General features: G+C 37.3%; 1 protein-coding gene across 1 annotated transcript; it reads left to right on the plus strand.

The window, feature by feature from the left end:
- The first annotated feature begins 1,391 nt into the window (after window positions 1–1,391).
- LOC126376946 (dopamine receptor 1-like) lies at window positions 1,392–50,427 on the plus strand. Its single transcript, XM_050024496.1, has 8 exons — window positions 1,392–1,421; window positions 4,909–4,996; window positions 17,668–17,848; window positions 21,126–21,254; window positions 26,562–26,807; window positions 32,759–33,006; window positions 48,338–48,549; window positions 50,332–50,427. The coding sequence occupies exons 1-8, from the start codon at window positions 1,392–1,394 to the stop codon at window positions 50,425–50,427; spliced, it is 1,230 nt and encodes a 409-aa protein (XP_049880453.1).
- Window positions 50,428–72,089: the final 21,662 nt, after the last annotated feature.

Below are 72,089 nucleotides of genomic sequence, written 5' to 3' on the forward strand. Positions count from 1 at the left end.
AAGACAAAGTGTTGAACAAAATGTTGAAATTTTGTTTGAATGAGAAAGGTACCCACTAGATTTTTTAGTTTAGGTAACAAACAGTACTGGATGAGTACTATATCTAACATTATGGAATTTCAACATTAAACAATAGGTCCTGCTATTTTGAAGCTAACGGAAATTTAAGTTATTAACATTATTGCTAAGTGACTAGGTTCAATTTTATAAATAAGACTCTAAAACAATATTGGTTTTGAATATAGACAGATACTTAACATGAAAATCTGAATAAAAGACTGTTGTTTTTTTAATAAAATACGGTGGCGCTGAATGCTTACCACGGTGGGAAATAGGCGTGTGTTTTTGTATGTCATTAGCATCAGCCCATTGACGTCCCCACTGCTGGAGCACGAGCTTCCCTATAAATTGATAGGAAGATCGGACCTTAAACCATCACGCAGGCCCAGTGCGGATTAATGGTTATTGACGACTGCTAATGCAGCCGGGACCAACGGCTTAACCTGCCTTCCGAAGCACGGAGGAGCGAGATGTAAACTTTTTTTTGTGGTCACCCTTCCTATGACCGGCCTTTGCGAAAGTTGCTTAACTTCAACAATCGCAGACCGAGCGCGTTTACCGCTGCGCCACCAAGCTCCTTATTTTTGTATGTATGTAGGTACAATTACGCACATGTCGATAAAGCAAAGTTCATATTTATCTTAACAACTTCATAATATAACATAAACAGCCTATATACGTCACAATGCAGTGCATAGGCCTCAATCAGCCAGAGGGAATATGGAGCATTCTCCACCACGCTGCTCTATGGCGGGTCGGTGGAGGTGATTAACGGCTAATAGTCGAAACGGATAGCCTAACGTGCAAGCTTCTTCTTCTTCTTCTATCGTGTGGATTGAGAGGTACAAAAAAAAAACAAAACAAAATAAAATTAAATAAAAACATAAACAAATAAATAAAATATATAAAAATATATATCTATAATTTAATTTAATTATAATTGTCATTAAAATACTTCTTTTTTCGTTCTCTTTTTTACGTTACTTATTGTTGCCGCAAACAACATTGACTACTAGGCCGGATAAATGGGGAGCGCCGAGGGCTCTCACTGGGTACTAAATTTGAAAAAAAGAAAGAAAGTATTTAAGTATTATTAATTTAAGACAACAGGCCTGAGGGTAAGGATGTTTTTCTTCTAGCGCAAACGGCTAGGTAGATGTACAATCAACTAATCAACAATAACTCTCATTAATAATGTTGTATGTTTGTTTCAGAGAATGTAATGAGAATGCAAAATGGCGGCAGTACAGCCGACGGGGGTAGGCATTCAGCGGGGCTTCCTGCTGAAAGAGGACACCAAGACCTGAACGCGAGCACGCTAGCCCGCTAACATGGAGTTCGTCTCTATTTTACCTACTAATGTGAGTATGAATATTATTTTATGTACGGTACTGTCATACCAGGTCGGGTGTCGGGTCAGATCGGGGGGTCGGGTGAGAGCCGTGGTAGCTAAGTTGTTGAACGCTTGCCTCTCACTTTGAGGCCGCAGGTTCGAATCCAGCACAGGCGTAAACCAATAATTGTCGAATTCATGTTTGGATCATAAATGGTTATCACGTGCTCAGTGGTGAAGGAAAACATTGTGAAGAAACCCACATTCCCGAGAAATGCATTTTCGGAGGACGTGTATTGGGGCTGGTTTTCCCTTCGCGGGTTGGAAGGTCAGACAGGAATCGCTTGTGTAAGTTAAGCTTCACATGAGCTTTAAATTTATTTTCTGACAAATTCAAAATATTATCTGGTATTTTGTTGTAAAAACGTATACATAACGATAAAAAAGATAATTTAATTTTTCTTGATCTAGAATTTTGAATAGCAATTTTATTTTTATTCCTTGTGTTGTATGTTCTTTTAAATCATCTAATGTAATATATGCTAACGACTACATTTCCAACTCACTCTGTATAAACTCAAAATGCCGAACGCATTTAGCAACTAGGTACCAAAACATGTAGCTATTTTAAAACTACGCCCCTACACAAACAGTACACAATCCCAGTCACAACAAGGAAACGCTCCACACGTTAATCGTTCCGACAAAAAGTAAAAAAGTTTAAACGTTTCGAAAGTCGCCGGGAATTTCAAATAGCTAGAGCATTTACGCGAAATTAGGTCTTTGTAACACGGTGCAAGGAACTTTGTGAACGAAAACTACTTATTTATTTTACAATCGCGACTTTATTGCCATTGCTTTGTCCTCTATGTGTTTTCTGAGGAGAAAATAACGGATTATGCTCTGTGTTTTAACTACCAAAATAACGGCTCACGTTCACATTGTAGTTCACATTGCAAAAAAAAATATGGCACCGTTAAACCAAGAATTTTAGGGAAAAATAGGGCAGTGGTTTCCCTCTTGCATTCCGCCCCGCAGTACTCTGTCTGACGCAAGTGGGATGGCGCTCAGATTAGTCTATTACAAAGCCATACTAGGACTCCTGCCCCCCGCCTCTGAATAGTACTGACAGTCTGTTACTGCTGCCCTCTGTCAGGTTCCAAGTTACCTTGTGACTTGCCCCTTCTGTCCATTATTGCCGTACCGATGGCTCCCATCTCCGCCTCTGCAATCAAAAAATAGCATGGAGGGTAAGAAAATGCTGCACCGACAAGAGTGTGGCTCTCGATGATGATGATGAAACCAAGACTACTTTATTCCATTTCAAACTTCAAATAGATAGACAATCTAATATTAAGGGCCCTAATCAAATTGCGAACGATTACAAAAATCGACTTGGTGTAATCGAATAAAAAGTATAGGATTGATGGATTATTTCACCCTAAAGTTGCCTTGCAGAATTTGCCGCATATTGTGCTTATTTTATACGTTTGTATATGTCCTATACTTATGTCTTTGTGCAATAAAGAATTATTGATTGATTGATTGGTGCAACTTGGCTTAGGCTCAGGAGCCAGGAATATGAAACATCGAAATACCCAATGGGGTAGTCAGGGGTTTACCCATCGTAAGATGAACTAAGTAAGTACCCACACCTCACCGAGATTTCTATTAGGCCAACGTGATAGGTGGAGTAGAGCTGTATCGCCATCTATAACGGTCAAGCCAACAGTGTTAGTGAAAACTGCTCTTAAGATAAATCAATAACTTATTGGTGCAAGTCCGGTACCGGAGTTCGAATCGGCCTGTGTACCAAGGACCACAGTAAATATTACCGAAATATGCCCTTATAATACACTGACGTTTATATTGCACAAGCTTGTGCGCACAGCTTCGCTCGCGTTAAATTCGGGGTAACACGGTTCCCCTTTTCTAATGTACCAATTTTTAGCTTCCTACCTCGAAAACTGCGAAAAGTCCCATACAAAATTTCATCCCCTCATTGAAGCGGTTGGAGGCATAATTCAAAAAGAAATGATTCTCGATGTTTCGTTAGTCACAAATTTAATAGCCCGCATACCAATTTTTAACTTTCTACTTTGAAAATTGCGGAATGCTCACAAACTTCCACCCCCCATTTTAGGGAAGTGGGGGGTTAGAAAGAGACAAAAAGTAGCCTATGTCTCCATGCCTTCAAACATTACCATTTTAAAAATCACGTCAATTCGTCGCTCCGTTTTGCCATGAAAGACGGACAAACTAACAGACAGCCACATACACACACCGTCCCATTTTTATAATATTACTATGGATAAGCACTAGTAAAACATTACTCAAGAGAGAAATATATATATTATGTTTTGTTTCATGCAGTTAATATACAGCTCAGCTTTTGCCTCAATACCGCGCCCTATGTTAACCAAACTATTGTTAATTCTATACTAACACAAGTCCATACAGCAATTAATTGTCATACCATACCTCTTGCTTTGACAGTCACAGGCTTTGATCAACGCTCTAAGTCTAGTTTCTGGTCGTTTGTGGCACGCAAAATCGGCTCAGTCCACTGACGTGTTATCTGCTTTGCTATTGAGAAACCGCATGCAAGGTGATTGTTTGTGTTACTCGTAAGACACGTCCGCTGTAGGACGTTTGTCCGGCGATATGTTTCCCCGGAGACATTGAACGATATTGGACAAGGAAGTCGCGTCGACTTTGTTTGTCGTGCGCTCTTGGGCGATGTCGCATGACGTCTTCGTTGACACGCGTCCTTCGACAAATGTTTAAGTGGGGACGAGGCTTCATAATGATGATAATAAAATATTCTTTATTCTGTTATTTTTTTTTTGTTTAGATAGATAGATAGAGTCTTTATTTAGGTTTAAGACGTTACATAAACTTCTTCTCCCTCTTTCCTTCTTCTTCGTTTTTTTGTTTGTTACTTTGTTTATTCTTTGTTCTTCTTGCGATTGATGTACGTTTGATAACCTCAATTGAGATACAGCTTATGTTATGTTTGTTTATAGACACGTTGGACTCAAACAATGGTGGTGATTCCAATACACATTTTCTGTCATTTTCTTATCCGCCGAAAAGGAAAGGGACGCGTAATCGACAGACATAAAATTTATGGAATACACGTAAATTTTAGGCAGATATTTAAAAAACCCTTCCAAAATTTTAAATTGGCCAATAACTCAACCGAATTAAGTAGACAGCACACGTCATGCAATGCAACCCATATGAGCGAGATGCCTATTTTATACGCCCGCGTTATTTATTCATTTTAAAATTAACAGTTGTCAATCATCCGTCCCTTTCATTTTCGGCGGATAAGAAAATGACAGAACTTAAAATAGAATTAGGATGTGACTGCAGGAATCGGGACCAATGTCAGTTTAAACTTAAAAACTATGTTAGTATTTATATTCTACGAGCTGCATTTAAGACTATAACGCAAAACGACTGTGCGTATGCTTTTTTATGTGATATATAATGCTTTGTTTTGCCGCTAGGTGGCGCTGATGAACGAAACCGCGGCGGTGGAGTATGAAGATGGAGACGACCCAGACGCAGTCACTCTACTATCCATCTTACTTGTTGGTAAGTTAACAAGCTCCGTAGGTAACTATATATATTATGTCAGGGGGGGCCTTCACGGTTACGCTATCGCGCGCGGCATATCTCAATCAGTCCTAAGAGTTTGTTTACCACGGCATTCGACCACGGCTATCTCCTAAACACCACTACCTATTTGAATTTTCTTGTTTCATATTTTTCAAAGCACTTCTGTAGTCGGGTTTAATTTTAAACTTTTCTTTTACATGATTTATCGAAGATTTACCGCACGAATGGGGAGCACAAAGAGCTCTAACCTGATACAAAAATTTAAAAGAACAGACCGAGGGTGCCCTACGCACAGGGCGTCCTCTGAAAGGATGATTGAATTATTCGACCCTAGTAGGTCGATAGCGATAAGCGCTGAATGAGGGAAATCGTCGATCACTCCGGCAGGGTCGGTATCGGAGTCCTGAAAACACTGCAGTATTGCAGTAAAATAACAGATTTATGGCATAAGCCATACTTATGTAAGAATTTTATGTTATCCTACCCTATACCTATCCTAGTAGGGAGTCGTCGAACGCTTGCTTCTCACTTTGAGGTCGTAGGTTCGAATCCAGCACAGGCGTAAACCAATGATTGCCGAATTTGTTTTAAAAATCATGTTCGGATCATAAAATGATTATCAACAAAACATCGTGAGGAAACCCACATTCCCGAGAATGCATTTTCGGAGGTATGTGACTTAAACTGTATTGGGCTGGTTTTCCCTTCGCGGGTTAAAGGTCAGACAGGCAGTCGCTTCTGTAAAAAACCGGACCTGTCAAATCTGCATGTTAGGTAAGCGGACCCTGTGAAAAACGAGATAATGCTAGGGAGATGATAATTATTATTATTATCCTACGGAATTTATTCGCTTAGGTTTAAAATGTGCTTTATGGATTACAATTTATTCAAGTTTATAACAAAACTTATACCTACTTTAATTTAAATTTTAAGCTAAAGTTCAAAGACTTTTAGACTACAAGCAAGGCGAACAAACCATAAATTTATAACTTGGAACTTAACACAATAAAAACCAGACAAGTTAGTGTTGGCGCCCGCTAAGTTTGTATTCCGTAATTCAATATTATGTCTTATTGATTTATTATCATTATAATTACTTCTATTATTATACTGTAACTACATACTTATAAATGTAAACAAATATTGTCATATATTTAAGGCTTTAATGGTACAAATAAAGATATTATTAAGTATATTATAAAAACATATTATATTATATTTCATTATCATTCTTGCATGGAATTCTATAGTCTCTGCTTACCCCGGTGGGAAATAGGCGTGAGTTTATGTATGTATGTATCATTCTTGCATACACTCAACTCACACACCCTTCACTATAACACTTAGATGTAAGTGGTTTCCTATCTGTTATTAAGTTTCCTTTGCCAAACTATGCGCCGACCTTATATAATAATATGTCATTTTTTACACTGTCCTAAAATACAGGCTCCGCCTTGTTTGGGAATCTCTGGTCATTTGGTCATATTTATAATAATGTATACACCTTATTTCATGTCTTCATTATTGTATTAAGTATTACTGATGTAAGTTAGTAGTTGTTACATGAGCCATGCCAGGGGCATGACACACTCACAACCCACACGATAGAAGAAGAAGACTTCAATTATAAGTGGTTGCAATTTGTCTTCTGAATAATTGTTCTCTTGTTCAGACTAATGATACGGGTGTAAATGGTAGGGTTCAAAGTGGAAGATCTAGGAGTACACAGCCCGATCAGATCCAGGATGTTTTACGGTCAGGTCAAGATTACTCTAAACCAGCGAGCGAGCGTGAAGTCTTTTATGAGAGTGAAAGAAGCGAAAGTGGTGTGTCAGGATTGTAGTAAGTCTAACTCTGAAGTCACTGCCTACCCCAACGGAAAATAGGCGTAATCATCTTATGTGTTTGATACACATTAATGCAGAATGTAAAAAAGAAAAAAACAAATATGAAAAAGAAAAAGACGAACGAAAGGAATAATCCTATTCACCTGAAAATAGCCTTAAGATAGCTTTAAGAAAAAGGGAAACCCTCACGTGATCAGCTTCTGTATTCTTCTTACCAGGCCTCGTTTTTGTTGACAGTACGAGTAGGAATCACAGCAGTCTCTTTATTTGCAATTACTCAGCAGCGGCGGTACATTTAGGATTATTTTAAAATATTTGCGGAAAAAAACCTATTAGCGATAAAAGCAGAAAAAACAAAAGTTGAGTTTGTAAAGCTTATGTCCTCATTTTTACTCAAGCTGAGAAGACGTCGCTTCTAACATAACCATGCCAAATCTTTCGCGCTAGTAACTCTGCTGGCCGTCATTTACCTTTCACATTTAGAACTATCCTTTTGTAAGAAAATGAAATTATTACATTCAAAAAGCTTTTAAGAGCTTTCGTTTATTTGACATATTACGCGAGAACTGTAAAACGAATTCTGTCAAAAAATGTAAGTGTCGTTTTTAAGATGAATAAGCGCACAGAAGTGGTACTGCGCTGAAAACGATTTTCTTCGGAAAATCGTCGCCCACGCCGGCGGGGTCGGTAACGGGGTACGCATACAAGCACATCTATTTCCCAAGGATAGCACGGAATCGTGAGATATCCCTTTCGCTACTCTCACTCTTAAAGTTTTTCATCCGACTCTCAACCTGGCCTTTCAAACATCCTGAAATTGATCACGCTTAGTTCTTCATCATTTAAAAAACAAAAACCCTAAACAAGAAAAAGAAACATTAATTTCAAATTGAAAAAGTATCTCACGTTAAATGTGTTTCCGTTAAAAGGTTCCCCTTTGAACATCTAAAAGGAACTGCTTGATTTTTCCCTAACATATACAAAGCATCCCAAACTCATGGGAGTATAACAAACACAATTTTCGCACAATGCAACATTTAAACGAGATTTCGGCTCAGTTCTTTGAGGCTATGTATCAGAGTCAGAACACAGATTCATAACACAGGCATATAATAAGGAATAATACTACGCATAAAACTGCAACTCTCCGCTCCCTACCAGCGTCTGAGCTAGGTTCACCTCACCCCCCTCGGACATAGTTTAGTCTTGATCGTGAAGGCTGCGCGCGGACCGTTTTTTTTTATCATGTTAGTTTACATGTTTGAATTTTGAAATTGTTTGAAATTCTTTTCATGATTCGAATATCTGATTTCACAGTAATTTCCCGCGCCGACGCGCCTGTTTGGCGCCTATAAATAGTTATTTTTCGTGATGATTGTTCATCAAAACATGCAAATAAGCAACAAAATTGAACCTAAGCTAAGTGCTTAGTGTAAAAATAATGTGAATGCAATTAATTAGTTCAGTGATTTTTAAGTCAAGTGTCAAAGCCTATTTATTTTTATTGTGAACCTTCATTGTTAATTGTTTTTTTGTAGTTTGTATGGTACTTAAATAAATATTAACTGATGATAATAAAAGCTTAGCGGCCGCACCAAGACGTTACTTGCTGGACCGCTACATCGAATTCCCCGCCGTTCATTGCGTAGTAATAGAAGCGCTATTTGTGTTTGCGCGATACCAAAGAAGCAATGAATGATGAGGAATGTTTAATAATACGATCGTTACCTCATATAATAATATCGTTTTGTGCATTCGGTCTCTTTAGCAATACTCCTACGGTATCTCTCTATAATTAAAACTAGAAACCATTCGCACCGATCACAAAACAACCTTATTTTACAAACAGTTTTGACAGAAAATGCTTTGTCAACCTAACTTTTAAGGTACTTTTGATTCTACCCGTTCCTCTTACAAAGCTAAAGGAGACTTGTTACAACCCTTGCTACACGCTCAATTAATCTCCAAAGACGTTTCTCACAATAGCTAGAGCTACCAGCGTAACCTGACCTCTGACATTTTAGTTCTTGCAGAACTTTAGATGTTCTTCTTCTTATCGTGTGTCAAACCTGGTGTCAGGGTTATTATTGAGCTGCCAAAGGCCCCTGATATGACTCATGTAACGAGTACATACTTACATCAGTAAATAGTAACCGGGACCAACAACGTAACGTGCCTTCCGAAGCACGGAACATCTTACTCTCGGACAATCAGGTGATCAGCCTGCAATGTCCTATCCAAACTATGGATCACAAAGTGATTTTTGTGATATGTCCCCACCGGGATTCGAACCCGTGGCCTCCGGATCGTGATAGCAACGCTCAAACACTAAACTACAGAGGCCGTTAACTTTAGATATGAAAACTAATCAATTACCTATAACAGAATAAGGAATAATACTACGTATAGAACGGCGACTCTCCGCTCCCCACCAGTGGCTGAGTTAGGTTTACCTCACCTCCACTCAGTCTTACTTTAGTCTTAAATCGTTTGGGCGTCAGACGTCATACACACAGATGCGCATGTACAATAACGTCAATATTATTAATATGGTAACAAAATAATATGTATACTCTATGGTTAAAAATTAAAAAAAAATAAATATTCTCTCTTCGACCGCCAACTGAACACTGTGTTTGATTTATAGGTTATGGGCCCAGACGCCCTTAGTTTTTTTCATAAAAGTAGTAATTTTCTCGTAGCTTATAGAAGTGAAAACAGTGATATATATACAATTAAAGTTAATAAGAAACAGTGCTAAATAAAGACAATAACAGTGCTAAAATATAGAGACAAAAATGTCATCGAACTATCTAGTGAATGTGCCCAAGTTAAAGGGACGAGAAAATTACTCAGAATGGATATTTGCCGCGGAGAATTTTCTAATCCTAGAGGATATGGTGCACTGCATCAAGCCAGTTTCTGGGAAGTCAGTAGATACCGCAGATGATGCAAAAACTAAGGCCAAACTCATTATGACTATAGACAGTGCGTTGTACGTACACATAAAAGACGTTAAAACTTCGATGGAGCTATGGAACAAGCTAAAGGCGTTATTTGATGACTCAGGATTTACGCGAAGAATCTCTCTTTTACGTAATTTGATATCGATACGCCTAGATAATTGTGCTTCTATGCAGTCGTACGTAACGCAAATAGTCGAGACGGGACAAAAATTAAGTGGCACGGGGTTCAACATCAGTGACGAATGGATCGGCTGCTTATTATTAGCTGGATTATCAGAAAGATTTATGCCGATGATCATGGCTATAGAACATTCAGGCATCAAAATCACAACGGACGCCATTCGTACAAAGCTTATGGACATGGAAGCGGAAGTTCAGTCGAATGATGTTAGCGGTGCATTCGCAAGCGGAACGCAGAAATGGCAAAATAGAAAAAATAATGTGTCTATGGCCAGCGTGCAAAGAAATCAAACTAACCAAAATGCAAACGTCAATGTCAACCAAAATGTAAACAAGAACAAAAGTCATATCAAATGCTACCGGTGTAAACAACCAGGACATTACAAAAATCAGTGTCCAAATAACGATATTTCGAAAGAATCGCAACGTAAACAAACTAATGCATTCAGTGCGGTGTTTTTGAGTGGACAATTTAATAAATATGACTGGTACATTGACTCTGGCGCGAGTGCACATTTGACTGCTAACGAAGAGTGGATCGAGAATCCTACTTATTACAACATGAGAGATATTTGTGTTGCTAATAGTGAGAGACTACAAGTAAAGTGCTCAGGCGACGTGAACATTATTACGAAAACTGATCAATGGGAATTTGAAGTTCCAGTTAAGGGCGTTTTATGTGCTCCAGGATTGACAACCAATCTATTGTCAGTGAGCCAGTTAATAAGATCCGGTAATAAAGTTCAGTTTACAACAGATGGTTGTGAAGTATTCAACAGAAATGGTGAACTGGTAGCTACAGCTGTGCTGACCAATGGAGTTTACAAGTTGAGAGTCCCAGACAGTGTGGTGGCTAATTTGTCTGTATCAAACGACATTTGGCATCGCAGATTAGGTCATGTCAATAGTAAATATTTAAACAAAATGACCAGTGCTGTAGAGGGAATGAATCTTCAACAGAGAGTTGAGATTGATAAGTCATCGTGCACAGTTTGCTGTGAAGGAAAGCAGTGTCGTCTGCCATTCTCAAATGAAGGTACAAGAAGTACAGTATTACTACATTTGGTTCATACAGATATTTGTGGACCTATGGAGCAGGAGTCGCTTGCAGGCTCCAGATATTTCATACTTTTCATCGATGACTACAGTCGCATGATATTTGTATATTTTATCAAGCGTAAGAGTGAAGCAATGCAATGTTTTGTAGATTTTAAAACAAAGGTGGAGAAGCAAACAAACAAGAGTATCAAGACATTGAGAAGTGATAATGGCTGTGAATATTGCAACAGAGAATTTGATGCATATCTCAGGAAGGAAGGAATTATACACCAAAAAAGTAACCCGTACTCACCCGAACAGAATGGCCTATCAGAGCGAAATAATCGTACAATTATAGAGAAAGCCAGATGCCTATTGTTCGATGCAAACATGGGCAAGGAGTTCTGGGCAGAGGCAACCAATACGGCGGTTTATCTGCAAAACCGTACTGCACTTCCTTCTTTAGATGACAAAACTCCTTATGAAGTATGGAATGGACACAAACCAAACATAAGTCATTTGCGCATATTCGGAAGCAGTGTCATGGTCCATGTAGCCAAAGAAAAACGGCAAAAGTGGGACAGGAAGTCAGAAAAGCATGTACTTGTTGGTTACCCAGATGATGTTAAAGGTTATCGAATATATAATCCAAGAACGAAATGTGTGACAACAAGCAGGGATGTCATAGTAATGGAAGATGAGAAGAAGAGTGAGAAGATCAGTATACCGATTATTGAAAGAAGAGAAGACTCAAGTTCAGTGGGAGACACAACCGATCAAGACATACAAGGCTCTGAAGAAATAACCGGTGATGAGGATACACTTCCAGAAACATCAGATGACTCTTATATACCCAGCGAATATGAAGATGCTCATGAAGTATCCGTGCAGCGACCCAAGTCCAGTCGGTTAAAGAAACCACCTACACGGTATGGATGGTTAAACACGTGTACAGCTGAAGAAGCGTTTGATGATGCTAGTGGACTACTTCTAGAAGACGCATTACAGGGACCTGAAAGAGAACAATGGTTACGAGCAGTAAAAGAGGAACTACAATGTTTTGAGGACAACGATGCATGGGAGCTAGTGGATATACCAAAAGACAATGAAACCATCGTGAAGTGTAAGTGGGTATTACGTAAAAAGGTTGATAATGACAACAACATTCGTTACCGCGCTCGTTTGGTAGCGAAAGGTTTCATGCAAAAGAAAGATATTGATTATTCGGAAACATTTGCGCCAGTAGTAAGGCATTCAACCTTGAGATTGTTGTTTTCATTATCTGCCCAACTTAGATTAGATGTTACACATCTCGACGTAACTACGGCTTTTCTGAACGGGGACCTTGAGGAATCAATTTACATGCAGTTACCAGAATGTTTGTCAGATGATCAAAGTAGTGATAAAGTACTTAAGTTGAAAAAGGCAATTTACGGATTGAAGCAGTCCTCAAGGGCCTGGTACAGAAAAGTGGATGACTGTCTCATTGAAATGGGATATAAACGGTCTGAATTGGAACCATGTTTGTACACTAAAAATAAGGATGATAAAAAGACTATAGTTACACTGTATGTAGACGATTTCTTTGTTTTCAGTAATGATGTTGATGAATGCAATAATTTGAAAAAGGTTTTGGCTTCAAGGTTCAAAATAAAGGATCTAGGATGTGTGAGGCAATGTTTAGGAATGCGGGTAAATGTAGACAGGGAAAATGGTATTGTAACTCTAGACCAGGAACAGTATATTGAAAAATTATCTCAAAAATTCAATGTTCAGAATTGTAAACCTACATATACACCTATAGAATCTAAACTTAAGTTAAGTAAAAGTGAAAATTGTAATTCTCGATTGCCTTACCAACAGTTGATTGGTTGTATTATGTATTTGGCAGTACTCACTAGACCAGATATTGTTTTTGCTGTTAATTACCTAAGTCAGTTCAACAATAGTTACAGTGAAGTTCATTGGGCTTATGCCAAAAGGGTACTAAAATATTTAAATACAACCAAAGACTTTTGCTTGAAGTATACTGCCAGAGGCAATTCAAAAATTGTAGCATATGTTGACGCCGATTGGGCAAACAATGTAATGGACAGACGTTCATACACAGGTTTTTTCTTTTCGCTATCTGGAGGTGCTATTTCATGGCAAACTAGAAAGCAGGTTACTGTGGCTTTATCTAGTACTGAAGCCGAGTACATGGGTATTTCCGATTGTTGTAAAGAAGCTATTTATCTTAGAAATTTGCAATATGAGGTGACTGATATGTTATATACAATAACAGTTTTTAATGACAATCAGTCTGCACAGAAGTTGGCAAGTAACAATTGTTTACATAAAAGGTCCAAACATATTGATACACGTTTTCATTTCTTCAAAGAACATTTGAATAATAATGTTATTTGTTTAGAATATAAATACCAACTTCAGATATGCCAGCTGATGTATTTACTAAAGGTCTGACTGCTGTTAAACACTATAATTTTTTGAAAATGTTAGGTATAGTTAGTAAATAAAGTAGTCTAAAGTAGTAGTATAAGTTTATTTTGTTAAGTGGGAGTATTATTAATATGGTAACAAAATAATATGTATACTCTATGGTTAAAAATTAAAAAAAATAAATATTCTCTCTTCGACCGCCAACTGAACACTGTGTTTGATTTATAGTCAATGTGTAGTATCTGTGTAAAACGAGGTGTTTTATATGAAGTATTGGGGTGTACAGTCATGAGCAATATAATGTACCCACTTTAGGACTCTGTCGCACTAACATATTTGACATTTAGTGAGACTTACAGTTCAATTTGTTCAAAAAGTTAATGTGACATGGTACGAAAGTGAAAGATATTAATGCTCGTGACCGTACCTATAGGTAATTAGAAACTCAACATAAAGGACAATGATCAAAATAAACAGACAAAAAACTTAAAATTAATTTTCGCAGATCACGACGACACTCATGCGAATCGATTATTTTTTAAATTATTAAATAGCACTATATACATACACAGTATTACTGACACTGTTTTAATAACACATTGTGACTCAATAATTACTCGAATTAAGTTTGATAGTTTAACATTACGTTCATGGGTTTCTTTTTAGCATTGTCATTTCTATATATAGGGTTTTTCACAATGTTGATTGGTTAAAAATATAAGTTTAAAAACTAAAACCTGACAATGGAAAAAATCACGCTCTAAAAATACTTTTAAATACACTACTACTTAAACACACTACTACACACTACACTACTTTTAAATACACTACTTATACACTACTACTTATACTTTTCTTTTTTTTTGTTTTCATAGGAAACAAGAAAATAGGTAGGTGTATTTCTCGAAAATTCTTCTGAATACTGATGTTTAGAAGATAGCCATTACGACCATGGCTATCTGCCGTAGAATAACTTAGTACGCAGTAGAATAACTTAATAGTGTGAGTTAGTAGACTTTTAGTTCAGGTACATACATATCTTATGTATCACGCCTATTTTCCGTTGGGGTAAGCAGAGACTACGGAATTCTATTTACTTACGATACTATACTCTCATCAAAGTCTTCTTACTATACGGTTTAAAGTATATTTGACCAGGCCTTTCTTTAAAACATATCATTACACAAGCTCACGGATATATCCCAATTGGGGTAGTCAGAGGTGCATCCATCACAAGATGAACTAAATACCCACATTCAAACATCCTAGATATAATCGCGATATCTGCGATGGTACGTTGCACAAATTCCTGCTTGACTTTATAAGAAAGAGCTCAGGATAAACTGGTCACAAATATTACGCCTCAAGTTTCAAGTCCTATAAATTCTGCTTACCAATTCGAAGTGACCCTACAACAAGTATCTTACAAAGTTTACAGTTTCCAGCTGCAATGCAATTCACCGTATATGTTATTATCTGTATTAAACTCAATACTTACTAGCATTGCTCTACTGAAACCCTTACAAGAAACACAAGAAATAAAGTCGGAATTTTATGAAAAAACTCTTGACCTCTGTTTCGACTAAACACATGTGATGTGATTTTCTACAGCTTACCATGTAAAACTGATACACACTAACACACTTACACACACACACACACACACACACACACACACACACACACACACACACACATATATATACACACACACACACACATACACACTAACACAAACACACTTACACACACACACACACACACACACACTTTTATCACTTTTTTTCATTGCACACAAAATGAGGGACTATCCAGGCTACGCTCCTCAAAAATAATATACTTTAGTACGATCGTCTATTTATCAAAAAAAACTTTTGTTAGCAGTATCTTACGAAAAGTAATGATAAAATATCAGCCTATTACATAAAATATACATTGCCGGTAAACTGGCTGTGGAATTTGAAAAGCAGTAGAGCTATCAGTTATCTGTTTCAGGAGTAGTAGCAAACGAGAGCGTTGAACCGGCGAAAGCGGTTTTCATACAAAATCTGTGTTAGGGCCTTTCCGCCGGCGTGGTCGACGATTTCCCTCATTCAGCACTTATTGCTATCGACCCACTAGGATCGATTAATTCTTTCAAATATTTTTCCTCTCGGACGACGCCCTGAGCAGAGGTTTGCGCCCAACTGGGCAACCGGTCTGTTGTCTTAAACGTTGTACCGGGTGAGAGCCTTCAGCGCTCCCCATTTGTCCGGCCAAGTAGTTAATGCCATCCGAGGCAAATCTACAATAAGTCACGTCAAAAAAAAGGCTTTCCAACCTCTTTATTCTACCTATTCCGTGAGAAAAAGTAACTAAACCTTAGCATCAAAATATATATTATCTTTTGCATGAGAAAAGTAATAGATTTTTTTTTAGTTTAGGTACATACCAAATAGTACTGGATGAGTACAAATATAAACTAAAAATATGCAATTTCAACATTAACACAACAGTCTCAGTCGGTCAGTCATTAACAGTCTCTTAAACGTGAGGCATTGGATTGACATCCATGTCTCACACTAGGTTTGTGTCGAGTTAATTTAATATGTGCTTACTAACATAGTATGAGTCCCTTACTAACCATTATGGATGTACAAATGTCCGAAATAAAGTTGTTTTTATTATTATTAAGCAATTGGTCCCGTCATTTTGACGCTTATAACTAAACGGAATACCTAAGTATAATTTATTAACAGATTCAGTTAACGTAGATATTGTAGCCTTTAATTCAGTAGTCTTTTAGAAAGACTGGAAGATCTGCTAATGCGATTAGCCAGAGCTGAGGAAAATTGGATAGAAAATTCTCCAGGAATTTGTGTTAATTTAACTTTTTATAAAATAGACATCACATATTATATTACCTCGCCGCACTTGAGTGAATAGGCAATTACTAGGTAAGCGTGTGTTATTTATTCTACAATTTTGAGGTCGCTGGTTCGAATCCAGCACAAGCTTGCCAATAGATTGCCGAATTTGTTTTCGAATTCATGTTTGGATCATAAATGATTATATCACGTGCTCAGCGGTGAAGGAAAACATTGTAAGTAAACCCACATTCCCGAGAAATTCCTTTTTGGGAGGTACCTGTATTGAGTTGGAAGGTCAGACAGGCAGTTGCTTCTGTAAAAAACCGGACTTGTCAAATCTTCAGGTTAGGTAAGCGGGTTCTGTGAAAAGGTAAGCGGGATCAGGAAACCCACATTCCCGAGAAATGCATTTTCGGAAGTATGTGACCTAAGCTGTACTAGGCTGGTTTTCCCTTCGCGGGTCGGAAAGTCAGATTAGGTAAGCGAACCCTGTGAAAAACGGGATTAGGCTAGGAAGATGATGACGATCAAGCAAGAGCCTAAAAAGTCCTAACCAAACAAAGGACAGTCTCACAAAGTGATTTCGACAATGTCCCCATCGGGAATCGAGCCCGGACCTCCAGATCGTGAGCCTAACGCTCTAACCACTAGACCACGGAGGCTGTTAGACGTATTTATATATATTATATAATATATTTATATATATATATATATATATATATATATATATATATATATATTTATATATATTATATAATATATTTATATAAAAAAAAACATTTTCCTTTACTTCGGCAGAGAACAGTTTCTACGTAAAAGTAACGTTTATTTCTGTAAGTAAAGCCAAGAGTATAATTCTACCCTATGTCTGGAGAAAAGGTACTCCGGGAAAATATTATCCGCTCTCGCAAAACCTTCTAAATGAGTTGGGCCGTTCGGTCCCCTCACAATTTGGGCATTCGCTTTTTTATGATAAGCCATGCACTTCGGTCACTCGCCTATAAACACTGTAAGTGGATTTTACAAGTTTGTGACAACTGTTACATCCAAATGATTTAGGTGATAAAACGTGCTCTTGCCTTTCATCAGTAGAAAGAAAAGTGTTTTTTTTTTTTTTTTCAAAGAGAGTGGGGTTGAACTGGCGACAGCGGTTCTCACACAAAATGCGCGTTTTAGGGCCTTTTTAACTTCTTTCTTCTATTCCGTGGTATACATTGCGTTAGTGACATGGTAACGAATACTGAGGCAGACGATTCAGACCATGACTCTGAGTAAATATCCGAATAAAGGACGAATTACCCGCTTTTAACTTGAGATATCTATTGCAGGCATATTCCTCTCTCTGCTGATATTCCTGTCAGTGGCTGGTAACATTCTGGTGTGTATCGCCATCTACACGGACCGGGGACTGCGGCGGATCGGCAACCTGTTCCTGGCATCCCTCGCCATCGCTGACATGCTGGTTGCGGCCGCGGTGATGACCTTCGCTGGAGTCAACGATTTGTTAGGGTGAGTTGTCAAGGCGTTGTTAAGCCCCTTCTAATATATTAAACTCAATAGAACAGCATTTGCATTTTTTATCAATCATAATATTTTTACATGACATAAGGCCATCTAAAAACATAGATATACCACACCCTCCACTTTTTTCTTTTTTTTTGACGTGAATTGTTGTAGATTTGCCGCAGATGGCATTAACTACTTGGTCGGAGCTAGTCTGTCGAACTCAACATAATAATAATAATAAACCTCATTGCATACAAAGTTACAAGACATTTACAAGATAAACTCATTCTATGGTGGGCAAAGGCGGCCTTATCGCTAAGAGCGATCTCTTCCAGACAAGCATCGGCAGAGGATATTGTACACTTGTACAGCTGCAATGTAGCGCGTAATAAAAGTAAAATAAAATAAAAAATAATTATAATATAATAGACACAGCAATTTTTTATATATAATTATAATATAATAAACACAACAAACAGCCTCCGTGGTCTAGTGGTAAGAGCGTTAGGCTCACGATCTGGAGGTCCGGGTTCGATTCCCGATGGGGACATTGTCGAAATCACTTTGTGAGACTGTCCTTTGTTTGGTAAGGACTTTTCAGGCTTGAATCACCTGATTGTCCGAAAAAGTAAGTTGATTCCGTGCTTCGGAGGGCACGTTAAGCCGTTGGTCCCGGCTATTAGCCGTAAAAACACCTCCACCAACCCGCAGTGGAGCAGCGTGGTGGAGTATGCTCCATACCCTCTCCGGTTGATTGAGAGGAGGCCTGTGCCCAGCAGTGGGACGTATATAGGCTATTTATGTATGTATGTATAATAGACACATTTTTCGGTCTGCGATTGTTGAAGTTAAGCAACTTTCACAAAGGCCGGTCATAGGATGGGTGGCCACAAAAAAAAAGTTTTCATCTCAAGATCCTCCGTGCTTCGGAAGGCACGTTAAGCCGTTGGTCCCGGCTGCATTAGCAGTTGTTAATAACCATCAATCCGCACTGGACCTGCATGATGGTTTAATGCCCGATCTCCCTATACATCCATAGGGAAGGCCCGCGCCCCAGCAGTGGGGACGTCAATGGGCTGATGATGATGAGACACATTTTACATATTTTATATAAGTTTTTTTTATATATATATGTATATATAACTATATACTATAAATATATACATACAATGATATATATAAGTAAAAATACGATAAAAAACGATGGTTTGGCCAAGAAATAATAGTGAAATTTAGTTTTGAAGATAGCCAATGACTAAACATAACATAAACTGTTTTTTTTTAAATCTTATATCAAATAATGACAAGGGCATTTCCGATTATAGCCTTATCATTAGCATAATACTTCCAAAAGAAATTTCAAAGACACTCGTTAATGTCAATTTTATATCCACTATTGAAAATCCATTAAGTATTATGTCTGTGATGGATTCAAGTGGATTCTGAAGTATTTGCGTCTGACAAATCGTTTGAGCCCCTAATTTATTTCTGTCTTCTGACGTCTTTGATGCGTTATGTAAAATAATATAGGATCTAAATATACAGGCTGTTAGTAGAAGTTCAAATTAAAAACCTCGAATAAATGCTCTTGTTATTTGATTTACATTGATAGATACATACATAAACTCACGCCTATTTCCCACCGGGGTAAGCAGAGACTATGAAATTTTAAATAAGAGTTCCAAGCAGCTTAAAACATAATGGTGCTGATTCCTGTAGATACCGTTTAATTTTATTTTCAGTGATACCTGATCAATCAATCAATCAATCAATAATACTTTATTGCTAAATAGGCGGCCTTATTGCTAAATAGCAATTTCTGCCAGGCAACCTTAGGGTGAAAGAAGTTAATGCATTGGAGCACGGGCTGGTGCAATAAACATAATAATGACACGAACAAAAATAAAAAGAAAAAAATAAGAAAATAGTAATAATAAAATATTATACCTGATTATTTTCTTATCCGCCGAAAACACGTTAATTTTACGCAGGCATACTAAAAACCCTCCAAAAATATTATATTGATCAATAACCCGACAGAATTAACTCGACGGCACACGTCAAACGTATTGAATTTCAGCGACATGCTTAATTAATTCGCTCGGATTATTCATTCATTTTAAAATTAACAGTTGTCAATCATCCATCCCTTTCCCTTTCGGCGGATAAGAGAATGACGGATATAACTTAAAATATAATTAGGAGGTGTCTGCAGGAAACGGGGCCATTATATAACTTACAATAATTAAAAAAAAAACATGTATTTACCGACATGATGTTCTACTTGATATCAAATCATCATCATCAGCCCATTAACGTCCCCACTGCTGGGGCACGGGCCTTCCCTATGGATGGATAGGGAGATCGGGCCTTAAACCACCACGCGGGCCCAGTGCGGATTGGTGGTTATTAACGACTGCTAATGCAGCCGGGGCCAACGGCTTAACGTGCCTTCCGAAGCACGGAGGAGCTCGAGATGAAAACTTTTTTTTTGTGGTCACCCATCCTATGACCGGCCTCTGCGAAAGTTGCTTTACTTCAACAATCGCAGACCGAGCGCGTTTACCGCTGCGCCACCGAGCTCCTCTCATTGGTGATAATGATATCAACTCATTGGTGTCATAATGGTCTGAGTTATCCCTCAAAGTTTCCGTTACGGTGTCACTAACACCCTGTATATTCAACGTAGTTATTCGATTAGCTATATTTTTAACTATTTAATTAATTACAAACATAAAAACTATTCATTAAATAACCCGCCCCTCACTGTTCCCGGAGCAAAGGTGCCCACAATACTAGCCGCATTACCGCGCTGAATGGCAATGGCCAGCCTTTGGACCAGGAACGAGCCGGAGCGGGAGTCACCTGTTTTCTCCCTGAGCCTGAGACCCATGTGTTGTGTTGTGTTGTGTTAGTGGGCTCTGTTTTCCGCATTTAGACTCTAAGGTGGCCCATTATGCGTGTAATTGTTGACTACGTAAGCCAACCTATCTCCTTCCAGAAGCTCAGAAGCCTCCTGGGGTTTTCACAGGCTTCGCGGAGCGACCCCATTCCTTTGAGGATTTTTACCCGTTGTGCAGTTTCTTCTGCGTCCAGACAGCCTCTGCAAAGTGGGCTGTCCGTTATCCCTAAGTTAAATAGGTGCTTGTTGGCCTGAGACCCAATTCTGATACAAAGATTTTGGCGTCCGCCCCCCCAGCTACCAAAGGTCTCCACGGCAGCGGGCACGAAGTTATATAAAGGCAATAGAGCAGCTATTAACTATCCTAATTTTTTCCAGGTACTGGGTGTTCGGCGAGCAGTTTTGCGACACATGGGTGGCTTGTGACGTCATGTGTTCTACCGCCTCCATTCTCAACTTATGCGCCATATCACTCGACAGATATATCCATATCAAAGATCCTTTGCGGTGAGTTTGCCCTTTTTTTGCTTATTCAAATGGTGTACCTACTAAAACCATACTAAAACAATGCGGTTCATCATAGGTATAGACACCTCAGCACTTTGTATCGTGGCTGCAAGTTCATATCAAAAGTGACTGCCCGCGAATCGGTCTCTCGAAACATACAACTTGAGCCTTTTCAAGTCAAAAATGAATAAGCACTTTTATAATTTTCTATCTATTTTTGTATCGAAAAAAACATTTAGAAGCTAATTTCAGTCGTTGGGCAATAGTTGGATCTCTTTCAGATGTCAGGGTTATTATTGAGCCACCAAAGGTCCCTGATATGGCTCATGAAACGACTATCGACTAAACGATTAACTGTCTGAAAACTGATATTAGGCAGCTAAATTACTCAATTGTATAACAATATTTTATGTTTATTTTTTTAAATAACGTCTAGGGCCCTGTGCCGAGGTTTTTCTTGCAGCTTTTTTCCCCGGCTATACAGGTTGTAAGAAGCTGCAGTAGTTTTAGGCGGATGAGACGTTCGTTATGTAAAAATTGACGATTAAAAGTGTAACTATGTTACCTACTGAATAAATATATTATTGAATTTGAAATTTAACTAGGTACTTACATTTATAAATAGTGACCTATAGGACTAACACGCGCAACATGATAAAATTATAAATAAAAATAATGTTTATTTCTCTCACTAGCTTAGAACTTAAATACAATATCCAATGTGCGTATACGGGTACAGATTAATAAAGCAGGCGAGAGACTGGTATCTGTGATTGGCGTAGGTAGGCGTTACTGATCAAAGATTTCAATTCGATCAATTCAATCAATATTGTCGAAATAGATAAGTTTTTTTTTTCCCTAATATGTTGTGTTGGTTTTCCCTTCGCGGGTTAGAAGGTCAGACAGGCAGTTGCTTCTGTAAAAAACCGGACCTGTCAAAGCTTCAGGTTAGGTAAGCGGATTCTGTGAAAAAACGGGATAATGCTAGGTAGACGATGATGACCTTTATGTCTTTATGTTTATGTAAAGAGCGACTCAAGATTTTCTCTCTCATAAAAACGACACTTAAACGTTACAGTAATCTTATAAAGGCTTGCCAAGGTCCTATTATCCCTTCACTGACTTCGGAGCGAAAATATTACCATATTTGTATGAGCATAAGAGACCACAAAGGGGATATTTTTCCTAATTTTCTTTGTAAGACTCGTGGAATTTATGGTTATTGCGGTTTAGAGGTAATTTACCGTAATATTGTGTTTTGATAGTTGTTAAAGGAAGGAAGTAAAAAAAAAGAAAAAAAAAAGGAAGACAGTTATTTGCGTCATTAGGAAGAAAGAAAAAACATTTATTTCAAAATTCAAATTCAAAAATTAAAAACCTCTTCGATTCTTTTCTTCTCTTCTTAAGAATCTTTCTGGTAGTTATTTCTGTCAGAAAATTAGTCTGGCGATTCAGAGGGGTAATAATGCTGCCAGCCTGTTGGACACCTTGTCTCGATGTGACGCATTGGAGGAGGTGTTTTATTTATAACATGTGTTTGTTTTGTTTTTAATTGTTTGAATAAATTGGTTTACATATTAAAATTAAAAATTCAAAAATATCTTTATTCAGTAGGTAACATAGTTACACTTTGATTCGTCATTTTTTACATAACGAACGTCTCATCCGCCTAAAACTATTGCAGCTTCTCACAACCTGTACAGCATTTGCGCCGCATTGACAAACGAGGCTTTGACTTTAACGACAAACAGACGGACAGACAGCAAGGTGATCCTACAAGAGTTCCGTTTTTCTTTTTGAGATTCGGAACCCTAATACCCCGATACCGACCCCGCCGGCGTGGTCGACGATTTCCCTCAATCAGCGCTTATCGCTATCGACCCACTAGGGTCGATCAATTCTTTCAGATATTTTTCATCTCAGACGACGCCCTGAGCCGAGGTTCGCGCCCAACTGGGCACCCTCAGGCCTGTTGTCTTAAACGTTGTACCGGGTGAGAAGCCTTCAGCGCTCCCCATTTGTCCGGCCAAGTAGTTAATGCCATCTGCGACAAATCTACAATAAGTCACGTAAAATTAAAATAAAAAAGGAACCCTAAAAATTGAATAACGGTTCACAATCTCAACATACGTCAAACACATTGTCTACATTCAATTCGCGCAACCGTGAAATTTTCCTTTACTCTAAAGAAAACATCACTTGAAATCGTAGGCGTCGACAGGCCTACACACCCACCCATCTATACATCGAAGATACAACACCTAGACTCCTAATAACATACGAACGGGTTCTGACAACACATCTGATTAACAGATCAGATATAAGATGCTGGCCAGATATAAAATGTTATCGTGAGGAAACCCACATTCCCGAGAAATGTATTTTCGTAGGTATGTGACCTAACCTGTATTGGGCTGGTTTTCCCTTTGCGGGAAGGGTAAAAAACCGGACCTATCAAATCTTCAGATTGGGTAAGCGGACCCTGTGAAAAATTGGATAATTCTAGGAAGATAATGATGATAATATACGATGCTACCCGACAACGTTCGACCAATCGCGACCCCTGCCTTCACTTTTCGACGTGTAGAATCTTGAATGCACCAATCAGAACGCAGTGCTTCGCTTCCCTCGTCCCCTTCTTACCTCAGCTAGATGAGAGAATAAATTATCATCATAAGTTTTTAAGAGCAACGCTCTTACTGGTGTATTTTTCTCCAATCCTATCAAAAGTCAATTCTAAGAAAAGCTTTTTTCGTTTCGGAAAATGTTTTTCATTAGCTTTAGGTCTGTCTTTATTTAGTTATCCGAATTCCATATTTTATCTTAAACCTAGTACACGACCCACTTAGTTTCATTAAAATCCGTGTCTATCAGGCGGTCTTCTTCTATCGTGTGGGTTGTGAGGTGGACTACCAATTTCATCAACCCTGGTGTCAAGGTTATTGACCCCCCAAAGGCCCCTGACATGACTCATGTAACGACTACGTACTTACATCAGTAAATAGTAACCGGGACCAACGGCTTAAACGTGCCTTTCGAAGCACGGATCGTCATACTTTCGGACAATCAGGTGATCAGCCTGTAATGTCCTAACCAAACTAGGGATCACAAAGTGATATTTGTGATATGTCCCCATCGGGATTCGAACCCGGGACCTCTGGATCGTGAGCTGAGTGAGGCGATAAGGGAAGGATGGGGAGATAAGTAAGGGGGTGAGGCGTGTAATAACAAAACGAAGACTATAGGTGTCTATTACGTTATATCGTCGATGATTCATACGAAAAGCAATGATGAATTACCGTAATATTGCAAACGAGATGAAAATATTTCGTGCGATTTCACACACGCTGATTGTGACATTATACCTACGTTAAAAGACTATGTCTTATAATAAAATAATATATACTTTATTATTTGTATATTTTAACCAATGATTGTCAAATTGTTTTAACAAATTTGTTTTCGAAATCATGTTTGGATCATAAATGATTATCACGTGCTCAAGGATGAAGGAAAATATCGTGAGCAAACCCACATTCGTTAGAAATACATTTTCAGAGGTGTGTGACCTAACCTGTATTGGGCTGGTATTCCCTTCACGGGTTAAAAGGTCAGACAGGCAGTCGCTTCTGTTAAAAGCTGGGTCTGTCAAATCTTCAGGTTAGGTAAGCGGATCGCGTGAAAAACGGGATAATGTAGGTAGATGATGATGATGATGATTTTTTGTATATTTCCCAAAATCTTAGTATCGTTTACTGCTCATGAGAGGATTTCAGGATCCATTAAACAATTAGAATCCAGTTCAAACAAAAAATGCGGAAATACTATTGCACCCTACAGGTCCTAGCCAAAAGGTTTTCATTTATGATAACGCTACGCTGACGCTACGATAACGCTACGATAATGCTACGCCAACGCTACGAAAACACTACGAATTCGTTACGATAACGGTACGCTGTTCATAAATATTATATATGCAAACAACATAGACGAATCACGTAACATTTCATCAAGCCCGCATGAGGTCCTGTGTCGGTGGCACGTGTAGCACCAGCATAATATTTAGGCAAAGCCGTCATAGACTAAGTACTAACCTAGAGGCCCCATCACAAAGGGGCCCCACGCCCCTCACGTCACATCATAATTGGACTCACGCCGCAAATGGGCATAATTGGTTCGATAATTAGGTAGATGAAAAGTGGGAACTAAATTACATGATTGCGGCGAAGCAAAACGGAGGGCTATATTTTTGGCTGCTATGTATTCATGTATGTGTGTACGCACATCTGTTCCCACTTAACTTCTGAACCACCTGTCAGAATTTATGAATAGAAGTGTCTGTACAAGCGTCTTGACTGTCCGCTGGTTAAAAGCTGGGTCGTCACATTAATTTTCAAACAAGTGACTCAGTATAACGCTAACAAAAACGTGTGGACACTCTTTGCGATGTGCGCAAATGTCCTTTTTGTTGAATCCATAAAACCGGCACTAGTCGCCACTATCCACGTAACGTCATAAGGTAGCTTACATCGGTCTTACAGAAAGCTCATGTAAGTACCGGTACTTAGTTCATCTTGCAACATACCCTACGGATACACTACCCCAATTGTGATATAGTCGTGAGCTTATGTTATGTAGTTATAAGATAACTTAAACAGCCTATATACGTCCTACTACTGGGCCCAGGCCTCCCCTCTGTCAACCGGAGGGGGTCTGGAGCATCCTCCAACACGCTGCGCTACTGCGGGTTGGTGGAGATATTTTACGGCTGTCACGGGGCAATACTTTCACGCGCCCTCTGAAGCACGGAATCATATTACTTTTTCGGACAATCAGGTGATTCAAGCCAGCAATGTCCTTACCAAACAAAGGACAGACTCACAAAGTATACGGCAAGATACGGTAATACTTATGAGCCAATATTTGCTGCCCCCAAACTTATAACATGGCCGGTCACTCGTATTCTGTCGGCGTATTTTAAGTTGAAATGGTGCTCAATAATTGCTGCCGACTCAATTCCGCCTAGTGACCAGACATTTGCTTCTATGGTATTTTAGAAATAAAATAACATTTAAAGGTGACCGATGGTTCTGATGTCAGGACCGCGCGTCACTTGGCGTGTTTATGGCTATAGAGGTCAAGATACAGTAATATTTATGAGATAATAATTACTGCCTTCAAATGTATATCATGGTCTACCTCTTGGGATATAGTCATGAAGCTTATGTTACTTATATTATGACCTAAAAAGTTAATTTTTTATCCGCCATTTTATACATAAATGCTGAATATTTCAATCTCTTTCAGATACGGCCGGTGGGTCACACGTCGCGTGGCCATAATCACAATCGCGATGATATGGCTTCTAGCTGCCCTGATCAGCTTCCTGCCCATCTCTCTGGGTTTGCACCGACCTCACGAAGAGTTTGCAGCGACTCAGAAGCCACCAAGATATCCAACTTGCGCCCTGGTTCTAACCCCGACGTACGCCGTGGTGTCGAGCTGTATATCCTTCTATCTACCGTGCATAGTCATGATTAGTATTTATTGCAGGTGAGTTTGTTATCACTGTTTAAACAGTTTGTGTATTTGTGTTCTGTTTGTTGTTGTTGTTTGTTTGTTTGTTGTGTTACTTTCCGGGGCGTAAAGTATTCGCGCGATGTCCCGTTTTATTTATTTATAAAGAGACACCAACAGTTTATATTATTCAAACATTAAATGAAATAAAAGAAACGTCAGGACTGAAAGACTTTCCAGGCTACGTACCCAAAAAATAATATAGATGGCGCTGTCGAAATTTAACGTGATAATAACCTATTTTTTCATCTTCTTCTTTTATCGTGTGGGTTGTGAGGTGGATTACCAACCCCATCAACCCTGGTATCAGGGTTATTACTGAGCCGGCATAGGCCCCTGATATGACTCATGTAACGACTACTTACTTACATCAGTAAGTAGTTACCGGGACCAACGGCTTAACGTACCTTCCGAAGCACGGATAATCTTACTTTCGGACAATCAGGTAATCAGCCTGTAATGTCCTAACCAAACTAGGGAACACAAAGTAATTTTTGTGATATTTCGCCACCGGGATTCGAACCTAGGTCCTCCGGATTCGTGAGCCTAACGCTCAACCACTGGACCACGGAGGCCGTTATTTTTTCATTACTCAGGTACTTACATAATTAATCAAAAATATAATGTAACGGCAGAAGCGTACCTACTTATGATATTTGGATCACATTATAATTTTGTATTTATCATTTATATAAGATACATTTATTATTTACCTACTTATGTATTTTTTTATATTGTATATTTGCATCTTGATCGATACTCGTCCCCAAAAACTTAGAACCGGTATACTTGAAGTTGCTCTACTTTACTACTCAATTTTGCGAAAACTGCAGCCTTAATTCAAGACTACTGCTATTTTCACTCGAAGTACAGACGTTGGACATTAACTCCGTTCCCTCGCTTTAGTTATTTCTCGTCTACCAGCAGCTATTTGAACAAGCCCTTACAATATTATCACTCCATTTACTAGTACATTACGCGTGGTCAACAGCTTCCCCTTCCGCCGGAGAAATTTATAGAGGGTTATCTGTTGACTACTTGTTGAGAGAAAATAGGGTAAATATCATATATCTAGGTAGGTATATATACTTGGACTTTGCCATAGAATAAGGAATAATACTACGTACTACTACGTAGAACGGCGTTGGGTTGAGGAGCTCGGTGGCGCAGCGGTTAACGCGCTCGGTCTGCGATTGTTGAAGTTAAGCAACTTTCGCAAAGGCCGGTCATAGGATGGGTGACCACAAAAAAAAATTTCATCTCGAGCTCCTTCATGCTTCGGAAGGCACGTTAAGCCGTTGGTCCCGGCTGCATTAGCAGTCGTTAATAACCATCAATCCGCACTGGGCCCGCGTGGTGGTTTAAGGCCCGATCTCCCTATCCATCCATAGGGAAGGCCCGTGCCCCAGCAGTGGGAACGTTAATAACAAAATAAATCTACATAGGTAAATGAAAATCCAAGCTACCACCTTGACATTTCAATCACACCCCTTAATTAATGCGTAGAGTGACCTTACCAATGAGTTTACCTATCCACTTGAAGGCTCTACACTGACTAGGTTTATAGACGTGACTGTCTGTGAAGTTTTACCAATATTAAAAGCGCCTTATAAATAGCTTGGTTATCCAGATGTTCCCAAAGTGTCCCCCTAGCATACCCCGGACACTTCGATTCGAACATTTCAAAATTCCAACATATAAAATATAACATAAGCATATATAAACTTAACAATTAAATATTCTTAATCTTAACGTTACAAATAATTAAAACTAGACTACTACAACAAAAAACAAAAAGAAACAAAAGTACACGCAAGTATAAACAGTCTACATACGTGCCACTGCTGGACACAGGCTTCCTTTCAATCGACCGGAGCTATGGAGCATACTCTACCACGCTGCTCCACTGCGGGTTAGTAGACCTGTTTTTACGGCTAATAGCCAAAAGCATCAGCTTAACGTGCCCATCGAATCATGGAATCGTCTTACTTTTCCGGACAATCAGGTGATTCAAGCCTGCAATGTCCTTACCAAACAAAGGACAGTCTCACAAAGTGATTTCGACAATGTCTCCTTCGGAAATTGAACCCGGACCAAAAAAGAACCGGACAATAAATGAAAAGAACTTTATTCAATCAGAAAAACTTTTGCTTAAATTAATGCAATCCAATTCACTATCAGTTGTGACAGAAAAAAAGAGCCTCAGCGTTGCTGCTGCTTTTCAGTTACTCATTTGATGGTAGTAGATGTACTTATTCAATTTTTATTTATTTTCGAATTCGTGTTTGGATCATAAATAAATGATCACGTACTGAGCGGTGAAGGAAACTCACATTCCCGAGAAGTATGTGACATAATCTGTATTGGACTGGTTTTCCCTTCGCGGGAAGAAATGTCAGACAGGCCGTCGCTTCTGTAAAAAACCGGACCTGTCAAATCTTCAGATTAGGTAAGCGAACAGTGTAAAAAAGTGTTTTTTAGTATTTTTGGGGCATAGCTGAAAGCGTTGTGGCACTCCCTCAATGTCGGAGTGTCACAACATATTGCTGAGCTGACGAAATAAGGTTTAGTTACCTACTATGAGTAACCAACTGTATACCAATACCTACTTATATCTAAAATAAATTATTTATATTCTATTCTATTCTAAAAACAGGACAACGCTAGGAAGTGTGGGTGATTTGGTATTATAACGAATTTGAGTTCCTAAAATAGTCTGTGGAAATTCATAAATAATATTATTACTATGTAAGCGCTTATAATATTATTCAATAATCGCAGTTTACAAAGGCTCTTACAAAATCTGTCAACCGAGAGCTGACGTGTCTCATAATAAAACAAAGCGTGTCTTCGATAAAAGGATTATCTGTTGTCATTATCTTGAGTGTTGCGCAAGACATCTCTTGTGTTTCATTGTCTCGGAGGACAACTGACTGTAGGTGCTTACGCTTTGAAGTACAGTTCTACAAGTGCTAATGGAATGGGAGACAGAAAGGGAGGTGTTAGCGACAAGACTTAAATGCTTCGCCTCTTATGTAATTCAACTCGTGATCGGGTGCTGCGTATGTGGATAGGCCTGCTTCTGTCAGGGAGCTCATAAAGACACACTTCTGTGAAAAAGTTACATTCACTTACCTTCCACTGCAATTGGAATACACAGGCTTGTCCAGTGTGTCAGGATCGAAGCAAATGGAATTCTATAGTGTCTGCTTACCCCGGTGGGAAATAGGCGTGGAATACCATTGTATTTAAGTTTTTATATAATACAAACTGGACTTAAAAAAGAAAGGAACACATAAAACAGTAGGAGTAGGGCCCTGTTCTGGGAGGTTTTCTGGCCACGTCTTTCCCTCAGCAATACAGCTGGTATGGTAGCAATGTGGTAGTAGATTTACAGCTAGTTACATAACAAGTAATTTAATTTTTGACGTTCAAAAAGCTTTAAATATAATAAGCCAATTTTGAAGAATATTTTTTTCTTATTTTTTTGAATAACAACATACGCAGTTTGTGTACTGGTATATTAAATATATCCTATACTTAAAGGTTGCCTGAAAGAGATTACTACTTAGCAATACGACCGCTTATTGTACTCTTTGTATTTCTCTTTGGTTTTGTATTTCCTGTTTTAGTATTTGTTATGTTATGTTGACGCTCGCTGCGGTCGCGCGTGACCATTTATTACTTTTTAATTTTGACATTTGACATTTTTTTTATGGCTAACTTCTTCTTACGTAGCGTGTTTTTCGGTTGCTCATATATGTAAAGCGTTTATTTATACGCAAAAATCAAGAAGAACAACTTTTATTATTTACAATATTTTGTTTTTAATATTATTAAATATCTGTGTATTAATATCTACCATGTTTTGGTAAATAAATGATTTGTATTCGTACCGTATGGAATGGCGCCAAAATGCTGTTCCGAACTCCGTTTTTGTTTACCAATCTAAAAGCTGACACTTGACTTTACAAAGTTAGCAATTCAAACTTGGCCCCCTCATTTTCTTTATTTCACTGATGAGTTTCATTAAGTGCGTGTTCACACCAAACGTATAGTCAGCCGCCGATTGTGCGCAGGCTCACTATAAGCCTCAGTGTGAACGTAAAAATAAATGGTATTTTTTGTTCACATTAAGCTTACAATACGCTGTAGCTGACAATACGCCATTGGTGTGAACAAAACAGTCGGCTTGTATACGTTCACACCAAATGCGTACGCTGAGCGGCCGACTATTTTTCATATAAAAGAGCTGAGTGGCTTGACTGAACTGAATTGAAAACAATCCGCCGGCCGATTTGAATCCAATACGCTGGCGTTCAGCCGCGTAGCCAATCAGCGTCCGCGGCGGTAGTGACGCACTTTATTAGTCGGCCGCCGACTATCAGCGTCTACGCATAGCGTCATGGCGTATTGTCGGTTTGGTGTGAACGAAAAAGCGAATATGTATGGAATTACAATACACTGCGTAACGCTCGCTCACTGTCGGCGGCTGACAGTCAGTTTGGTGTGAACACTGCCTAAGGCGTCGAAAGATAAAAACTTGAATTAACTACAGCAAGTTTTAATTTGAGTGATAAAACAAGTCACGATTCTTACACCGAATGACATGATGTTAAAATGTACGTAGTAAATTTTCGTGACGGAATGAAAAATGGATTCCTGGAATACTTTCGAAATTTTGTACTTAACTTCTTTGGAAAAGTTCAACTGGAAAAGATTGAACGCTCACTAACTTCTGGAACCAGTCAGTTGTCGGTATTCATCTTCAGCTTCCTTGTAAAACTTTCTTAGCTTTTGAAAACATAAACAAAACATAAGACCACGGTGGTATCCCAATTGGGGTAGTCAGAGTACACCCATCGCAAGATAAACTTAGTACCCACGCCTCATGCTTTCTGTTATAATGTGTGATTTTTTTGTTTGACGTGACTTATTGTAGATTGGCCGCAGATGGCATTAACTATTTGACCGGACAAATAAGTAGCGCTGAAGGCTCTCACCCGGTACAACGTTTAAGACAACAGGCCTGAGGGTGCCCAGTTGGGCGCGAACCTCGGCTCAGGGCGTCGTCTGAGAGGAAAAATATTTGAAAGAATTGATCGACCCTAGTGGGTCGATGGCGATAAGCGCTGAATGCGGGAAGTCGTCGACCACGCCGGCGGGGTCGGTATCGGGGTCCTGAAGTGTTCGGTGTCGCGAGCTGATTGGCTGCCTCTATGGCTAGAGTAATCGGGTCGTCGGGACGTATATTACGTCCTTCGGACGCCGATACTTTTCGGTACCGTCCCTAAGCGGAATGTATTCGGAAGGTTATAATGTGTGTGTCGAACCAATTGTGTTAGTAAAAACCAGGATTCGAACCGGCGCTCGCCGTTTGAGAAGCAAGCCCGTGAACCACAGGACCAAAGTGACTTAGCTTTTGACTTTTATCAATCTGTCTCTGATTATCCGATTAGGATATATTATTCAATTTATCAAATCAGATCAAATTAAACTTTATTGCACACAACATTAAAAAAAAACTACACAAACGGATGATAGATACAGTACAATCTGGCGGCATTATTGCTAAGCAGCAATTTCTCCAGGCAACCAGTGGTAGGGAAACATTTACTTATTACAATTTGGTGCGGGACAGTGCGACATCTTGTATAAAATTATAAAATAGTAACATAAAAAAAACAAATAAAAAATAAAGAATAAAATAAAGTAGAAATATATAAAAAATATAGAATATATGAATATATTTTTTTACTGGACATAATAAAAAAATAATTGCCAAAAAAAGAAATATAATAAATACAAATAAAAATACATACATATACCCATTTATATCAGACGTATATATTATAATTATATATTTATGGTGAGAACCGCAAAATTTTATACTGATAAAAGGAATTAAAATGAACCTTTTCCCTCAGATTGTACTGCTACGCCCAGAAGCACGTCAAGTCCATCCGGGCGGTTACCCGGACGGTCCAAATGCCGGATAACCGGACCAAGTCCGTCCGCACCCGGGTACACACGCACGTCCACTCGTCCCCGTACCACGTGTCCGACCACAAGGCTGCCATCACCGTGGGCATCATCATGGGCGTGTTTCTTCTGTGCTGGGTACCCTTCTTCTGTGTCAACATCGTCGCTGCCTTCTGCAAGACTTGTATACCTGGTGAGTTCAAACCCCCGATACCGACCCCGCCGGCGTGGTCGACGATTTCCCTCATTCAGCGCTTATCGCTATCGACCCACTAGGGTCGATTAATTCTTTCAAATATTTTTCCTCTCAGACGACGCCCTGAGACGAGGTTCGCGCCCACCTGGGCACCCTCAGGCCTGTTGTCTTAAACATCGTACCGGGTGAGAGCCTTCAGCGCTCCCCATTTGTCCGGCCAAGTAGTTAATGCCATCTGCGGCAAATCTACAATAAGTCACGTCACAAAAAAAAAACAAAAAAAAAGGTGAGTTCAAATCAATATATATTTATGAAAACATTCTGTATCTCTCCTTCCGAGAAACTGTGAAAGACATACAATACAAGGAAAACAAATGTCGTACGGCATCTTGCTGTGGGGTCATGCTGCAGATGTGAACAGCATTTTTGTTCTGCAAAAGCGGGCCATTCGGGCGATTTACAAATTGGGACCCAAGATGTCACTTAGAAATAAATTTAAAGAAATTAATATTTTAACTATGGCATCACAATATATCTTTGAAAACTTAATATATGTAAAAAAACATATAGGATTATTTGCAAAAAATAGCGATCGGCACATTGTTAATACCCGGAATAAAAATAAACTTGCTTTACAAGTCAGTCGATTACATAAGATTACTAAATCTTTTAAGGGGCAATGTATACGTTTTTACAATAAGATTCCCATTGACATTCAGAATTTGCCTTTCAACTGCTTTAAGAAAGTAGTTAAACAAAAACTTTACAAAAAAGGTTATTATAAAGTTAGTGATTATTTAGAAGATATGAATGCATGGGATTAACTGTCTGAGAACTGATATTAGGCAGCTAAATTACTCAATTGTATATCAATATTTTATGTTTATTTTTATTTTTTTTAAAAGAACGTCTAGGGCCCTGTGCCGAGGTTTTTCTTGCAGCTTCTTTTCCCCGGCTATACAGGTTGTGAGAAGCTGCAGAAGTTTTAGGCGGATGAGACGTTCGTTATGTAAAAATTGACGATTCAAAGTGTAACTATGTTACCTACTGAATAAAGATATTTTTGAATTTTGAATTTTGAATCAAATTGTTATCCGAAATTCTAGATTACTTAAGTAAATTACCTATAATTAGGGTAACAATTACTCTTGTTTATATATATGTAACTTGTAATGTATTTATTGTTGTTAACTCTGTTGGTGACCATAAATAAATAAAAAATAAAATAAATTAAAATCATCGATTTTGGGAAGCGATGTTTACGTTTATAAAAATTACCAGACAATATTTTGAATTTGTCAGAAACGTAAATCTCATGTGAAGCTTACTTTATGTAAAAAAGCCTATTATAAGATTAATCATTACCTAAATGATAACAGTATGAAATGTGTTCCTCTAGTTATTAAATAACTTGTAATGTAAACCTGCATTGATATAAAACATGTGTTGCTATCGCGGATTCTTATCATTTCTTCTCCTCAGCCATAACACCTTGCGAAATGACGTAGATTCAAAAATGTTAAATTGACCTTCACGAAAACTTTTTTAAAATTGAACTTAATGATCCTGATTGCTAATTTCTGTTCTTCAATTCTTCTATTTTTTTACAGACAAGAAAAATCACTTTACTATGTTTTTGTGTGTAATATAGTGATTCATTCATTCACAACTCACGTCTGTAATTTCTATCAAATCAAATGTACTTTATTGGGCACAAAAAAAACATTAAAATATTTATAAAAAACGCATAGCAACAGTGCAAAACAGCGACGTGTTCTCACGTAAATGTTTAACCAACTGAGAATAAACACGGATAGCTTTTGTATATATCTGAGCTTATCCGGCGGCGTAAAGTGCATCAGGATATACTCGTAGTTTAGACTGAACAGTAGGTGCACTCCATACAAGCGTTTGTCTCTCACGCTCAAACAAATTTTATTTTTATTTTACTTTCTTTTTGTCCTGCTGTTATCCAACTAAAGCAATTTTTTTAATGAGATGTTTCAGTGCTTCGGTAGGGCGTTAAGCCGTTGGTCCCGGCTATTAGCCGTAAAAAAACAACTTTCACCGACCCGCTGTGAAGCAGTGTGGTGTATTTTATAGTATACACCCCTCCGGTTGATTAAAGGGATGACTGTAGACAGCAGTGGGACGCATATAGACTGTTTATGTTATGTTAATTCTAATGCCAATCGTGGCTGCAAATTTCATGTGTTGTTTCAATTTCTCTCTCTAGTTATCTTCTGAAGTTTGTAGTACTTACAACCACATCCCGGATACTAGATACAAAACACCTTGTTTTACACAGGCACTACACTTTGACGTTGTCGTAGACCTGTGTGCGTCGCGTTTGACGCCCATTCGATTAAATACTAAAGTAAGACCGAGGGGGTGAGGTAAACTTAGCTCAACCGCTGGTGGGGAGCGGAGAATTGCCGTCATATATGTACTATTCTTCCTTATTCTATGGTTCTACTCAACCCAAGCAATTTTGTACAGTGTACAAATATTCTTTTGCTATGTCCAAACTTTACTTCGCTGCCGCCGTGCAACATACTTCACCTGCATAATACATTTACTGCAAGCAACGACCCAGAGAGATATGATGCTGGTACTGAGATTAAAAACAAGTGAAAAACGAACCGTAATATTTTTTGGGAATTGAATTGCTCTAGAGTAATGGTAATTGGAAAATGCGCTGCATATTTTTCATAACTAATTTAAGAGTCACGCTCTTGTCGGTGTAGCATTCTCCATGCTACATTTTTAGGGAAAAATAGAGCAATGGTTTCCCTCTGGCCTTCTGCGCCGCAGTAGTCTGTCTGACGCGTGTGGTATCCCACTCGCCCAGAGTAGTATATTTCAAAGCTGTACTAGGCGTCCTGTCCTGCGCCTCTGAATAGTACAAACAGTTAATACTGCCCTCTGTCAGGTTCCAGGTTACCGTCCCTGTGACTTGCCCCTTCCGTCCTGCATTGCTAACTTGCTGCATTGATACTTTCACACGATATAATTTATTGAACATACTCGTTACATAAGCTCACTATATCCCATTTGGCACAGCCAGAGGTACATCCATCGCAAGATGAACTAAGTACCCACACCTCACCGAGCTTTCTGTTAGGCCAACGTGATATAATTTAAAGATGTACAAATATCATCAGTTTTCCAGAGCACCGCTTATGCTATATAATTGCTGACAGAGTAAATGACCCTATAGTTGAGCTCTGGACAAGAATACATTGTGGTCCTTGTCCAATGTTTAAGTAGTTATTTATGGCAATGTTATGATTATGTTTGCTGTTTGCACCATAATCGGTGCTAGAGGTTATGTTGTCATTTCCATAACATGACTATAGAGGTAGAGTCCCGGACTTTTGGAAAGCATGCTTGCGGCCGGCTTGGCAGGTGCCATAGCCCCTTTTAACCCCAGTATTCCGGTCTACTACCCCCAAACCACTAGCTCAACCCCCAATAGCTTAAATGAGAATAGGTGCTCAGCGCGTAGGTATAAGGTTCCCGCAAAATATCGATATGCACACTTTTGTGCGTCTGTGTGTGTGTATGTAGGAAAGTGAGTAGAACGAACCGTAACATTGATAAGAAAGTAAGAGATAATAGGTACTATGGAAGGATGATGAATAAGGATTTGGTTGTTTATGGTATGAATTTAGAATGGTAAATGAATGGGACCGAAGAAAGTTTTTTATTTTTTTAAATGAAAAGGGATGTCTATGATTGCCAAAAATAACTTTAAGTTAAATGAACTGGACTGAATTGTTTCTACAGATGTACTTTTCAATCAAGACGTCGAAGTTATAAACTTGAGCAGTTTTCTAAAGCAAACTCAATAAATAGAATTTAAATTGATCACGACAAGATTTCTAAATTAATGGTGAACTTTATTCAGATATCAGTTGTTATTGGCAGATTCTAAAGCTGATGCCACACAGAGCTGTAACAGAACGCACCACAATAATCGTCGCGGATGGAGTCATCTAGTTTATTTTCAATAAACTTTAATGAACATCAATAATGCGCATAATAACGGGTTCTTACCGCGTTTGGGTGGGGATATGAGACTCCCGATATAAAATAAATAAAAACCGCGTAAACTTAAAACAATGTATCAATAATGCGTTCATATATTTGTCTAAAAGTTAGTACTTAACAGTTAACTAAAAGCTTTGGCTATGGGGTGAAATATTTTTTTCGACATTTATTTATTATTTTCGTCTTTTTGAATTTACATTTTTATTGTTATAAGTTTCTTTTATTTTTTATGACTTTAGACAGGAAAAACATAACATAATAAGAACTTTGAGAAACATGTAGGCTTTGTTTCAACTTTAAGCTTCATAATTTCATAGACCTACAAACAAATGGAATTCAGTGGTCTCTGCTTGCCCTGGTGGGAGGTAGGCGTGAGTTTGTGTATGTATGTATGTATGTATCTACAAACCAATATGGAAGTGATAATGATATTCTAGTGATTATACCATTATGTATGTCTGTGCCCAGCGGTGGGACGTATATAGGCTATTTATGTTTATGTATACCATTATGAAACTACTTATTTCTTAATTTGAATCTAGTGTTTTCTATAAGCCAACTATTTTTATTTATTTTATAAATTTAACGCCATCTTTTAGGGAATAGATTTGGTTAAGTACGTCTACTCGTACATAGATGGAGTGGGAAAGGGACTGCCATTTGTGAGAAGCAGGACTTCATTTCTAGGCAGCTTGATAGCTAGAAGTCACTGTAGTACCATAGCTTGCCAATAGATGGAGCTGTACGATATCAATAAAAATAATCAACCAGGGGATTATTAATGAAACATACAATTTTTCTCCAAAACTGCTTTATTTACTATTGATGTTCATAATTAACAATGTACCTTTGATGTGAGAAACAGTAGCGTGCTTGTAGGCTTAAATCTTTCATCTTGCTAAATCTGTCCGTCATTCACATTTGTTTTCCTATAATTTTCTTGAATATCTGCAACAGATACCAGCTTTGGAGTAAATATCTGTCCCTCCTGGTTCTTTGGACGATTCTGAAAGTAATTAATAACTGAAATTAGGGGTAAATTTTATGTAAGAGCATAATCACTGTCTAGTACCTACTAAGACGATGACTTGCATTTACTTATTGTTTCTACAGGTATTATTTATGATTCACAGGACTCTAATAAACTAATAAAAACATGTAAATACAATAGGAGTAGGATTCATTATTATTCTCAAAACAATATGAAGGGAGATCAAATCTCATCATGAAAGCCAGTTTTAAGCGAAACCGTTTTGCTAATAACTTTTTATTTTATGTATCAGTCCAGAAACTATTGGTTGATTTCATGTCTGGTAGGTATGTAATTTACTAATTATTATATTACTCATCAATAAAACAAGGTTGTTAGTGACTGAGCATGTGTAGGAATCTAAGGAATATTTGAAAAATTTCATCTGTTAATATCTCATTAAATCCTAAACAGATTCAAATAATTCTTGTAGTCCTGATAAGAACTATCTCCCCACACATGGAGTTAAGTAATAAAATTTGGCTTGATTGCTGTTTGATAGTTGAAATTATCATAAGAAAAATTGGAACAAATGGTTGAAACAGTGACATTTTGCATTACGATTTTTCTATAAAATACTTAACGAATACAAAAGGTATTTATTAATTTCATACCTGGCGAGTGAATATTTTATAGGATACATTATAAACATCGTCAAGAAGTCTTCAATCTTACTAATTATTGTAGCTAAATACCGTACGTTGCATCTTATTTTGTCTTCCTTCCATTATGATTCCCACTATTTTGTAGTCACAATAAACACGATCTGAAAGGTTTCATAATTATATTTAACACAAAAAGTACACTAATTGTCCAAACAATACAAACCACACTACTTGATTCAACTGTTTTGTTTAACTGTGAGAACGAATGAAGGATATGTTCAGTTTACGTCACAGGAATACATAGATTATAAAAAGGTATACGAAATTTTAGAGTTTGTTAATTAGGATTCGAGATAGGGATGTTATTTTGAAAGAATATGTACGAATTTATGGAATAAAATTATTTAAAATACAAAAATAGACATTAGGATAGTTTGAATTTTCGCGGGAGTAGCAAGCACCAAAAGGGTGTCGATGTAAAAATATATGAATGAAGGGTTTTGAGCTGGTATATTTTACAAAATTGAAAATAATAGCTATATTACGTAGTATTTCTTGTTGAAATTGATTTATAAAGCAAACGAAGTTCGTACCTATTGTTTAAAATATTATTCTAATTTTTTAGAACTGTGATTCGCGAAAATTGAAAAAATCATGGAAAAAAAAGTAAAACTAAAATAATGCCAAGTGTGAATCGCATTATTTGGAGGGGTTCCGTGCCTACGATTGAAAGAACATTTAGTGAACAAAAACATGAACGTGAGTTGATCGTGAATTTTATATTGCTAGTATGTTGTCGTTGTTAATGACAAGCCAAAACATGCATTGGAGGATCGGGTTTGTAGAGTGGGGGATCTTTTTAAATGTTTGATTTATTGTGTTTCTTTGAATTTGTAGTTGTGATGGCAATGGAGATGCATTGTTTTTGAAAGTTTCAGCTACCTAATTGTCACAGTTTAAGAGATATAGAGGAATTTAGGTATTTTCATGGTTTTTGTCTCCAAAAACGGAACCGTTTTTGGATTGTTGACAAGGTGTTGTATTGTACGCGTTTTAGACCCTAAAATAGAACAATCTAGAAGTCACGCCACTTTCGCGTACACAGAGAAACAGCCAATAAGGTTGAGGAGCTTGGTTTGTGTAGATTATGTAAATTACAGATGTGTGCGAGAAACGTCAGGCAAATGGTCGAGCGAGTGTTTGGCTTTTTAGAAATTCTACAAAATTGGATATATTTTTTATCTAAAATTCTGCAGTTCTGATTTGATAAATTAAATAGAATTTGATTAAATAAATAACATCATTAGTATTATAGTCTACTTAAGAATAAAAATAAAATTAAATGAATATTTTTATGTCAATAGGAAGTATGAGATTTTCAATAAATACCTCGATTGTCAATGTCGGGTAAATGTCATTTGGATGTTTTTGAGGCGCTAGTGGTAGCAATATCGCGATTGCCTGATAGATGAGAGGGAGCATAACGGGTATAAAAGGGGTTTTGCACGATTTTTTGAGGAACTTCGCTCGGAGCAAGAACAGCAGGAGGTGCTGCCGGTTTAGGAATTTCAAGTCGGACTAGCTATTCTGTAAGTTGGTAGGGATCCGTTCTGCTGGATTACCAGCTGTTGCGACTTTTGAGAGCTCCGTAGCTCAGGATTACAGTGCGCGATTATTATTTTGTCAAAATATGTAAATTTGCTCTTTAATCAGCTATTCGAACCTTCCGTGGTGTAGCTGGTCGTCTACCGCGCTAGAATAGGGATTAGAATTAGTTTCCGTGCGTAGATTACGTGAAATATTTAGGGTTTTGTCCGACAAAAGTCCGCGGAGTGCGCTGTAGGGACCTTGTTAGGTTTAAAATAGGAAGTGTGGTGTACTAATTACCTTTTCTTTCAGGCATCGTTGGAAACAGGTCTGAGATCATCAGATCTCAGACGACAGGTACAATTTTACGCTAAAGATAGGGCCCGATAGGAGTAGGATGTGTCAAAAGTGTGTAGGGAAGCTTGCGAACGTAGGGATCATGTGCTGCTTGTGATTGTTTACCTTTGTTTGTGTTTTGTTATTATTTATGTTATTTTATGTATTTAGTTTATGTATGTTTATCTATTTAACTTTTTGACAGACACTTTACTGACGCGTAGGGAATGACTGCTTGCGATATATTCCGACTGGATTTTATTATCTTATTGGTTATGTTTGAGCTGTGTGTCAATGTTAACAATGAAAATTGTACATATTGCCGCATAGACTGAACAAAAATGTTCTTCTTGTAGTTCTGTGTGTTGCGATTCACATTTCGAGGTAATATAATTATTGCCTGGAGATGGGGAGATCAGTATGCAGAATGAGGTATCCTTGTTTTAGAGGTAACCTCATGGATTTAGATTTTTACCTTATATTGTGAACCTAGACTGTTGGTCCAGGTTGGATTGTAATCTTGCTGTGTTTTATTGTAGTTAGAATTCCCCCGAGGATTCTATTCGAAAACCAATCTGAAGTTACACAGGGTGAACCTTTATGGTTTACGGCCTGCTACCTCACTGTGTCAATGTAGAATAATTGTAGGAACAGTTGTTGTTACCACTGTAACATGGTTCTGGATTGTTCTATAGTGGTGCTTTGGGAGATACAGCTATCTACAGGAGTGGGGCGGTGAGATATTATTATCCATGACCTTCTTTCTGATATTGGGACAGGATGACCATCCGCCAATATGAGATGAAGCTAGATAATCAGTATCGAGCCAGCGCTGCGACTTGGATAGTCAGGTTGGATTGCCTCCTCCTGATGAGCGGTTGTGCGTGGCGATGCTTTCGAGTATGAAGACTCTAGCCGATGCCATATAATCAGTAGTAGTATTGTATGGTATGGGTCAACTTTGTCCTCTTGTGTTATAATGTAAATTTATTATGACCCACTCTGGACCTATCAGTTTATTGTGGCTTATTAAGCCATGTAAATAATACAATTAATTACTAATTTTAAATTGAATTACAAAAGTCTAGATACCATGAGATGAAGGTAATGGTATTGATAATGGCTTTTGAATAAACTTATATACTCTGAATCTGTGTTGTTATTTCACCTATGTGACTTAACATGACTTCTTATATACTTACTTACTTGTATTGTCCGGGCCTGCCTGGCTTGATTACACTGATATACAAACCAATTCAACACAATTTATTTGTGTTATTTTACTATTCATCTACCTGATAATACCTTAATGTCACTGCTGCTAGTTTGTGACATACCTAACATACCTATACCTTGTCCGGGGGTTTACCTGGCCTGATTTCACTATTCAACTTGTTTGCTTACTAACATGCAATATTATTGCAATAATGCATTTATGCATAACAATTACATCCAGTTTGACTGCATATATTCTTGTGATTCATGGTTGGTGTCATATTCATGACCATCCATCTCACACTCATACTTATTCCTATGGCTGGTGTTATTGCAATGCCGCTGAAGCCATAGTAGGGACGTTAGGGACATTTTTGCTTAGTATATTCGGGGTCAATCCAGTTCGGTAGTCTCTGCTTCTGTTGATCCTCTTGCACTGTGGTGTATTGGGGGGAGGACAGTGATGAGTAGCTGCGTATTGCCTTCGGTTGCTAAGTCGCTCATTCGTTTTGTTAGGGACCTTTTGCTTAGTATTCTTGGGGTCAATCCAGTTCGGTAGTCACTGCTTCTGTTGATCCTCTTGCACTGTGGTGTATTGGGGGGAGGACAGTGATGAGTAGCTGCATATTGGCTTCCGGTTGCTAAGTCGCTCACATACTTACCTTTTTGCGCCATGGCTATGGTGCTAACTATGCATCACAATGAGTTGTGTTGTTAGATTGGATGTAAATCTGTCTAACTTAAATAATTTTATTACATATGTGAAATTGGTGTTGGGAAGCTCTTCCCTTTACCTACCAACTTATTTTACCTAATGCTCCTGATATGTCACATTTTATGTGCTTATCATTCTATAAAAAACCTATATGTTCTTTCGGAGAGGGGCCTAAATCAGGGTAGGGCCTCATTCGCCGGTGAGCGTGGTCGGGGCTCGAAACGGCACCCTATACTATTACATTGTTGGTATGGGATTCTAATCCTTTTCCTGTGTTCCTAGATCTTTTACAATAATAAATCTAATCCCTAAACATATTTTAAATAACTAACTTATTTCTTACTTCTTGTAAGTCTCTCTTGTTTAATTTGTTTAATTTTAAGCTTTAATCAGTGTCATTAAGTTTAGGTTTGCTTGGCGTTGACTTGACTGTTTTTAAACTATAAATATTTATAATATCTTACATTCCATTGCCCTATTATTTAGATAATTCCTTGACTTTCTCATATACCATAGTGACATAATTCTGTACCGTCGGTGAAAAGTAATACAACTCGAGTTGTATCACTTTTGAGTTATTAGCACACACTTCATGTTCAAAAAATTCTCTTTCTTTCTGTCTAATTCTCGTAACTGTAGCTATTATAAATACGGAGATAATTTTTGTGTTTAGTGATATAAGTACTGTTTGTGAAGGATTCACGCTGTTATAACACGTGTAACATAATTCATCTTAACTTGCATTAAAGTGAAATGAAGATTTTCATTAAATATTTTGGTGTAAGTAAATGCAACTCAACATATATTAAAATACACGCAATCTTTGAATTCTCACGGTCCGTGTTTAATGATATAATTTTAGTTGTAACATCAAACACCAAATTTATTTTTTCGTGAAAAGTAATATAAATTAATACATATCAAAATATTTCAGAAAATACGATCTTGGATATCAATAACGTGTCGTGTATAATGATACATACAAGTTCGATTTTATGCGCCACTGGTGTGTATCCTAGGGTGACCTCCGCATAAACCTGTCCCCGATACCGACCCCGCCGGCGTGGTCGACGATTTCCCTCATTCAGCGCTTATCGCTATCGACCCACTAGGGTCGATTAATTCTTTCAAATATTTTTCCTCTCAGACGACGCCCTGAGCCGAGGTTCGCGCCCAACTGGGCACCCTCAGGCCTGTTGTCTTAAACGTTGTACCGGGTGAGAGCCTTCAGCGCTCCCCATTTGTCCGGCCAAGTAGTTAATGCCATCTGCGGCAAATCTACAATAAGTCACGTCAAAAAAAAAAAGCATAAACCTGTCTATGGTAAGCCATTTTGTCTAGAGCCACAGGAAACCATATCTGATCCGCATTGCGAATGGGTATAGGTTAAGTTAGTACTTCAGACCAAAGCGTGTTTTTTATCTTTCTGCTATAACCACCTTGTAGTAAGTACTTAATTATAGTACCTCAATAAGTTGCGGGTCTTGATCATGGCGTCGTTATCACCATGGCAGTTAGTCAAGAGGTATTTGAGATTTGTCATTACTGTCGTTAGTCTCCTTCCCTTAGCTCGAAGCATAGCTGTTTTACATAGTTTTCTTGATTACATACAGGTTAAGCAGTGGCAGATTGAACGCTGCTTTGATTGCTAAGGAGGTTGCAGACTTGAAATAATGGCTCCAAATATTATCAAGCTCCAATTAATATGCAAGCCATTAAATACACGCTGGTTAGATCTTTGATGCAAGCGCTGGTTGTGGTATTTTTGAACCTACACAGCCGTAGATGATCGTACATACTTTTGGGTTTAAGGTCCCACTGGGATCCAACTCGGCATCAGCAGCATCGGGATCTGCCACATCTTCTCAAGAGAAGATTACCAGTTTCTCAAACACGTTAAATGGTGTAAATTTGTCGAGCTTCCTCATCTTTATAAAGGGAATAACTACTCTGAACTCTGAGCACCACCGTTAATATTTTTTTTCTGTATTTTGAATACATAAGAGAGAATTACGCACGTGAAAAATGGAAAGAGGAAGGGGAGGCCTTTGCCCAGCAGTGGGATCTTGTAGGATAGATTAGATTAGAAGCAATAATTGGCAACACCACGGGCACAACCCCTTAATTAAACCAGATCACAAAGTTTGTAAAAATCCCAGGAGGTATTTGAGCTTCTGAAAGGTGTTAGTTGGCTTACTACTACTTTCAAGAAAAGCACGCATAATGGACCACTTGCGTTTATGCGGAAAACTGAGCCCATGTAAATAACATTACATATGGGATATTTGCCCATACATGTTGTCCCGACCCCACCTAGAGTTGGATAAGGGCAGGAGGATGATGATGATATAGTGGGATGTTTGCCCACTTCACAATAGTGGTCTATACGCGAGGATACGCGGAAAGTCCCCCACGTGTGCTTACGTGTAGAGTTTTGCGGAAACGAGCTCGTTTAGCTTAACCATAACAGACCATGGTAAACGTGATAAGACCTACCCTGAGGATAGCCCTGTGTAACGTATAGGTTTGGAGGTGAACCAATGATCTTCATTTTCACTACCTATTCTTATCGTCAACATTGATTCGACTCCGTTTGTCGTTCTGTCAATCGAATTATCAAAACCTCTGTGGAAATACGCCCTTCGATCGCCGGGCAAGATTTGCTCATTTTCTTCGTGTTACATGACTGTATACTTTACTTTAGGGGATTTTGATTGTGGAATGAGTTGTAATCTTTTAAATAGTTTCAGCAGGAAAGAAGTAACACTTATCGGTTTGTGTGATTTTGGTTTAAAATTACGTAGGTACATCACCTTTATCTCCAGGCCATGCTGCCAGGCTAGCCCGACACATTCCTAATGAGCAGTCTTAATATGATTTCTCTTACCTTCATTTGTTAGGGGTGGAAATATTATCATAATTGAATTCGTAAGATTATGAATGCATAAATGAACCAAAAGTGGTTTTGACTAGGGGTGTAGTGTAGTGGAAAAATTGTGTTTGTAGCGGGCAGCAGTGGTGGTTTTGACCGGTTTTTTATGAGTTTTGAGAGTAAAATCATAACAAAAATATTTTATTATCGCCACCTTACACTATATATACTTGTACCATCTTTATATGTATTTATTACTAGAGATTCGTAGCAACATGTATCACTTTACACAATAAAACCGAAAAAATAAATCAAGTTATACCACTTGACATAAATTCGTTATAGTTTATCGTTTGTGTCAATTGATATAAGTTAAATTTCTTTACTTTTTAAAGAAAATAAATAGAATTTTGCCTTTCTACAACTTTATAAAATAAACTTTCTTCCAAGACATTTTGTTTTTTGTACAATAAGACTGTAAAATTATTAATTGAAATATGATATATCAACAATGACTTTTGTAAAGTTATGTGTGTAAAAAGGTATAAGTAGACTTGTATCAATTTACACATTATAAAAGTTGGTGTCAACTGATACATGTAATTTATTTTGATCCTCTACCATTACTGTTTAGGTTCTAAATATAACTAAATATTAGAAAAGAAACCTTCCATCATCACCTATCAACACATCAAACTTCTGTTCCATTATTCCTTATAAGTCGCGAGCTAGAATTTTTTTAACTTTAAACTCGATTTTCTCAAAACTTGAATTTTGGACTTGTATTACTTTTCACCGACGGTACAGAATTATAACCTATTTGTATTGTTATTAATTATATATGTAGTATATTAAGTTAGTATTATTCTTTATTTACATGCCCTCAATAACATGCATTCATATCTGACTCAGCTACCTTCATATAAAAGAATTTGAGTTACTACAAAACACAACATAAGGTCCTACCTTTATACTAGACGATCACAACAATAATAATGGCCAATTTAATCACTTAGTTTGACTATAACCCAGGGTCGAAGCCTGGTCAGATTAGTCGTGGTTTGAGTGTGGGGGGGTTTATTTAAATTAGTATATGTAAGGGGGGGTGCGTTACAGAGCTCTACTTGCTGCTAAGAGCCAAAAGACTCGATTGATAACAGATCTTGGCGAAGAGATGTTTTTTAACAAAAGCCTATCGCAACCAGCCATTCCGGTGACCAACCAGCCACCTAGCTAGGGGTGTCATTTGCATTGTTGCCGGCTGGGTATTTATTAATTTTTTGAAGTGACTTTTTATAGGTTTGCCTCAGATGTAATATAAAAATTGGATAGGCTTTATGAGGGAGTGGAAAACGTGTCGCGCGCGATAAACGAAGTCTAAACAAACTTTGTCGTGAGCGGAAAATATAAGCTAATTAATATCCCTTCAGTTACTATGTCCGACCAAGTAGTTAATGCCATCTGCGGCAAACCTACAATAAGTCACGTCAAAAAAAAACAGTTACTAGGCGAGTCACTTGGTTCTTAGCAAAGAGCAAGGTTTCTAGTTTTGTGGCCTTACCCTAAAGGACTTGTAAAATTATAAAGTTACCCCGAAATTTGTTAGGCCGCGTCAATTTTAAAGTAGGGCCTGTTCAGCGATTCACAAATCACTGAACATCCGAAGTTAAAATTTAATAAACTTGTAAAAAGTAATCTGTTTTCTGACATGAACACGAAACTTGAATGGGGGTTGAAACGAGGCGGCTGGCAGTGAAGCGGCCAAAGCAGACTGGATGTAAATCGTAGATTTTTAACACACGAGCATCGCCTCACCGCGCGGCCATGCACACGACCGCATTGTGTGTTAACCTGCTAAATCTAAAAATAACCAATTGGTAACACCCCAACACAAATTAAAAAAAGAGTGAGCAATCTGTTATAGAATAGGCCCATCTGTATAAAACCGCTTACCACCGGAAATACTGGATGCAGCGTCCACCCAATCTTGTAAAAAGCTCATAAAAGAGCGGTTATTTAAGAACATATTCTATGAATTTAATGACTTTCTTTGTAATAATAAATGTATACACTTAATTAATGTACTTACCAATGACATTTATTTTTATTTATATTTTATTTGTCAGTATTTGTATTTGTCAGTGAATAATAAAAAAAGTAATTCATAAGATAAACAGCGTATATACGTCTCCTCAATAAACCGGAGAGGGTATGAAGCATAGTCCACCACGCTGCTACACTACGGATTGGTTGGAGGTATTTACGGCTAATAGTCGGGACCAACAGCTTCATCATCATCACTAATTTAAGAGCCCTGCTCTCCATTCTTGTCTATCAAAGCCCAATTCCTTCACCTCCTTACAAGACACGACGTTCGCCTTCTCTTTAATCAATCAACAGTATAAATCAGCAAAAATCAGTTTGTGATCTCCAATTTGGTTGGGACATTATTGGTTGGTTTGGTTGCTTTAGAAGGCACGTACTAAGCCGTTGGCCCCGGTTACTACTTTCTGAAGTACGTAGTGGTTACTTGCGTCATTTTAGGGGTGTTTGGCGGCTCAACAATAACCTTGACCCCAGGGTCATGCACCTTACAACCACACGATATAGGAAGAGGAAGTGATCTAATATTAGCCATGCTGTGAGTAGGGATTTTCCTAGCCTATCGATTTATTTCCATCTAACATTATATACAGCTTCTGATCATTATGTATGTGAACTAACCTTTATTGGGCTGGTTTTCCCTTCGCGGATTGGAAGGTCAGACAAGCAGTGCTTCTGTAAATAACCGGACCTGTAAAATCTTTAGGTTAGGTAAGCGGACCCTGTGAAAAACAGGATGATGGGAGGGAGATGATGATGATCATGTACATCTTCTATTATACCATCAATGTAGAACACAACTGTCGTTTCAGATCTGGCCTTCAAGATCCTCACGTGGCTCGGGTACTCCAACTCAGCTTTCAACCCGATCATCTACTCGATATTCAACACTGAATTCCGAGAAGCCTTCAAGAAAATTCTCACATCTCGGTATCCACCCTGTTGTGGGTATCAAAGCGTGAGGGCCCATACGCCAACGAGAAACGACAACTTCGTCACCGACTTCGGAACGAAAACGCTAGTGGTACGTTCCAATTTTAAATTTTATTTCCTAATTTGATTTTTGAAATTATTATTTTTTTAATATGTGTAGACGTTTGAGATGCAACTCCTAAAAAGAGTTGAGTATTATCATATTGGTCATAATAGAAAAAGGAACAACGATCAAAAGTAAAGTAGCAATGAGATCAGACATGCTAATACACAGGCCTGCAAAACTAAGTACTACTTTAAAAAATATTTTATTTCTAAACTATAGAATTTAGAGATTTAAAATAAAAAAAATTTTAAGGTCTGTGCACATTACACCGTATCATACTAGGACCGTGCCAGGTACGGACCGGCGCGTGCCGGACACTACTGTGCCCACTGTAACATAAACATTTCTCTTTCTCTCTCTCTCTCTGTAACGGAGCAACCCCGTTCTATCCCCGTATGTACTGGGAGTTCTGGCCGGTCCGTGCATGACATGACACGCTATGGTGTTAGTCGGTGACGGAACGGTCTAGTGGGCGTTGCGCCATAGAAATTCATAAAAATAATATTTTTTTGTCTGTGCCAGGCGTAGGTGCCAGGACGGATACGGTCCTGAAATGATACGTTGTAATAGACACGGACCTTTATAGATCAACTTTCTTTATATCTATTAAACTGTACATTAGTAACATTTTTATTATTTTTAACTTTTAGTTTCTCTTGTGTACTTAAAAAGTTATTATTGTTTTAAAAGTGCATAATAAATATTTTATAATCGTTAAAATCACACTTTTTAAATTAGTTTTAAAATGTAAAATGTTCTTCATAGTAATTTACGCATAGTAATTTTAGTTAATAGTTTGTTTTTCATTATGATTTATTATTTTTTCAGTAACCGCTTTTGTGGAGGTATTAAACATTATTTAAGTATGTTTACTTGGCTTGTTTTGTAGCTGTCATGTAAATGTGAGAGTTTTGCACTTTTTAAACTTCCCACCGTCGGTTTACCTACACTTCCCTTGTTTTACAATATACTTTTTAACCTCTGTTTTCTAAGTATAAGTATTTGTTTTTTTTACCAATTTAAAACACTTATCTACACTTGCACCTTCCATCTGACGTTAGGGTTCGACGAGAAAAAGTTCATTCGATTTTTGAAATGATTTTAGTAAAGCATAGTTCAATGTGTAATTTCACACATAAAAACACACAATACCCATTTCACATAATCACAAAAGACACCACCACCTTCCAATCTTCTTGGTGTGCCCCTCCATTACAGGAAGTTGGTGTAGCATTAACCATGCTTCTTTTCTTCTAGCTCTTTTGTTCTTGAACCTACCTTTACCAAATCCTAAAATTCTTAACGACTGTTGAATAAGGGATGGTTCGAGTAATTCAGTTTCTATGTAGAAATCTTACCGTGTAATTAGCTAAAACGTCGTTTACAACCAATCAAAAAGTAATTTAAAAGATTAAACCCACTTCAAAATCTGTCTAATAAAAAGGAAAAAATAATATTTTTGTGAAAACAATGTTAGAATCTCGGTTCTGAAGTCGCCGCAACGAGCAATCTATCGTAAACGCATTATGCAATTTCAGTAATTTTACTTACTTACATTTTCGGCTCAATAATAACCCTGACACCAAAGTTGATGAGGTTGGTAATTCGCCTCACAACCCATACGATACAAGAAAAGAGGAGAGACTAGGGTCAGATTGATATTTTCATGGCGCTAAAAATCATAAGAATGTTGATTATAGTAGAAACTAGTTATACGACTAGGCCTCGGATCAGGAGAGCATAAATTGACAAGAGTTCTCTTCACAGGTACGAAGAAGCGGCTCTCTAGGTCTATCGGGCGTTGACCCCACTCCGCGCTCCTCAGCCGAATCCGTGAAGCCACTGCGAGAGTACCACATCTGACAAGAAGAAGGCAGTAGCGACAACGGGCTACATGACAAAAGCGATGTCGTTTAAGAAAAGTGTACAGTACTTATAATGTAAAAGTTAGAATATATTTAGTTCGTAATTCCTACTGAATGAAGCAAAAATAAAAAGGTTAAAAATAGACGAGATAATCACTAGACACTGAACAAAACAGATATTTAATAAGTTAACAATTGACTTGTCAATTTTTTTATTAACCACCTTACCAAAAAATATACAAGCGGTGAACGTGACTTCAAATACTTACACAAGTATTTGACAGTCAAGCAAAGTTTAACCGGATTACTAGATTGTCCGAATGTAAGATGATCTGTGCTTCGGAAGGCACGTTAAGCCGTTGGTCCCGGTTGCTACTTACTGATGTAAGTAAGTAGTCGTTACATGAGCCATATCAGGGGCCTGTGGCGGCTCAATAGTAACCCTGACACCAAGGTTGATAAGGTTGGTACTCCACCTCACAACCCACACGATATAAGAAGACCGGATTATTTGATAAAATTGGATTATTATTGGATTTTTCTCGGATGTCGAATACCTTCTTAAACACATGTCATGTTCACCGCTTGTTTATTTTTTATTGATAAGGTTGTATGATATTCAGTCTACGTATATTTTTATGTGGAAAGATCGAATATTATCACAGAAGAAATACCTAGGGGTAGTTTGAAGGAGTTTTAAGTTATAATATGTCGAAAAAAATAACTTAAATAACCTAAAAATAATATCTAACTGTGGACTGTGTAGTGAAGATTAAAAAGGAGACATACTGGGAAGATTATGATAAGTATAAGTAATATGGTCATTAGCATCAAAATGGCGGGCCCAAACAGAGACTTTTCAGTCTACGTTCCCCAAAACTAATAAAGATGGCGCTGTGGAGTTTTATCGTGATAATTATCTCTCTCTCTCTCTCTCTCTCTCTCTCTCTCTCTCTCTCTCTCTCTCTCAATTTAAGAGCTGCGCACTTATCGGTGGAGTAATCGCCATTCCTTCCTTTCTCGCCAAAACCTTCACCTCCCTCCCTCTCTTTTATTTGTTTCATAAACGTCTTCCTAGGTCTACCCCTTCCTCTCTTCCCTTCAATACCCACCTACCTATTTTAATTTACCTATTTTCTCATTATTCGAGTACTTACTTAATTATTTAAAAATACAATGTAATGGCAGATATACGTGTATATCTTTTCAATGAGAAAGGACTAAAACTTCTTAGTTTAGGTACCAAATAGTACTATTACAGTACTATATTTATCAATATGGAGGAACGACCTCCGTGGTCCAGTGGTTGAGCGTTGGGCTCAATCCGGAGGTCCCGGGTTCGATTCCCGGTGGGGAGATATCACAAAAATTACTTTGTGGTCCCTAGTTTGGTTAGGACATTACTGGTTTATCACCAGATTATCCGAAAGTAAGATGATCCGTGCTTCGGTAGGCACGTTAAGCCGTTGGTCCCGGTTACTACTTACTGATGTAAGTAAGTAGTGGTTACATGAGCCATGTCAGGGGACTTTGGCGGCGCAATTGTAACCCGGATACCAGGGTTAATGAGGTTGGTATCTCCACCTCATAACCCACACGATAGAAGAGAATATGGAATTTCAACATTAAGTTGGTCCCGCCATTTTGACGCTAACATTCGGTCTTATAACAGACCACAAATTCATTGTAGTATTGGATTGTACAAAAGATAAACGAAAGACGTAGAATATTTTTCCAATCGACCACCTATACTCCTATAATTTCAAGATGTAGATAATAAATAATATAAAAAAATAACTTATTTAAAACTTCAAAACAAGTTTGGTCATAAAATATCCAGACAGCAGTTATCATAAACTGATTTCACATACACATATTTTCGTTATTTACTTCAATATAAAATTATATTTTTACGTATATTATATGCGCGGTTTTTATTGGATTATGGATGTTTAAATTGTTACCTTATAGAGAAAACCATGTAAACGCCTTTTTCAAAAATCACATTTGAATATGACTTTTGTTAACAAAACCTCGACAAAAAAGGAATGAATTAAAGTAAATAATTGCATGACCTTTTACCCGGAACAAAACTTATTTAAAGAAATCGAGTCATTTTTTGAACAAAAACACAAGAAAAGTGATTTTTCCAAAAAATCGATTAAGTACGTACGTATTTAAAATTTATTCATCAAATTGTTACTTACTCACTAATAGTTAAAATGTTAATAAAAAATATAACAAAGTCAAATTAAAAACCTACACAAAAATACGTCAAAATACACAAATATATTATCAGGCGTCAAAAAGCCCTTCGGAAAACAAGTCCCGCCCGAACGTACCCATTATGCTTGCAGCGTTGCCTCTCTGGACCGCAAGTGAAATACGCAGCATAAATAATATTCCTTTTCACATCTACGTACCTAAATAACATTAAATTATTTCACTTATATTTTAGTTTCAAACACACCCACTTTCACATATTAACATTCCTGTGATACTTTTGTAAATATTTTAGTCTACGAAGTGATTATGTAAATATGAATTATGTTAGTATTAATTATAAAAGGAAATTGAATTTAATTTAGAGTAATTCTAGTCGTATCACAAATTCCGTATAATTATAATGTAAGTGTATTTTAAATACATAAATATTTATACCTTCTCACATGGCCGAAGGTCCGATCCTTAATATAAATTACTATAATTATAGAATTATGTCAATTCAACATAATCGTTTTCTTAAAAAATAGGAAATATTCAAGAATTATTATATGTACCAGTATTCGCAAAATCCATAAATGTATGAAAATTAGAAAAAAATGTATGTAATATCTAATAATTAGCCATATTTGCACTTTATGTAAACAGCACGATTGTAGTAGAGCTGTGTATGAATTCTTAACTTGTTTCAATTTTAATGAGGTTAATACACACATAAAACCATAAATATTTGGTGTAAAACTTCAAAGCATAATAAAATATCCTACTTATTTTTTATGTAATTCCTAATTTAAATTCGTATATTAGTCGAAAAAATAAATAATATTATTCATTATGTACCCACCTTTATGCCTGTGTTATTTAGTAGGTAATTAACTTTTCCATTCATCATTCAAAAAAGAAACAACATAATTATAAAGTTCGTAGACTTAATTAATTACCTATCTCCTTTAATTTTCTTCTATCAAAGCCTCATTAGAATAAACAAGTTATTCTGATATTTTCCCTTCCACTAACCAAGAAGTAGACGAGTATGTTATTGAAAAATGTACTTTAATTAATGGGGAAAAGCGCTAATGAACTTTATTAGTTATAAATTTTGTAATATAATGTGTTAATATAAAATATACATCGTATTAATCTTTTGAAACGGTACGCAAAGTTGAAGGAGCGACGGGGCTTCGAGAGTTTATTAATTATCTACTTCAAGAGGCTTATTAAGTAAAGTCTATACTTATTTCTATATAGAGAATAGATAAAATGATCTTGACTATTTTTTAAGCCTTATATAAGCGATATGTGAGAAGAGCTTCGAGTTACATGAGTACTTTAGCGGGCTTAGCAGGGTGGGGCGCGGTTTTTTTTTAGAGTTAAAGCCCAAGTCTGCGTAACTAATTTGTCTCACACGTCAAGTTTGCACACATGCGCACACGTTACAGTGCTACAGCCGGGAGATGCGCGCTTTTAGGCCGGGTTTCTACTGAAGCGGAGATGGCCAGAGAAGAGCGGAGGTGTGCGGATTTGACCAATCACAGCATTCGAGAGAACGAAAAACGAAGACGCTCTGCCACTGTCTCCCTCACGGTGACTGGTCGATTCCTGAACATCTCCGCTCATCTCCGCACAGCTCCGCGTCAATGGAAACGCAGATTCGCGAGTTTGGGAACAGGCACACGAGGCTACTGTCGCTCCGTACAATGGAAGTGCGCACACGGCGACAAAGATGTTACCAGACAACCAGTAGCCGCTCAATCGCCCTCGAGAGTGCACGTTTAGCGTACACCTGACTTATTTAAATACTTCGTTGTAGAGTAAAAAAAAGTTTAAAGTGACATGTAAATTTCTTGCCCTCTTTTCCCCCAGACCATACATGAAACTTTCAGAAAGTTAATGTATTCAATTAATTGTCCGTTTAACTATTAATACGATTACTTTCCTTCAACTTTGCACGTCAAGTTTCAAAAATATGTAAATTTATGTATAATGAAAACACATAATTGAGTATATTTAAAATATCTTAGAACATATCATAAAACCTTGTAGAAATCTGTACATACTCATTTCCAGTGTCTCAAAATAATATAAAGCGCAAAAAGCATAGTATATATATACTTATTCAAACAAATATAAAGAATACATTTTATAAATAGTCTTTAGATAAATATTGTTGTATAATTCAATGTATACTTCGTAGGAAAACATACAGGTATTAGTATTACCACGAATTAATAACGTAAAAATGATGAAGTAAACGTTCTTCATCTTCACGTATGTAATCACAAAAGTGTTTTTCGATAACATCACATAAGCTCACGATTATATTTCCCCTACACACGATAGATGGCGTTGTTTACTTTTAACGTGATAATTACCTATTTTCTCATTGCTAGGGTACATAATTATTCAAAAAATAATAATGTTATGGCAGAAGCATATACAAAACTAATTGTTGGTTGGTATTTGAATCACATTATGTATAGAATGATATTGCTACCTATATTGCTTCTCTTTATTTTGATCAGAATAATAATAGGCGGAAGTTGTAATAGTACCTTGGTGTAATAAAAGCGGTCATCATTTATACCTAAAAACAAAGATAAAAGATGCATCGTCTGTTATCCATGAAATTAGAAGTTTAAACAAAGAAAAAAGTTAACAACGCCATCTATCGTATTTTGGGGAACGCCGATTGGAAAGTGCCTCATTGGCTATCCAGAGGTACAAGTATACCTATCCATTACCCACCACGCTCGACCGAGCTTTATGTTATACGAAAATTTCAGGTAATGAGCCGTATCTCCGTCTATATGTATAATGGTCGAGTTCGAAATTCATTGATTAAAGAAATTCATATCTGATTCGAACTTGAACCCTCACAGAGTCAAGCGTTCTTCCGAATGGGCTGCCACGGCTCGAACGGCATAAGATATCTGTGAGTATACATCTAAACAGGGGGGTTACAAAGGCCACATCAAGGCAATTTATCTATAAAAGCAATATTGCTATTTGACATTTTGTTTGCATTGCGCACTTGCTTTGCGCAAATGTCAAATTGCAATTTTGCTATTGAATGAATTGTTTCGATGTGGACTTTTTAGCCCCCCAGTACATTTAATAGCACATATCACTTGAAAGAATATTTAGTCTATTTTTTGTATCTGCTATATTCGCATATTTATCGCCTTTTGGGTACAAATAGAACCACACCACATCGTTTTCAGACAATCTTCAGGAATGTCATCCTTATATATTGTCAGTATTATGTTACTTGTGCACATAATCATTAGGTCTGATTTCATATACCGTATAGACATAAGAAGTACTTGCAATCTTTCATTAAACATAACATAACTAGCCTATATATTACTCCACCACGCTGCTCCATTGAGGATTGATGGGGTGTTTTTTACCGGCTAATAGCTGGGACCGACGGCTTCAAGTGCTCTCCCAATCACGAAAACATCTTACTTTTTCGGACAGGCAGGTGATTCAAGCCTGCAAAGTCCTTTACCAAACATAGGACAGTCTCACAAAGTGATTTCGACTATGTCCGCATCGGGAATCTAACCCGGACCTCCAGATCGTAAGCCCACTACTTTAATCACTAAACCACGGAGGTTGTTCTTCATTAAATAAAATTAATCCTTAAATACTCATTCTACAGAATACTCTACAGTTTACAGAATGCTCTATTGTACATACCTAATTGTTATATAAAATATAAATTGTGCTCTATATGAGTTGCTGCGTATAGTCTTAATATTTTGTAATTATAAATATGTTTATAAATATATATGTTTTTATATATTAAGTATAAATTGTATCCGTTATATCATAAGAATGGGTTAAATATGAATATATTTATATAATTTAATTACTTATGAAGTGTCTGCCGTAAAGTATTAGATTCTATTTATATTGTTGTAAATAATATTCTATCTGAATGTTTAATATCAGCTGTGTAGTTAGCCCTTGAAAGGATATAAACCAAAGCTGGAATTTGGTATTAATTACGAGTATCTAGTCAAAATAAACTATATATATTAAACCAAATATATTTTGTTTCATTTTAGGGTTCTCTACTTAAAATAAGATGCAATGGGGAACTTTTCAAACTACGTTCCCCATAAGAATATAGATGGCGCTGTACAGAATTCCCTTCGTTTAACCTTCTAATTTCGAGGAGCTCGGTGGCGCAGCGGTAAACGCTCTCGGTCTGCGATTGATGAACTTAAGCAACTTCCGCAAAGGCCGGTCACAGGATGGATGACCACAAAAAAAAGTTTTCATCTCGAGCTCCTCCGTGCTTCGGAAGGCACGTTAAGCCGTTGGTCCCGGCTGCATTAGCAGTCCTTAATAACCACCAATCCGCACTGGGCCCGCGTGGTGGTTTAAGGCCCGATCTCCCTATCCATCCATAGGGAAGGCCCGTGCCCCAGCAGTGGGGACGTTAATGGGCTGATGATGATGATGATGAACCTTCGCATTTCATGTTTAACAGTCGTATGCATCTTTTATCTTTGTTTTGGGTATGAATGATGAATTGTTATTACAGCCAGGCACAACACATCTTTCACCAATTATTACTCTGATCTAAACAAATAGAGGCAATTTAGGTAGCAACATAATTCTATACCATATCTGATCCAAATATCAAGCAACAATAATTATTTTTATATATGCCTCTGCCATATATATTTTTGAATTATTATCTATCCGAACAATGAGAAAATATGTAATTATCACAACGCCATCTATGTACATTGTTTTTGGCGAACATAGCCTGGAAAATTTCTCATTCGATTTAGATAACTCAAAGGTACATGTAGGTAAAGGTAGGTAGGTAAGGTAGGTTATTACCACCGCCGACTCCAAATAAAAGTAGAAAATCGAGAAAAGTAGATAAATAAATATTAATCGATAAATATTTGTCGATGGTTTTACTATGTAATTATCGTGGCCATATCATAGAATTGATCATTTCATGAAATGATCGACCATTTCATGAAATGGTCGTATTTCATGAAATAGAACAACATTCGTTGGCCACATCATGATGTGGTTTGGCCAGATCAATGAACACAAAACGTTTAACGATATGACCAACTAAATGCATGATTACTTCATGATATGGCCAAACGTTAGCGATCATATCGTAAAATAGTAACATTATCCACCGGTAGTGGCGCTGGTGTCGCTTTGTTTATGTTTTGCATAATGGCGGCGGACAATAATTATTCTTGTGTGAACGCGAATAATACGAATAATAATGAGCAAATACAAGATAAAAGTGCATTGAAGCAATGTTTTGACACTAAGGTTAAAAGAAAAACTCGTATTAACAGTAGACAGCAACTTTATTTTTATTTTTAGGTTATATGGCAAATAATGAAGGTCGAGTGACCACGCTACGTAAATCAATGGACTATTATTGGATTTCAAAATATGATATAATTAAAACTGCGAATGAAGAGATATTAATTTTAAAAAAGAAAAATATAGACGATCCTACTGTCCGTAAAGTTTCTTTTTTTGACGTGACTTATTGTAGATTTGCCGCAGATGGCATTAACTACTTGAAACGGGATTCTATTAAAACGCATAAATGTTTTTGTCATAATTTAAATTATCATAATCCTTTTTTTTTAAATTTTTACAAGGCATAACGGTAGGTTAGGGTGAGGCGGGGGTGGCCCTAGGGCCACCCCTACGCCGCCAGTTTGTTTATCTTACACACGAAAAGTATACTGAATGATGACCAATGGCATGAAATAGTGTCAAAAAATATGACAACGACTTCAAAGCGAGATGCAGTTACGGCGTATATGTCAACTACATCAACACTCCGTTAATCGAAAATGACTTTTTAATTTTTATTTGACTTTTAAACATTTTTGTACTTTACTAGAGTAATACATTATTTCCTACCTTATTTCGCGTTTTTATTACACCACTTATCATGGACACCCTACATTAATGATATGGCCAAACGTGGATGGAAATATCATTAAACGCTGACGTTTAAACGATATGGTCAATTGAAGTTGGCCATTTCATGAAATACGGCCATTTCATGAAATGGTCGATCATTTCATGAAATGGTCAATTCTATGATCTGGCCACGACATAATAATTTCTAAAGTTTTACTATATAGGTAAAATATTATACAAAATATACCCACTTTTTTGAAAAAGGCACATCACGCGGTTTCATTTCCTCATGCAGTAATAAAAAAATAATAAGCAATCATCATTACAGATGAAGCACAAAACAATACAATTTTTTTATTTAAATTATCGTCAATCTCATTAAACTTTCTTTGACAAGGAATTTTAATAACTTTTGAATTTCCTTTCGGCCAGTTCTCATTTAAATTTAATTCGACGTAATTATTCACAATAAACTTTTGCAATTATTTTCTATGAATGTTCGTTATTTCTTTTTTTAAATTTAATATGGTGGCATATTCACTTAAACATGATGACAGTAAATAATAAAGAGTTGATATTGGCCCCGATTCCAGCAGACACCGCCTAATTTTATTTTAAGTTATATCCGTCATTTTCATATCCGTCGAAAAGGAAAGGGACGGATGATTCAAAGCTCTTAATTTTAGAAAGAATGAGTAAATGAATGAATAACCCGGGCGAATTAAAAAGGTACGTCGCTGGTATGCAATCCATTTGACGTGCTGTCTACTTAACTGTGTCGGGTTATTGACGGATGTAAAATTTTTACACGGTTTGTTTAGATTTGTGCTTAAAATTGACGTGTGTTCCATAAATTTCATGCTTGTCGATTACCCGTCCCTTTCCTTTTCGGCGGATAAGAAAATGACAGATATAACTTAAATTAAAATTAGATGGTATTTACAGGAATTAGCACCATTACCTTTCACTGCTTTACCTTACTTTTAACACGTTGACAGTCCCCATACAAAACGTTTTGACTTCCTTGTAAGTCCCGCATATTACTTCAACCTTTGTTACCAAGTGTATGGGTCACGTATGGGTCACGGAGGTATGAAGCTAGTCCGTCATGACCCGTATATGGATCACTGGACTGTCAACGTGTTAAAATAGCAATGATTTTATTGGCCTTTGGCTTCTCAATAATAACCCCAATACCAATGATGATTGAGTCGGTTACTAATCTCACAATCCACACGAGAGAACATAACATAAGCTCAGAGGTACAACCATCACAATGCAATTTGGCGGGTCAATAGTAACCCTGACACCAGGGTTGATAGGGTTGGTAATCCACCTCACAACCCACACAATAGAAGAAGAATTAAATAGCTTATATTTTCCCCTTTTGACTACGTTACATTAGTAAGTGGTAACTGGGACCAACAGCTTAACGTGCCTTCCGAAGCAGGGATCATCTTACTTTCGGACAATCAGGTGATCAGCCTGTAACGTCCTAACCAAACTAGGGATCTACAAACTAGGGCAAGGTAAACTAAGTACCCACGAGCTTTCTGTTAGACCAACGAAGTGAGCCGTCTATAATATACACGACAGAAAAAAGAGAATATTAATATTTAAAACTTTCAGATTTAAATTCTGCTTTCTAACTTAATTAACAACTTCATAATCCAAGTAGTTGGACTAAATGTGAAAGTGAACGTTAAAACAACTTGAATAACTTTAGACTCAGCGATTCAATTTCCAATGAAAAATTTCGAATAGAAATCCAATCATTGCAGAAGCTTAGTTTTTCAAAGCGCTCGCCTCTGAAGTTTATGAAACTGAGTGCGAAGCTGAAAACAGGATTACGAGATACTCCAGGGAGCATGTCCAATATCATCTCTGTCAGAGGATCCAAGTTTCCTGTAAGCACTCATAAATCGGAAAATTGATTCTCGTTAAAACCGAGTGCTTCTCAAAGAGGAGCGTCGGTTTAAACCCCGGTACCTTCTTCTTGTCGTGTGGGCTATGAGGTGGATTACCAACCCCATCAACCCTGGTTTCAGGGTTATTATTGAGCCGCCAAAGGCCCCTGACATGAGTTATGTAAAGTCTACATACTTACTGTCCGACCCCGGTACCGAACTTGCACTAATGAGTTATTAATATAACTTAAGTGCAGTTTTCACTGACACACTTTGCTCGGCCATTATAGACGCCGATACGGCTCACCACCTTTCACGTTGGTCTAACAGAAAGCTCGGTGAGGTGTGGGTACTTAGTTCATCTTGCGATGGATATACGATAAGGTGCAAAAGTCCAATCAGTTTGCAAAGTAATAGATTAACTGGTTGCACTTAAGACAGAAGATTTTAAATAACTTAGCGCAAGTAACATACAACACAATTTGAGCGCTTTTTTAGAAAAAATCCTTTTAGCGTCTGTGAGTCTATTTATTTATAGTAAATCAGTGAAAAAGATCATTTTTTCTGAAAATAAATAAGAAACGTTAAAACCGGGTTAAAACAATACCATTCCAGCAATAACGTTGTCCAATAAAACACCTTATCGAATAAATCCAATTCCACGCCTGTTGCCAAAATAATTGAGCAATTTTAAAATTCCCCTGAAATCATAAATCTGGGGCGTATTCAGTCGAAAAAAGGAAAAGGTATTCGTTCTCAACCATTATTTTTTTTAAACAACCAACCCTTTTCTTTTATGGATTACATTCGTAGCTAATCCACCAATGTGTCTTGTAAAATCTATTAATGTCCGAACAGCAGTTTCCTACTTGAATAAGCTAATAACTACAGGGTGTTAGTGACATCGTAACGAAAACTTTGGAATATAATACAAAGCATGATTCTGAATTGATATCAAGTAGAATTTCCTTTCGCCAAAGTTGTGAAAATGTTATTTCTTCTATTATGTATTTTCAGACCCATTTTAAGCTGTTGGTCCCGGTAACTACTTACTAATGTAAGTAAGTAGTCGTTACATGTCATGAGCCATGTCAGGGGCCTTTGGCGGCTCAATAGTAACCCTGACACCAGGGTTGATGGGGTTGGTACTCCACCTCATAACCCACACGATAGAAGAAGAAGACCCGTTTTGTCTTTCAACCTGCATAGAACCATTGTGTTCATTCAAACATCATCCTATCAGACATCCATAATGCCCGGAACCAGAGTTCCTCTCAGCGGGGCACCATCGGCCACGTTGTCTTATTTTGTGTTACTTCAAATACAAAATACAAAAATATTTATTCGTGAATGTTGCGTGTTACAAGATAATTATTACAGTTATATTACAGGGTTACAGTGTTGTCATCGGTCTCAGCACATTCAGCCAAGAATTGGCATACGAATTTAAAATTGTCATGCATAAAACAAACTAAATCAACATAATAATATAATTAAATAATATAATTCAAATTTAAACTCAATAATAATAATTCCTAAATGTCATGCAGAATAATATAATATCAATAATATCAATCATTAATTTCAATTTATAATTAAAAGTAACCAATAAAAAAAAATCCACATATTTAAAAACAATAATACCTAACTAAAATAATAATAAATATCTAAACAATAAATCAATTGACAAGTAAATATAATCTTCATTGCATATTTTATGATTTGTCTTATTTTTATAAACTGGTATCATTTAAAAACTCTGACACACTGTAATACGCCTTCGTTACCAGAAATTTTAATAAATGGTTTTTAAACTCTTTGACATTTGTGTACTGCAGAACTTCATGTGGCAACTTATTATAAAGTTTTGGCGCCATGGCACAGATATTTTTGTGAAACAGGGTACTTTTACAACTGACCAGTCTCAGTTTAAGATACCGCCTCGCACTTTCTACTTTATTGAAGTATGCTAAGTGGGTTTTTGCAAACAAAACTGTTTCAAAAATGTACAGTGATGGTACCGTAAGCAGCTTTAAACGTACAAAATGTGGCTTACAGGAATCTGTGCGCTTTAAACCACAAATCGCTCGGACGCAACGCTTTTGTGCTATCAGGACATTATTACTATGTGTGGCATTGCCCCAGAACATTATCCCATATCTTAAGATGGAAACAACGAATCCATGGTAAGCAACTATTACTGCGCCCCGATTAACCACCTTAGACAATCTCCATAGTGCATATGAAAACCTATTTAACCTCATACACAAGTTATCAATATGTTTTTCCCATGTTCAATTCCCCAGTGCTCCCCATTCCTCCAGCCTAGTAGTGAATAATACCAAGGCCAAAAAAGGTACAAATAAATGCTTCAATCACACAGAACCCTCCTCCAGTGACGAAGCATTCATAACACCCGCCTGCGCTTTTATATTTCATGTGCTCGTTTTATTCTCTTTGCGCCGAATTTTTATGATAACCCTGCCATACAGTGATGTGGGCCATATTTCGTAAGGCTAAAACTTTGGAGCGTATGACGAGACATTTGTAATAAAAAAATATGCTAAGTAACACTGAAAGGGCGGTTCGAGCATATTTTCCCTTTAAGGATTTAAAAAAATGTCTGTTTTGGAATTACGAGGGTTTTGTCGGTGCTTGCGGTGTGATGGTCTTTATATGGTGATGTATGCTCGCGCAGTAGCAGTAATGGGCTGCCGCACAATCTTGTAAAATGTTTTTTTTTTTTACATAACATAACATCCCGCCTGGATCCCCAAATACATGTTTGTTCATACATTATAGGCTATTTAACTACCAAGTCAAATGAGATACTTTTTACGAAACGTCAAAACGAAAGTTTTCTTTCGAGTTTGTATGGAAATACTGTCCAAAAAACTTCCGGATCTCCAGATCGTGAGCCCAACGCTCAACCACTAGACCACTGAATCCGTTAGTCTGGTTAGAACGTTAAGGGCTCTGATTGTCCGAAAGTAAGACGATCCGTGCTTCGGAAGGCACGTTAAGCCGTTGGTCCCGGTTACTATTTACTGATGTAAGTACGTAGTCGTTACATGTGTCATGTCAGGGGCCTTTGGTGGCTCAATAATAACCCTGACACCAGGGTTGATGAGGTTGGTAATCCACCTACTAACCCACACGATAGAAGAAGAAAAAAGCAAGTATATATTGAAAGTATAATACATTTAATTAAGGCAAAATATCAAAGTTATTCGGTATAAACGGTTTCTTTTTACTTGAAACGATACTAAAATACGTATTGCTTACAAGAAAATATTTTTGTAACATCATTAGCATAAGGTACGTTTTTAATAAATTCCTTTGGTTAGTATATTTTCCTTTTAACGGAAATATCCTCTTAAAACGTATATGCCTTTTTTATATTTAGCATTTTTCTTTATGGATTTATCATATATTATGTTTTGGGAAATTGATCAACTATACTTATTTATTTATTTTAGTACATACCACACATAAGCTCACGACTATATTCCAATCAGGGTAGTCAGAGGTACGTCTATGGCAAGATGTACTAAGTACCCACCACTCACCGAGCACTTACCGAGCTTTCTGTTAGACCAACGTGATGGATGGTTATTTTACTTATTTATTCACAAAAAGGCATTCCATACAGGGTGTTAGTAACATCGTAACGAATACTCAGGGGGATGATTCAGACCATGATTCTGAGTTAATATCAAGTGGAATTTTTCGTCGCAAAATTCATGTTTTTTTTTATTTTTTTTTAATTATTTTCAATTATATATTTTTGCGAAGGAAAATTCTACTTGATATTAACTCAGAATAATCAGCTGAATCATCAATCCCCCCCCCCCCCAGTATTCGTTACGATGTCACTTACACCCCACACAAGTACATACGGTAGCCATACAAGTAGGTATGGGTGTTAGTGACACCGTAACGAATACTGAGGGGGATGGTTCAGACCATGATTCTGAGTTGATATCAAGTGGAATTTTCAGTCTGAATATTCCTGAAAATTTTTGTGTTTTTTTTAATTATTTTTAATTCCATACTTTTGCGACGGAAAATTCCACTTGATATCGTCTCAGGAGCTCGGTGGCGCAGCGGTTAACGCGCTCGGTCTGCGATTGTTGAAGTTAAGCAACTTTCGCAAAGGCCGGTCATAGGATGGGTGACCACAAAAAAAAAGTTTTCATCTCGAGCTTCTCCGTGCTTCGGAAGGCACGTTAAGCCGTTGGTCCCGGCTGCATTAGCAGTCGTTAATAACCACCAATCCGCACTGGGCCCGCGTGGTGGTTTAAGGCCCGATCTCCCTATCCATCCATAGGGAAGGCCCGTGCCCCAGCAGTGGGGACGTTAATGGGCTGGTGATGATGATGATGATGATCGTCTCAGAATCATGGCCTCAATCACCCCTCAAAGTTTTTGTTACGATGTCACTAACACCCTGTATTTATACGTTACAATAATCTCGCGAAGGTGCAGAGGCAGTAAGAAGTAAGTAAAACTTAAGAAAACCCAAAGGGGGTGAGGTCGGTACCTGATACGGATTGGTGCGGGGTCGAGAGTTCCCGCTCTATACGAAGTTATTAATATTGTTTTCTATGTCTGAAGTTATTAACAGGTCTGTTCTTTATAGAAGCAACTGGGCACCCTCAGGCCTGTTGTCTTAAACGTTGTACCGGGTGAGAGCCTTCAGCGCTCCCCATTTGTCCGGCCAAGTAGTTAATGCCATCTGCGGTAAATCTACAATAAGTTACGTAAAAAAAATCTTTTTAGAAGCAACTGCAATCTGACCTTCCAACTCGAAGGCATAACCAGCCCATTTATCGGTTAGATCACATACTTTCGAAACATTCTCACAACATCCAAAACATTCTTGTGTTAGCAAACAGAATTTTAACGTATTAAATGTACCTAATAATCATATATTATTTTTATAATAATTATTGAACACTTTTAAATAATTATTTATCGCAATATTTCATACTTAAAGATTTTATTTTAAACTTATTGATTGTTAGATGTGTATTCGAGTTTTTGGACGTCTCCCCACGAACTGTCACTTGTCGTTGATATCGCGCTATTCTCGATGCTTTTGATCGGCGATGTATTACGATTGTTTGTTTTGTAAAAGTTTAAGTACAATAAAAGTATTTTCTATCACTTAAATAACATTAGTTCGTCATTTAAAAGTAATCCCGCTGTTCCCGTATGCTTTTGGTTTACACTTGAAACACAAAAACCACAAAATTTACGACCCCCGAATTACCTAAAATATTAATTAACAATGTCACATCGCATAAACAAACTCAGCAACCAGAGCTCAGAATAATAACTAAAACATAGAAGGAAGGCTAAAATAAGAATCCAGAAACTATAAACCTGCTCTCTTGTGTGAGTGAGAAAAGGAAAAATGATTCGCTGTTTGCTTCATTTTTCCCGAGGTTGTCACAATATGAAACGTCATTTGGACCTATTGACTCATTTTAACTCGGTCAAATAAATAATTACATAAAACAAGAAGATTTTATTTATATTTACCGAACTATTTGACACGGTCGCGTGAACGTTGTTTACAAGTATCTTGTGTTCAGATTGTTTTATGCTCAGAACCAGAGACTTCTGGAATATCATCGTAAATTCTTCCTTTTCAGCGGCATCCTTTTCTGTTGTATAGCAGCGTCCTTGTTTGTCTTTACTAGAATGGTCAGGGAGATTCCACCCGAGATTATTCGCGAAAAGAATTCTAGTACCAGACCATATGGTATATAAGGAATGGTAATAGCAAGGAGAGACAGTTCAGGGGGGTTAAAATAGCCACATCGAAGCAATTCATCTAAGAAAGCAATATTGCAATTTGACATTTGCGCATATAAAAGTAAGTGCGCAATGCAAACAATGGCCATTTTACCCCCAGTTTCTAAAGCGATCAGAGCAAGAAGAAGAAGTGGAAGTGAAACACAGTGTTTTAATCAGTGTTCGAAAGTCGCGAAATAAAGTAACGGTACCGAAGTTATAGCGCGAAGCCCTGTGCGGAAGCTATACCGTGTGTTTAGTGAATAAATTCGTTTCTCCTTGGACTCTGTGAGTTTCGTTTCAATCCCGAAACCCACTTCCGTAACAATACACTTACTATATCACATTAACCTCCAAATACCTAGTAGACGTCTTAGGTTAAGCACTCCTTTGTTCCTTCCCATTGCTACAACTAATTTCCGTCAAAATTTTTATATATGCAGAGCTAGTAAATCTTTCAATGAATTGTCACGTGATACGGATTTGGATCTGTTTAATATTATACTATACCTAAATAAATTAGGCACCAGCTAAGTTGTGGTTTTTCTGAGTAGTCTAAACGGGTTCCAAGTGGTGGGGCGTGAATTTTTTTGGCGAGTTTGCTGTTTTCATCTCATACAGATAATGGTGCTAATTCCTGTAAATACCATCTAATTTTATTTTAAGTTATATCTGTCATTTTCTTATCCGCCGAAAAGGAAAGGGACGGGTAATCGACAAGCATAAAATTTAAGGAACACACGTCAATTTTAAGCACAAATCTAAACCAACCGTCTAAAAATTTTACATCCGTCAATAACCCGACACAGTTAAGTAGACAGCACGTCAAACGGATTGCATACCAGCGACGTACCTTTTGATTCGCCCGGGTTATTCATTCATTTACTCATTCTTCCTAAAATTAAGAGCTGTGAATGAAGTGAATCATCCGTCCCTTTCCTTTTCGACGGATATGAAAATGACGGATATAACTTAAAATAAAATTAGGCGGTGTCTGCAGGAATCGGGGCCATTAAGTTGTTATTTGCGAAAACCCATTAATTAATATTGTAACATAAGCTATTATATCTTTTGCTGTTGGTTTTTCGAAGAAAATAAAACAAAATAAATAAACATTACCTAAAATAAACTTACTTATTACCTAATCTATATTCTTATACATCCCCACATTTCATTCAGTTACGGCTAAGGATTCCATTGCGGGATAACTTTTGGAATAGCAGCCATATTTGGTTGCCGACGAAATTTCTGGAATGTGTTGGCGATGTCGGAAGTATTTGGCAGGAAAATTCGAACCTATATGGATGGAATTCCGTAGAAAACCTTTGTTAGTATATTAATAAAATTAATGAGAAAGTATATTTAGAACATCTAGGGTCCTTTGCAGAGGTTTTCCTTGCGGCTCCTTTTCCTCGGCTGTAGAGGTTGCGAAGAAGAAGCTCCAGTAGTTTTAGGCGGATAAGACGTTCGTTATGTAAAAATTGACAATTCAAAGTGTAACTAGAAAGAAAGAAACATTTATTATTTAGGACACCACAGACACGGATTACATATACTTAATACATTATAATGACATCACATCAGAAATCAACGCACACACGAAATATTTTCTATATAGAAACAAGGAAAACGAACACAGAAACTTATACCTAAATTAAAATGTGACGTCATGTCGGCTTACCCATGTGTAGTGGATGGTGTCCCGTATAAAAGGTCCTCACTCAGCTTATGCCGCGGCGTGAGCCGCGACGCTGGTATTCTGTGAGACCTGAGTAATGAATGAAGTACGGACATCGCGCCACCATATGTACATATACTTACTTACTATTATAGGTTACTTAGATATTATCATAATATAATTACTACATAATATAATTACAAATAAAATAAAATATAGATGTAAATAAGTATAATATATATTAATTATATATTGTGCAAACTCATAAAGAAAAACAAGTAAAAACAATCGTGAGCAGGTTAATAAAATAAATATTTGAACGAATAAGATGTAGGAGTGTGTACGTGTGTGTGTGTTAGGCAATGGTCCCGCACCGGTCGGCCGCAGATTGACAGGGACAAAGCATTATTTTTTTATGGCTGCAATGGTTGCATAGATAAGATCCAGTCGCCCGCCGTCCGCGTCGCCGAGCAGGCACTACACCAATTGCGCATTCGATGCAATCCAATACTATCAACGTCAATAAGACAGTGATTATCATTTATTTGTTTACATCACAATTTGTTCATAATTGAAAAAGTTATAAAAATCGATAATAATAATAATAATAATAATAATAATATTTATTGACAAAAATATCGGTACATAGTTTTCCTTAAGTTAAGCATAATTGACATGAATATAATTGAGTAGGTACCATAGCCGACTAAGTATATAAATACTTGTATTTCAGTCTATGATGCCTCTCTCCTGGAGAAAGACACAAAAATATAGCCAGCATACAATCCTATGTTTCCGACAGAGTCAACAAAAAAGTTACAATAAAGTTACTATCATACAAAAGGTTGTGAACCTCTCTTTGTGTAAGATGTAAGTGTACGTGAGTGATTGTGAGAGGGTGTGTGAGAAGAGTAAATACAATGTTCTTATAACTAATCATTAAATTGAATACAAAGTAGATTTTTAAAGGATTCATAAATAAGTTTAAGGGTCTGACTGATATATAATATACATGTAATTGCAATTTATTTTAATCATGACAAAATATGTAATAATTCTTCAGTGTCGTCATACGATAATTTTTGTAACCACTTAGCTGTTTTGGTTTTACACTCATAATGATTCATCGAATATATTGATATATATTTATTCAACTTATTGTATAGGTAGGCCCCTATAAAGCAGAAAAACCTTTTTGAGAAGGCCGTACTAAAATTAGAAGACCTGTGACAAACTACATCACACCTACGTTTCAATAGACTACCTGGGTCATACGTTAGCTCACAATGCTGTCTGAGTATGATGCTTAATATGAATAATTGTCGCACGGTAAGAACTTCCCAAGATTGATAGAGGAGCCGTGTTGGATAAAGATAGGGTTTGAAAGAGCTAACCTTTAAGACTGCTCGTTGAGCTACCTCTAGGGACTTAAGTTTTGTTTTAGGAACCCCACCCCATGACGATATACAATATGTCAGCAGTGATTGACATAGAGCAAAATATACCTGCCGCAATAGTGTTCTGTCAGCAACATGTCTTAGATATTTAAATATATATATAAGCTTACGAACCCTACCGCATAGTAATTCAATGTGGTTATTGAAGTTTAAATTGTGATCTACAATAATTCCCAGGTATTTTATTGTAGAGGAGCGTTCAAGGGCTAGACACGAGCAAAATTCAGATTCAGAGATACGGCAGGTGTGATTAAGAATTTTAAAGTTTTGAAAAAGATGGGAGACATTACGAATTGAGAAAGTTAAATATTTAGTTTTATTAGCATTTAGGGTAAGTGCATTCTCTGATAGCCAATTAGAAACTTTATCAAAGCCACCTTGAGCATAAGTGAAAACATCCTGCCAAGCCTTACCTGAGAATAGAAGTACAGTATCGTCAGCATATGAAATTAGGCTTCCTGACGAGAGATCTATTTGGCAGAGGTCATTAATATAAATTAAAAATAGTGTTGGACCAAGAATACTACCTTGCGGTACACCATAAGTAATGGGAAGCGCAGAGCTAACGTACCTTCCAACCGATGTACACTGATATCTGTCAGTCAAATAGCTCCTAAATAGTGTGAGTTCATTGCCTCGAATGCCAAAACCTTCGAGTTTATTAAGTAGAATAGGAACAGAGACTGCATCAAAGGCCTTAGCCAGGTCTAAAAATATACCAATACATTTATTACCCGCATCAAGATTAGTGCAGACATAATTAGTTAAATTATGAACTGCATCGTTGGCGGATTTTTTTCGACGAAAGCCATATTGGTTTTTTGATAAAAGGTTGTTCTTCTCTAGGAAATTTATAAGTCTGGAATTTAAGATGCGCTCAAGAAGCTTAGAAATAGCAGGTAGAATGGAAATGGGTCTATAGTCGTTCGTACAGCCCCTGTCTCCGCCCTTGAAAATAGGTAAAACTATGGAACGCTTTAAACATGTGGGGAAAACACCGCTGTGAAGACTAAGATTAAATATAAATGTCAGGGGTTTTATAAGTAGATCTTTGAAACTCTTAAGGAATTTATTAGAAATTTTATCCCAACCCACAGAGCATTCGTTCTTCATCCCCATGATCATTTGTTCAACCTCGTGTTCATTTGTGTCCAATAGATAAACGAATTGAGCTCAACAATAATAAATAGGTACATTGTGGTCAATGGATGCAGTGCAATGAAAACAGTGAAAAACCAAGCTTAACTACCTACTGAACAAAGATATTTTTAAATTTGAATTAAATGAGTAGGTACTTGAAATATGTTCAATACTTCTTACCTACTACCTATACCTATGGGCCTTAGCGTGGTATAAATAAACTAATCTCAACTTTAAGACTGCCTTTAAGATTATGTTAATGTGACAATTCTTATACAGAGTATTAGTGACATCGTAACGAAAACTTTGAGGGATTATTCAGACCATGATTCTGAGTTAATATCAAGGGGAATTTTCCATCGCATAAATATAGAATTGAAAATAATTTAAAAACACTACAAAAACATGAATTTTACGACGGAAAATTCCACTTTATGTTAACTCAGAACGATGGTCTTAATCATCCCCATTCCAAGGTAGGAAGCTAAAAATTAGTAGATTAGGAGAGGGGAACCGTGGTACCCCGAACGACAGCGAAGCCGCTGGTAAAAGCTAGTAGTCTAGTACACAATAAAAGGTAACTATTAGAAGTCGCTCTAACTAGCTCGAAAAACTCCCGCATTAGGTTTGCACACTCGTAAGAGATTTCCTAATGATGTTTGATTTCCACGAACAGCGAAAACTTTCAAACTGAAATTCTTTTTCTTTCTTTATCCTACAAAAATCTACTTCAATTTATAATAAAAATAACATTTAATTTAGTATATCAGTATAGTATACAGGGTGTTGGTGACATCGTAACGAATACTAAAGAGGATGATTCAGACCATAATTCTGAGTTAATATCAAGTGAAATATACCGTCATTAACATAATTATTAACTCAGAATAATGAGCTGAATCATCCCTCTCAGTATTCGTTACGATGGCACTTACACCCCGTACAAGCACATGCAAAGCATGTGCTTTATGGCTGTTACTGGCACTGTAACGAATACTGTAGGGGATGATTCCGATCATGACTCTGAGTTACCAAGGGTGAGTTATAATACCAGGTAGAATATCCTGTCGAAAAATTCATGAACATTTTGTGTGTTTTTTAATTATTCACAGTTTCATACTTTAGCGACGGAAAATTCCACTTGATATCAACTCAGAATCATGGTCTGAATTACAATGACATCCCTCAAAGTTTTCGTTACGATGTCACTAACACCCTGTATAAGCTTTAGACAATTTTTTAACTGTGTTTGTCAGAGGTACAGCATCGCATGATGACCTAAATATCCACACTTCACTGAGCTATTTTAGACCAACGCGATAGATAGTGAGCCGTACCCCAGTCTTTAATTGACGATATCAATGTGTCATCATCATCATCACCGGAGGAGCTCGGTAGCGCAGCGATAAACGCGCTCAGTCTGCGATTGTTGAAGTTAAGCAACTTTCGCAAAGGCCGGTCATAGGATGGGTGACCACAAAAGAAAAGTTTTCATCTCGAGCTCCTCCGTGCTTCGGAAGGC

This window comes from Pectinophora gossypiella, chromosome 22 (genome assembly GCF_024362695.1).
Source record: "Pectinophora gossypiella chromosome 22, ilPecGoss1.1, whole genome shotgun sequence".
NCBI classification, from domain to species: Eukaryota; Metazoa; Arthropoda; class Insecta; order Lepidoptera; family Gelechiidae; genus Pectinophora; species Pectinophora gossypiella.

Bases quoted from the DNA above. Each gene is read 5' to 3' on its own strand.
- LOC126376946 (XM_050024496.1), top strand. From the start codon at position 1,392: ATGGAGTTCGTCTCTATTTTACCTACTAAT. The intron at 33,007-48,337 runs GTGAGTTCAAAC...CTGTCGTTTCAG, and splicing joins CTGCAAGACTTGTATACCTG to ATCTGGCCTTCAAGATCCTC. The intron at 48,550-50,331 runs GTACGTTCCAAT...TTCTCTTCACAG, and splicing joins TCGGAACGAAAACGCTAGTG to GTACGAAGAAGCGGCTCTCT.